The 72089-nt window shown below is 34.5% G+C and overlaps 1 protein-coding gene and 1 long non-coding RNA gene across 4 annotated transcripts; both read right to left on the bottom strand.

Moving 5' to 3' along the window:
- Positions 1-20090: 20090 nt before the first annotated feature.
- On the bottom strand, positions 20091-22214 carry LOC136203746 (uncharacterized). Its single transcript, XR_010674966.1, has 3 exons — positions 21897-22214; positions 20975-21036; positions 20091-20374 (listed from the first exon to the last, which is right to left on the bottom strand). It is a non-coding gene; the product is annotated as an uncharacterized lncRNA (long non-coding RNA).
- Positions 22215-39854: 17640 nt separating this feature from the next.
- On the bottom strand, positions 39855-50123 carry LOC136202874 (K(+) efflux antiporter 4). 3 transcript variants are annotated; one of them, XM_065993827.1, is made up of 20 exons: positions 49777-50123; positions 49336-49379; positions 48124-48182; positions 47900-47981; positions 47699-47760; positions 47526-47601; positions 47372-47446; positions 46886-46957; positions 46709-46792; positions 45213-45281; positions 44816-44893; positions 44651-44739; positions 44124-44220; positions 44000-44053; positions 43080-43244; positions 41965-42153; positions 41800-41877; positions 41344-41388; positions 40446-40535; positions 39855-40153 (listed from the first exon to the last, which is right to left on the bottom strand). In XM_065993827.1, the coding sequence occupies exons 1-20, from the start codon at positions 49961-49963 to the stop codon at positions 40124-40126; spliced, it is 1725 nt and encodes a 574-aa protein (XP_065849899.1). In that variant the 5' UTR covers positions 49964-50123; the 3' UTR covers positions 39855-40123. The 3 variants fall into 3 exon arrangements, with proteins under 3 accessions (XP_065849899.1, XP_065849898.1, XP_065849900.1); XM_065993826.1 differs by having other exon boundaries at positions 39855-40303; positions 49777-50122; XM_065993828.1 differs by having other exon boundaries at positions 39855-40303; positions 43080-43175; positions 49777-50120.
- Between the last annotated feature and the right edge of the window lie 21966 nt (positions 50124-72089).

A 72089-nucleotide genomic window follows, 5' to 3' on the forward strand; every position in this document is an offset into this window, starting at 1 on the left:
GTTATTAACATGTTGTTTAATTGTAGTCATATTCAAGCCTAACAATGCCGCTGTCAAAAAGTTTGGGGTTATGAAGGCCCATCCAAGCCCATATAATGTGGGGTGGATCAAGAGTGTGGGCGAGTTGAGGGTGAACCAACGATGCAAGATGCCGATTGTCATTGTGGATTACCAAGATGAAGTCTATTCCGATGTATTGGATATGGATGAATTTCATTTATTATTAGGAAGATCTTGGCAATATGATCGAGATGTTATGTACTCATGTCGAGAGGAGGAACACTTATAGGTTCGTGAAGGAAAGGGGTAAAGTATTTCTCACCCCTATATTGAGAAAGTCGAACACGAAGAAGAAGGCGACTTTGATTGTGTGCCTAACTCATAAGTCATTTATCAATGTGTAAGAGGAAAGCCAACTCGTTTATTTAGTGATGATGAAAGCGAGTGGAGGAACGAAGGGTGAAGATCAAAGAGACGTTCTGGGTGAAGTTAGTGTTATGCTTGATGAGTATAAAGATTTGTTTCCAGAAGAACTTCTGTACGGACTACCACCATTAAGGGACATCCAATAGATTTGGTGCCCGAGGCTAGCTTGCCAAGCCTTCCATATTACCGTATGAGTATGAAGGAAAGTGAAATCATGAAAGAGAAAGTGGCGGAGCTAGTGGAAAGGGGTATGTTAGAGAAAGTATGAGTTTGTGCGTAGTTTCATCCCTACTCACACTAAAAAATTGGTTCATGGCGAATGTTGATAGTCGGGCTATCAAAAAGCTCACTATCTGAAACAAGTTTTTGATACGTCGTCTTGGTGACGTGTTGGACGAACTTAGTGGACCGATGATGCACCTCGTGTTAACGCTTAAAGACTCACTAAGGGATAAGTGTACCTCGTTGTTATCAAGGTATAAATATGAAAAAGTTCAGGTATTGAATCCTCGTGATTTATATCGCAAGTATCGAATTCTTAGGATTAAATCGTTGTTGATTTAACCTAAACTAACAAAGATTTTCAAGCTAAACATGATGGAATTGAAAAAAAATCCTCAAAGATACAAAATAATCATAATTCCTCACGCAGAGATTAAACCTTCAAAGTTAGTTTTTTGATTAATAATAGATAATAAATTCTTCCAAGGATCAAACTTACATGTTTAGAGAGGTTTGTCCAAAACCCTAAAGTGTAAGATACGAAAGAAAACCAAAAACCCTAACAAAGGAAACACTATTTACAAAAGAACATGAATACTTCATGGTGAATTAAATGGTAAAACAACCAAAATACCTAACATATAGGTTTCGAATCCTCTCCTTGGACGAGATGTTCGACTCTTTAGTGATTATTCGGATCCTCATCCTTTATAGGTTTGGGTTGAACCTACATTAGTCCTTGTTTGTTGATCATACGGTCTTGTAATATCTACCTCTTCTCCCTTATAGCTTTTAGATCTGGTTCTTTGCATGTCTTTTTTTCTCGACCGGATATCATCACAAAGGATATCCCATCAATAGATATTGGGGCACCTTCTATCAATATATTATATATTGTAATATAATTGGGGTTCTGGTTAAGATCTATTATACCTTTTTAGGGATGACAACGATTAGGGTACCCGCAGGTAGTACTAATTTCAAACTCTTACTCGTTTATTTTTTAATTACTTGTACATGTTTCATTACCTTAACGGATATACTTTTTGCATCTCATACTCGTTCTATTTAATTTGCGGTATCCGCGGATACCTTTACCTAAGAATCAATACATAAAATAAAAAATATTACAAATGAAACAAAGTATAAATTTAATAAATCATCCATCTAAAAATTGAACAATTTAATCAATGGTTAAAAAATATTTATATTTTTTAATATATAAAAAATTTTTGACGGATAACGGGTACCGGTACCCTGAGGGTATTTTCATACCAGTCATGGGTAATGGTTTTGATCTCATATCCATTCTATACCATGTCATACAAAATACAAGTAGTTCTATTAGAGTCCAGTAGTGTCAGGTACTCACGAGTACAACACTCATTGCCATCCCTGTACGTTTTCAATAATAATGTGAGGCCCTTTGTTTTTTACACTTTTTTTTTTCAAATAATGTTATTTATCAAGTTTGAATTTAGGTTGTAAATGTTTTTTTTTGGGTAACTGTAAATGTATATAGATAAGTGCATGGTTCCTAAATTTGACCAATAATATATATGATTCATATTTTCAAGTTTTGAATGAATATAATTAACAATGTCGTTGTTAAAAAGTTCAGGGTTTGTTGGGGAGGCCCATCCAACCCCAAAAAGTGTGGGGGTGGATCAAGAGTATGAGCGAGTTGAGGGTGAACCAGTGATGCAAGATGTCGATTGTCACTGTGGATTACCAAGATGAAGTCTATTGCGATGTATTGGATATGGATGAATTTCATTTATTATTGGGAAGATCTTGGCAATATGATCGGGATGCTATGTACTTATGTCGGGAGGAGAAACACTTATAGGTTCGTGAAGGAAAGGGTAAAGTATTTTCTGACCCCTGTGTTGAGAAATTCGAACCCAAAGAAGAAGGGGACTTTAATTGTGTACCCAAATCACAAGTCATTTATCAACGTGTGTGAGGAAAGCCAACTCGTTTATGTAGTGATGATGAAAGCGAGTGGGAGATCGAAGGGTGAAGATCAAAGAGACATTCCGGGTGAAGTTAGTGTTATGCTTGATGAGTATAAAGATTTGTTTCCCAAAGAACTTTTGTATGGACTGCCACCATTGAGGGACATCCAATAGATTTGGTGCCCGAGGCTAGCTTGCCAAGCCTTCCATATTATCGTATGAGTATGAAGGAAAGTGAAATCATGAAAGAGAAAGTGGTGAGCTAGTGGAGAGGGGGTATGTTAGAGAAAGTATGAGTTTGTGAGTAGTTTCGGCCCTACTCACACTAAAAAAATGGTTCATGGTGAGTGTTGATAGTCGGGCTATCAATAAGAACACTATCTGATACAAGTTTCTAACACCTCGTCTTGATGACGTGTTGGACGAACTTAGTGGGTCTATGATGCGCCTCGTGCTAACGCTCAAAGACTCAATAAGGGATAAGTGTATCTCGTTGTTATTAAGTTATAAATATGGAAAAGTTCAAGTATCAAATCCTCAAGATTTATATCGCAAATATAATCCTCATGATCAGTGGCGGAACCAGAACCCTGGATGATCCAGGGCTCAAACATATCAGTAAAAAAATTCAAAACGTCAAAAAAAATCGAAATTAACTGTGCGATTGACGGTAAATTTTCAAAGTCCAGTCCGTTAGTGCTAGGCAAAATTTTTTAGCCTCCAACACATTAAAACTGTAAAAATGTTATCATTTTTTTAGAAACTAGTATTGAACTAATAGAAAATTAAACATGTTTACTTTTTTTTTAATAGTAAAGACATAATAAAAATGAATATTAAATATGTCAACTTTTTTTAATGGTAAAAACATATTAAAAATGAATTCAAAAGTGTTATCAAAATAAAAATAAAGAGTCCATTTAAATTAATTAATAATAGTAACATGTTTTTATAATTATTGAAAAATAAAATAAAAATAAATAAAAACTTTTTAAAAGAAAATGAGGTTGAAGGGAATCGAACACGAGACCTCTCAAATAAAAGTAAACATCCTTAATCAACTCATCTATCTTTAAACATTAAAATAATACTACATAGAATCAATATAATTCTCTCCAAAATATTACCAGACACTATTACTAAAAAAAAAAATTCTTAATTTTCCAGCCGCCTGCCGGGGCTCGAGCCCCCTAACCCCCCTTGGTTCTGCCCCTGCTCATGATTTAAATCTTTGTTGATTTAACCTAGACCAACAAAGATTTTCAATCTAAACATGCCGGAATTGACAAAAATCCCCAAAGATACAAAATTCTTCACACAAAGATCAATTCCTCACATACAGATTGAACCTTCAAAGTTAAGTTTTTGATTAATAATAGATAATAAATTCTTACAAACATCAAACTTACATGTTTAGAGAGGTTTATCCAAAACCCTAAGGTGTATGATACGAAAGAAAACCAAAAACTCTAACAAATGACAAACTATTTACAAAAGAATATGAACACTTCATGGTGAAGTAAATGGTAAAATGACCAAAATACCTAACATCTAGGTTTCAAATCCTTTCCTTGGATGAGATGTTCAACTCTTTAGTGATCATATTGTCTTGTAATATCTATCTCTTCTCCCTTATAGCTCTTAGATCCAGTTCTTTGTAGTTCTTTTTTGCTTGACCGAATCTCATCAAAGAGGATATCCGGTCAATGGACATTGGAGCACCTCCTATCAGTATATATATATATAATTGTGGTTCTGATCTACTATACCTTTTCACTAATAATGTGATGCCCTTTGTTTTTACATTTTTTTTTTTCAAATGAGGTTCTTAATCAAGTTTGAATTTAAGTTGTAATTTTTTTTTTTTTGGTAACTGTAAATGCATATAGATAAGTGCATGGTTCCTAAATTTGACCAATAATATATATGATTCATATTTTCAAGTTTTGAATGAATATACAACTTTCTTGTAGGACCAAAAACCTTGGACTGATGTATGATTTCTGTCATCTAACAGTTAAATCTAGCTACAAGCCAAAGCCTAGGTTATTATTCAACCCAAAAGCTGATTGTCTACCTTTTTTCAATAATATTTATTTATTTGGATTTAGCTAATTAGCTAACCAATAATACTCAATTATTATATAATTATCCTTTGACTAATAAGTTTATAAAATTTTATATATTACTACTAAATAAATTTTATGGTTTTTAATACCATAAAATTTGTCCAATTCATTTCACATCTATAAAAATTTATAGACCTAATAATGAGAGACTAAATTATTTGATAAAGGAGGGTACAAGATAAAAGTGAAAACAAATCAAATCAAATTAAAATATAGAAATTTATTAAAAACTTTAGAAAAGTACATGTACCAAAATAAAGATTTTTCCCATTTGTGTATGTACAATGAAAATTCCAAATATGCATGCTGGATGTATTTATTATTTGCAAATTAAAATGAATGACTAGAAATTTGAGACATATCCATGTATGCATTATAGTTTTTATTTATTCATTCAGTTTTTAAAGATAAGGCAACCTTGTCCACAAGCTTATAAAAAATCAGATAGCTCATATATGGTTTTTGCTGATAATATCAAGCTCATACATTTATCTATTCATTTTTTAAATCATTTGGCATTCGTCACATTTAATTCACATATATTTTTATCTATAAATTATAAATTGAACAAAATATAACTTTAATAAATCATTAGATTTAACAAGTTCTAAATTCGAACATTCTAAATTATTCAAATTATCAAGAAATTAAACATACTTGAAAATAAATAGTTTATTTTCGTAAAAAATAATCTTCACTTTGATATATGGCAGGTAACGGATATTGAGTACCAGGAGAGTTATCTCAAATCCATCTAATACATGTCACGGATAATTTTTGGAATCCCAAACCTTTTTATATAAAGTTCAAATAATGCTATTAAAGTCGAATAACACCGAATTTTACAGTACCCTAACATATTCATCACCTTCTTAAACCTTAATTGGTCTAATCTAATCATAATATATCTGGTGTAATTTAACTCAACAAATTTTTGTGCTTATATATTTTAGGAGATTTAACATTAAAATTCGGTTAGAAAACAACAAATTAGTGCTACAAATAAATTTGCATAATCTATATTTTTCTTTATTTATTTACATTAGAGAGGTAATTTTAACAGTAGGGATGTCAATTATCACCTTAGTATTGTATTTATGTTGTGTTAGTTATTAGGTTAGAGTTTTTTTTAATGAAAATGCATATATCATTTCATTTTATAGATAAAAAAAAGCAACAAAATACAAGAAAAGTAAGGAATAGAATCTTACATAAGTTCAAGCTATGCCTAGGACAAAATTCATAAAGATAGAAAATGAACTACAAAGAGCAAAATAAACCACAAATAAAATAAACAACATATGAAACATATACTTGTTGAAACTCCAAATTTGCAGAGAAGCATTGTAATATAATCTTCAACATTTAAACCCTTCTGAATCTTCGGATCTGGATCCTTTCTTCTGCAATCACATAGATGTAGTTATCTACGAATAAGATCTACCATTTCTGCTCTTTCTAAATCAGAAAATGTTACAAATAAAAAATAATAAACAACAGAAGCAATTCAAGCTGATTAAAAGATCCGATAAAATATATGTAATCCAACTAAAAGAAACTCAATGAACAAAAAAAAAATTAAAAAACGTGCTAGGAGAAAAAAGGAAGACAATCTTCCTTCTTGCTCCTAAAATAGAAAACTGTAACTCAAAAGAGATGAAAATACAATTAACAGGAATATCAATTGATGAATTTGATGAAGAAAGGGACCTAGAAAATTGAAGAGAAGAAAAAGCGGTTGAGAAAGAGTGCCAGAGAGAACGAACGATCTCCCATTATTAGATTAGAGTTAAATTAGTCGATTCTTACCCAATTTAAAAAGAAAGTTGTCATAATCGTGTTGAACCAAAATGTAAATTTAGAAAAATATAATAATATTTTTCAATATTTATTTTATTTTGGATTAACAGTTTAATTTTGACCTTACAAAAGTTTGATCTTGACTTTTATCCACTAATATTATATATATTGAGGGTGTAGAGTCTTTTTGTTTTACTTACTGTTTGTTGTTATGGTTTATTGTTTGCTATTAGAAAAAGATGTTTTTCTAAAAAACAGAGATCCATGCTTTTGTAAAATGTTGTTTTTCATGTGTAAAAAACAAACAAAATGTGACTAATCAAACACCTAAAACTCTTCATTTTAAAGTGAAAAAGCAAACAATAGTATGAAAAGTAGCAACCAAACACTCCTATAATATGTTTGGGTAAATTACACCCATGGCCATTGAACTTTACCCATTTTCACATTATGGCCACTGAACTTCATTTCTTTCCGGTGTGGCCACTGAACTTTACACTCTTTAACACCGGTGGCGACTCAATTTTAACTAATTTCTTAAAATGATCGTTAACGACCTCAAAATGAAAATATTCAAGAATTAAAGTTGTTTAGAACGACATTTACCATGAAACCACATTTTTTATTTTTGAAAATCACATTTTTTGGAACTTTCTCTCTCTAAAAATTCACTTTCTCTCTCCTAACCAAACAACACCAAAATGACCTCAAAACGAAAATTTTCAAGAATTAAAGTTCCTTAGAATATCATTAACGCTTTGGATTTTTTTATTTTTAACCGTCATGGGTCGTTTTGAGACGTTAAGTGGCCACCGGTGTTAAAAAGTGTAAAAGCCATACTGGAAAGAAATGAAATTCAGTGACCATAATGTGAAAATGGGTAAAGTTCAGTGGCCATGAGTGTAATTTACCCTAATATGTTTATACTTTCACTGTCTTTAATGATAATTATAATTTTATTATATTTATTAATAAACTGATATGTAAAAAATTTGAAGATATAAAAACAAAAAATTAAATATTTGTTAGTGAATCAATTCTATATAACCCAAAGATTTATATATTAATTTCATGCTTTTTTTTAATCAATATATTAAATTCATGTTAATAAAGAAAATAGCGAAATAGTTATTCAATAAAATAAGAGGTTTTGTTTGAAATAGATATAGAGATAATAAATGAGGTAATAATTGCAATGTCTGAATTTGTTGGAAGAAATAGAAAATGTCGGATCACTTTTAAGCTACAACGACGTATCACCAAACAACCATGTCTTATTATATGTATAGATTTAAAAGCTGTAGCAATCAATATGAGTATGAGGTGTCTTTTTTTTTCTTTTTTCTTTTTTGCATTTCTGGTCACACGTTTACTTTTACTTTGTGGAGGATATCAATTCTCCATTTCTATATCCTCTTGCTATTATATACACACACCTAATTTTTGCATTCTTCCTAATATTTTCAAATTAAATCATTATTTAACTTTTTTAACTAATTAATAGAGATGATGTTTAAATTTGTTGTTTTATTTTTTTTAATGTAAATTTTATATTTAACATATAAAATACTTCTTCCATCTTATTATAGTAAATCATTTGAGAGTGTTTCATATAAATTAAAAAATATAATTAATATATAGTCAAATTAATGAATTTATCTCGGATATAGACACACACCCAAATGGTTCAATCAGCATGTGGATATAGACACACACCGAGTGAATTAACTCAAAGGCTCCCCTTAATTTAGCTCGAGCTCCACACAACATGTGCCCTAGTGACACGTTGTATGGGGCAGTTTCATCACACTTCCTCCTTCGCTTCGTATCTCACACGATGTGTGGCTGAGGGCACACACCGTATGAGGTATTCCTTCGCCTTAAATTGATTTCTTAAAGAAGATGTCTGCATCACTAACTTCTCTTCAGTCTGACATGGTAAGACGGCTTAGCATTAGACACCATAGATGCGTGAAGCATAAATTTGAGCTCACTAATTTCATCTTTTACCCCATGTAGTTGTTTAAAAACTGATTGATACTTGCCAAAATAGAACAAGGACGGAGGGATTTGTGATTATGATTGGCGTAGATGTAAAGTGACAATAAGATCTGTAATTGGGTATTGTGTGTTCACTGGCTCTTCCTGAATGTATGGAAATCAAAAAAATAAGGAAAATTTGTAATAGTTTTTTTAAGTTGATTATGGAGCAATCACAATAACCTCTTATGAATTGAAATTGTTAGATATGTAATTATCTTGTTTAGGAAATATATTATTTTTTAATAGAGATTAAACCCTTAAGAATTTCTATTGATCAATGAGAATATAAATACCAAAGAGTATACAAAATCAAGCTCTATAATTATGCTAATATGATAATTACAAATCAATCAAATAATATATTTACTAAACAAGATAATTACATATCTAACATATTGAAGATGTATCATTTATCTCATCTTCATCTTCTCAATACCCATCTTCTCCTTCCATGTTCGTCTCTGGTATTCAAGGCCAGCTTCTCGAAGTTACCGTTGTTGTGTGTAACAAATCGAAAGATACAGAATGGATTCCTAAACAAGATAATTACATATCTAACAGAAATGGTTGGTACATATTTTTTTTTTGAAATCAAATGAACTTTATTATTCAATATCAGCACTTAAACCATTACAAATGAACTGGGGGGATTATGTTTCCATATCCCATGATCAGACACTGAACTAGACGCTCTTGCAAGCATATGAGCGACCTTATTCACTGACCTCCTAATGAAAGAAACAAATAAAACATTTAGCTCATTAATCAGAGCTTTACAATCATCAACAATAATGCCAAAAGGGGAAACTAGTTCTGTAGTTCCAGTAATTGCAAGAACCAAGAGCTGAGAATCCGTTTCCAGATGAACATTCGGAACTCCTTCCTTCTTCAACCAACTAAGGGCTTCACGATAACTCATTCCTTCTGCCAATAGCGGGTCCTGACAGTTATTGATCACTCCATTGCCAGCAGCTATGAAACACCCTCATGATTCCTCAACGCAAAACCAAAACCATCATTACCTGTATCCTGGTATAATGCAGCGTAAATGTTCAACTTCAAGCTATCCTGTGTCGGACATGACCACCTTGAACTAGCTGCTTCTCTCCCGGGCATTGCTGTCGCTGTCTGGGCCTGCTGCCATTTTCTCAAAAAAACTGTTTGCTATAAGAGATAGCAGGTGGCTGTCGATTTGCCTCCCAAACCATCATATTTCTATCGTTCCAAATTGCCTAACATAATGTAGCAGCAATCCCAATAGATGGATTATCATGGTTAATCATAATGAATACCCAGAAATCACAGAAACTGCTAACCCGAGCACTTAGATCACCTACCTTTGACAACATCCAAACTTGTTTTGCTTCTGGACAAGTAACTAGCGCATGTAGGATAGTTTCGTCTTGGATATGGCATCGCGGGCAGAGCGTTGGGGTATTGATTCGTTTCTTTACTAGCTTAGATCTAGTTGGCAGACACATAGTACTTGCTCTCCACAACAGATGTCGAACTTTAGAAGGAACATTAATCCTCCAAATGCCGTCCATAATCCCACCTATCCCCTCCTCTAGTCTGTTAATATTATAGTTTCATCTCAAACCACAACTTCATATACGACTATTTTGTATAGAAATGAACATGGTTTTGCATAAACACCCTCTTAATTCTCAGTTTTACGTAAGATTATAAAAAACGCTAGACTAGTCAAATGGACAGGTCCCTAAAAAATTAATCAATAATTAATCGAATTTGTATTTTTATATATTTATAATTTTAATAAGTAAATTATCATATAAGTATAATTAAAATATGAATTCTAATATGTAAAAATAATAATAGAAAAGATTTAAAATAGAAAATATATATATATATATATTTATTTGTTATATTAATGTTCTTAAAAAATAAAAATAGAAAATAAAATAATATTAACAAAAAAATACGTTAAGAAAATAATATTAATATCCTTAAAATAATATTTGATTGTTAGATATTTATTAGTTAGATATTTAAAATTGAAAAATGACATTAAATTTAAGGATCGATTTTTTTTTTTTGTGGAAAAGGTCATCTATTGATGTCTGGGTCTGCTTGAATCTACTTGTCTAGGCGCTAAAAGATCATTAAACCGAATTACACTGTTGATTTGTAGAAATTGAGGCGTTATAAACATCCCTATCTAAACAACAGACTGAACCGATTTTTAGAACACTGATTTTACGAGATTAATTACGAATTTAAGTCTTTTCATCCTTTAAATTTTGCATAATCATGTTAGAAGTCAAAAACTTCACTTCAGCAGTGACACACATTTGGAGTTTTTAGTTAAAAATTCATGATATAAAACATCATCTAAAAAAATAAAATGTCGATATTAATTTGAGAAAAAATCAAAATCGCATTCAAACAAAAAGATTTGTGATTATGATTTAAGTGATATGCATGTGTTAACATTCCCACTTGTTACAACTTACCACGACATATATTTTTGTCTTCACCCTTCACACCCAATTCAATACGACATCATATTCAAAACTATTTTTGTTTTTTTGTTTTTTTTTCTTTCAGTTTTCTCATCCACAACCACAACCACAACAAATCACAAAACTTTAGATATTTGACTTTCTAAGGTAAGTTGGGTTGCAATGGGACCAAATTGTCCATCTCCAATTGTTTAGATGCAATTGTCAACTAGACTTGGTTGGATAATTTCATATGGGAAGTCATGCAGGAATAACAAGTTTGTTCCGAATCGTTAAATCACGCACAATTATTAATTAATTGAAATTTCAAAATTCAACAAGACTTTGGGAATGTGAAAACTCAGCATTTCATTATCCAAAATCAGATTTCTATTACAAACGAACATGTTTCTTAAATTGGCAAAGAAAAAAACCTCCATTAAAAACCTAAAACTATCACTGCATTAGAATTTAGAACATAAAACTATTATTACATTAAAACCCAAAAAATAAACTGTAAATTGCAATTAGTACTAAATTACCTTGGCTATTAATACTAAATTAATTGTAATTAATTGTAAATTTCAATTGCCATTAATACTAAATTAAATGCAATTACGTAAACTTCCAAATTTGACTGAAAGATCTGAAACTTCACAACTTGGTATAAATTAAAAAATCGGCACTATAACAGAAAGATGGTGAAATTGGTGAATGGTATATAATTAGGAAGGACCATTAACTCACTATATTAAAGTTCTGAGTTGGAGGTGCTGTTAAGCCATGAGTATACCCATCCATAAGGCTCTTAGTTTCTTTCTGATGACAAAGGCTCCTTGGACCCCACACCGATGAGGATCCGTCTCTGATAGGAACGTGGATCAATGTTGATAGTGGAAATTGTTTGAAAGTTTTATCCTTAAAGCCATAAAAAGATTCCCAAACTAAACTTTAATGAGTTGAAAACCCTCAGCTTACAACTTGTAGGAATTTTAAAAATCTCTAACAGATGGGGTGAACCCTAACTCTCAAAAAAGAAATTATAATTTTAATTGATAAAAAGAATCGTATTACAATATAAAATTAGGGTTTATATACTCTCAAAGCCCTAACAAAGAAAATACAAGAAAGCCCCTAAAAACAAGCTAGATTAATATAAATTTAATAGGGCAAAAAGGAAAAATAATATCTCAAGGGCAACTTAATAATTATTGGGTGGGAGTGGTGGTGTGCAGCGGGCCGACGGGATGTCTTCTCCTGCGGCAGTGGTATTAGGAGAAGGCGATGGGGGAGTGAAAATGGTAGGGGATGGGGCGATAGTCCAGGGGGGCGGACTGGCAGGACAAGGATCTTGGGGCGCCATGGTGGTGGACGATGGGGTTTCTGTGGTTGCCGAGGAGGCCCGTTTCGTTGAGAATTTGGAATCTAGGGTTATCAGTGATGAGAATCACAAAAATATTAACAAAAATATTAACGAACAAGGCTTTGGTAAAAATTCGTGGAGAGATACGGTTATGGGAGTGGTTGAGGAGGAGCCTTTGTTAAATGAAGATTTTATAGAAAATGAATCAGAGGAGGATTGTTCTGATTCAGATATTGAGGATGGAGAACAGGATGACCCTTTATGTCCGGTAATTCGGCTTTCCTCGACAGAGAAGCGTGGCCTCAGGGCTAAATGGAAGCTTTCATTAATTGTAACGGTGCTTGGAAAAAGAATTAGTTTTAACTATTTTGCTCAGAGAATCCAGGCACAGTGGGCCAAGAAATGGAAAGTCACTATTACTGATTTAGAAAACGACTATTATGTAATTAAATTTACTAGGGCAGAGGACTATAATGCTGTGATTAATGGTGATCCATATATTATTTTTAATCATGTTCTGGCTTTAAGGCCATGGGTCCCTAACTTTAACCCACATGATTGCTCTGTGAATAGGATTCTTACTTGGATGAGGTTCTCGGGCCTACCAGTTGAATATTATAATGAAAGCTTTCTTAATAAGATTGGTGGGCTCGTTGGGAAAGTGCACCATGTGGACAAGACTACCATTGGGGCAGTTAGAGGTAAGTTTGCAAGAGTATGCATTGATATTGATCTAGCTAAGCCCCTTTTATCAAAATTCTGTGTTCAGAATACTGTCTACTTTATTGAGTATGAAGGTATTCATAATATTTGCTTCGAATGTGGTATGTTTGGTCATACTTATGAAGGTTGCCCTAAGAGAGTGAAAGTGGTAGAGGTGGTTGTTGAAGCCGTTAAGGTGAGAGAAGAGGGGATTCAAGTGGATGGAAGGAACTTGGCCCCTGGATGGTTGCTAAGAGGTCGGGAAGGCGCAGGACTCATACGACTATTGCTCAGAATCATCCTCCTGACATTGGCAAGGACTCGGGTCCTCTCCAGATCAATCCTGGAATTAAGGAGAGGTCTTGCCCAAAGGAGAAAGAAGGTTCAGGTGATGCATCGGTTGTAGTTGCAGGGTCTAGATTTGGAGCTCTCTCTATTGAGGAGGTTCTAGACTCTGATCCTGCGAATGAGCAAATGGATCTTAGCATGCCAGGATTAGAATCTGCTGAGCCAGCGGCTATTAATGTGGAGACTGTCAATCCTCTGTTTGAATCCAAAGTTGAGGCTCTGGGTGGATCCCAAGCTCATGCCCCAACAATGATAAAGAAAGACAAAGAGGTTAGTATCCCGAAAAACTGTGCTGAGCCTAGAAATGGTAAGGCTATGGGTGTCAATAAAATGAATTTGAAGAACCTAAGTGTAACCAGAAAAATAACCAAAGTTCCTTAGAACTGTTGGATAAAAGGGGGCCTGCGGGTACCGCTTCTAGGCTCTTAGGAGCCCCTAATAAGTACCTGGTTTAGGGTGTTGGGCCTGTGGTCAGTAGTCTTCCGTTTGATGGATTTGTTTGTGTGGAATGTTAGAGGAACGGCTAGCAAGGCTACCCGTATCCATGTTAAAGATTTAATTAAACAGTTTAACCCTTCTTGCTTTGCTTTAATGGAAACAAAGATCAGTGGAAGTAAAGCTGATGAGGTGGTTAGAAAGTTTAGAAATTGGAATTGTGTTAGATCGTAGGCTACTGGCCGGGCTGGTGGGATTTGGCTCTTTTGGAAGTCAGATCATGTTCATATTGATATTGTTAGTATGGATAAACAATTTATTCACAGCAAAGTTAGTTATCCTGGGAATAAACCTTTCTTTATCACTTTTGTTTATGTTGACCCTATTTTGGCCAATCGTAGAAGGTTGTGGGAGGTTCTGTATTTTATGAGTACGAGTATGGAGGATGCTTGGTTTGTGGCTGGGGATTTTAATGATATTGCTCTTATGAGCGATCAAAGAGGGGGTGGGAACCACTATGTGAACCGGTGTCTTAATCATAAACAGAGTATGGATTTGTGTGGGCTTTCGGATTTAGGTGCTGCTGGCCATAGGTTTACTTGGAAACGTAATAGTACGTTTGTTCGTTTAGATAAAGTTTATGCGAACATGGCAGCTCATTGTAGATTCCTGATGTGACTGTGTTAAACCTCCCTTTCCATCACTCTAATCACTGTCCTATTCTAATCAAGCTGGTTAGAGGCCATCGTCCTAGAGGGGATAGACCTTTTAGGTACCAGGTGGCCTGGGAATCTCGCCCTGAGTTTAAAAACTTTGTTCAGGAGAATTGGCAGCCTCATTCTAATATGTTACTTGCTGCAGAGGGTTTTAGAAGGAATGTGGTGGGTTGGAATAAGAACATCTTTGGCCATATTATCAGAAGGAAAAACAAGCTTTTGAGCAGAATCGATGGCATTCAACGCAATTTGGAGATTAGATTTGATCATAGTTTGGATGGTCTTCTTAGAACTCTCCAGAAGGAATTGGAAGCTGTGCTTATATAAGAAGAGTTACTTTGGTTTCAGAAATCTAGGAAAGCTTGGATTAAAGATGGAGATCGCAACACCAGGTATTTCCATCTTTCTACTGTTATTAGAAGGCAGGGGAATCAGATTGATGCCATCAAAGATCTGAATGGTAATTGGGCTTATGAGGACGAGGATATTCGTCACTTGGCCCTTATCTTTTATAAAGATTTATTTAGAGAGGAAAGGGTGGAGTTGGATAAAGCTCTTTCTAGGATTACGTTTCCAAGATTAGGTGATGATTTGATTCTAGAAGCTTTCCACCCTATTGACCAGAAAGAGATTGATCAGGCGGTCTTTAGTATTGGGGCTACTAAAGCTCTTGGGATTGATGGGATTCCTGCCGGTTTTTATCATAAACATTGGGAGACGGTAAAGGAAGGTATGTATAGTTTTATTAAAGGAGTGTTCAGTGGTTCTGAGGATATTAAGCTTGTGAATAAAACTCTTCTGGTCCTGATTCCGAAAGTGGAGAAGTCGACCTCGTTCTTACAAATGAGGCCCATTAGTCTTTGTAATGTGATTTACAAAACTATTACCAAAATTGTGGCTAATAGACTCCGGTGTATTCTTCCGGATATTATTAGTCAGAATCAATGTAGTTTTGTTCCTGGGAGACAGATGATGGATAATGTTGTTATTGCCCAGGAGATGGTCCATTCTATGAAAATTAAAAAGGGTAAGAGGGGTACTGTGGCTCTTAAATTAGATTTGGAAAAAGCTTATGACCGTCTTAACTGGAGTTTTCTTCTTGATAGTCTGGATAGAGCTGGTATTCTAGATAATTGGAAGAGATTAATCGAGGTCTGCATTTCTTCTCCTGTGTTTCAGGTTATGATTAATAGAGATATGTCAGAGGAGTTTACTCCTTCTCGGGGTATTCGTCAAGGGGATCCTATGAGCCCTTTCTTATTTATTATTGCTATGGAAAGGTTAACTCACCTTATCCAAGAAGAGGTTGACAATGGGAGTTTTCATCCAGTCTCCATCAATAAATATTGTCCCCCGGTTACTCATTTGTTCTTCGCTGATGACGTTATGTTATTCGTGGAAGGAAATAAGGAGCAAATTGGTGTTATCATGGATATCCTTAGCTGCTTCTGGCCAAAAGCTCAACATCCAAAAATCTTGGATGTTGTGTTCTAAGAACATGAGTCAAAGAGTTTGTAAAAGGCTAAGTGATATATCTAGTATTCCTCTGACCAATTTTTTAGGTAAATATCTGGGGGTTCCCCTCCATAGTGATAGAGTTTCTAAAGCTTCCTTTAAAGAGACTTTCGATAAAACTAATAGTAAATGTGCTAGTTGGAAAGCTAAAACCCTGTCTATGGCGGGCCGTCTTACTCTGATTCAGTCTGTCAATTTTGCGGTTCCTAATCATATTATGCAAGTTTGCAAATTGCCTGAGCCGGTTCTTAAGGATCTTGATAAAATCAATCGTCGATTCCTGTGGGGGGATTCTGCGGAGGGGAAAAAAATTCACCTCGTTCCTTGGAAAGAGGTTTGCCAGCCTAAAGATATGGGGGGGTCTGGGGATTAGACAAGCCAGGGACAATAATAAAGTTTTACTTATGAAACTTCTGTGGAGAATGTGGCAGCTTCCTTCTTCTCTTTGGGTTCGCTTATTATGCGGGAAATATAGAAAATATAAGATTTTTAGTGGTCCCAATGAGAGAGTTATTAATTGTTCTTTTCTCTGGAAAGGCCTAAGTAATGTGTTCTCGGAGTTTTGCTCTGGGATAGGTTGGGCAGTGGGCAATGGGAATTCTATCAGTTTCTGGAATGACATCTGGATTGGTAAAAAGTCTTTATTAGAGGTTTGTACTTCCCCGCCGCCTATGGATATCCGGGATTGGAGGATTGCTGATGTGATTGATTCTGAGGGTGATTGGATTTGGTCAAAGATTGACTCTTTCCTTAATTTAGAAACTCTCTTGAGGATTAGAGGAGTTAAGATTAGTAATAATGAGGAAGATAGGGACAGTCACTGTTGGGCTTTGACTAATAATGAGGATTATACTTGTAAATCTGCCTTTGAGGCCTTCAATCAAAATTTGGAGTTTCCTCACCCTGATGTTTGGAAGAAGATTTGGGCTTTAAAAGACTCGTACCGCATTAGGAGTTTCCTGTGGCTTGGTGTCAAGAATAGGTTACTTACTAATACAGATAGGAAAAGGCGGCATTTGGTGGAATTTGGGGCGTGTAGTAGATGTAGAGGGCATAAGGAAACCATTTGCCATGCTCTAAGAGACTGTGCTAAGAGTAGAGAGGTGTGGAGGAAAGTTCTCCCTAACCAGTTGTTGTCTGCTTTCTTGTCCCATTCTGAACTTGACTGGTTTACAGATGGTGTTAATGGTAGATTGTTAGCCAATCTGGAGCATGGTGATATCATCTTTGCAGTTGTTTGTCACCAGATTTGGAAATGGAGGAATATGGAGATTTTTGAAGGAGAAATGGTTATTATTCCTAATTTGGTTGATTTCTTCTCCAAGAAATTCTGCACTATTATTGATAGCTTCAAGGAGGACCCTCTTGCTAGATCTATCCAGAAGAAGGTGGTTCATCTCTTGGGCTGGTGTAGGCCTAGCAGAGGGATGGTGAAGTTAAACACAGATGGCTCTTGTTTGAAGGACGGGAAAATCGCTGCTGGAGGAGTCCTAAGAGATGATGGTGGTGTTTAGGTGTCCGGGTTCGCTCAGAATCTTGGGATGGGTTCTTCCTTTTCTGCTAAGCTTTGGGGGATCTTTTCTGGCCTTAGACTTGCTAAGAGTCTGGGCTTGAAGAAGTTGCTTGTGGAATCTGATAACCTCGAAGCTATCAAAATGATATCAGATGATAAGGCTATTTGTTTGAATAGCCAGAATTTAATCAAAGGTATCAAAAGGATTTGATCTTCCTTTGAGTCCATCAATTTCAGCCATATTTTCAGAGAGCAGAACCGGGTGGCGGATCGTTTAGCAGCCGAGGGCCATGAGAAGATGTTGGGAGTCACTACTTTCTCTTCTCCTCCTACTTTCCTTTCCTCTCTCCTTTTGGATGATGTGGTGGGGGTTAGCTTCCCTAGGCTAATCCTGGGTTATGCCTCTTTTTTGTTTTTGTTTGTTTTTTCCTTTCTTTTTCCAAAAAAAAATAATTATTGGGTGACAGAACTGTAATTAAGCTGATGGTAGAAGTGTAAATAATTAGTGGTCTAGTTGTAATTATGAGGTAGCTGGAAATGAGTCACCATGCTTAATTCGTAAGTTCACACGGCGTGTCAGAAACTCCATAATTGAGCCACACGACGTGTGGATTCTTGATACGCCGTGTGGGATCACACGATGTGTTAAGAACTCCACATGCTATGTGAATCATGTCTTTCACACGGTTTGTCATCTTTTCCATTCAGAGTGTCGCCATTTTTACCCGACTTCTCAGAAATAACTTGACCTCAAGTTGTTTGTTGTATAGAGAAGAAGTTCATTGATTGTGAACAGACTTCAAGCTTTCATATCGTAAAAAAGTGTTATTCATAATGAATTTGTGAAGATCACCCCACAAGGAACTAAAGTGCTTCTCAAGATTTAGTTCACACGACGTGTGGCTATTATGATATGTCATATGAGCTTTGGAATTCAACAGGGTCATTTTCTGTTTCTGGAAAATTAAACTCACATAGCGTGTGGCTATTCTGATACATTGTGTGGACTCTCAAAGTCAGCAGGACCACTTCCTAACCAACTATCTCCTAATTACAATTATACCACTGATTATTCACACTTCTATCATCAGTTTAATTACAGTTCCATCACTCAATATTTACTAAACGGGGGCGAGAATGGGAGGAAACAGTCTCTATCTCCTCCATATCTCATTTACAATGCTAAATGTAGGAATATGAAACAGTCTCTCACTCAATATAATGTAGATTTATATTATTTTCTAAAGATAACTAATTTATATTGGAATAAATTACACTCATGGTTCCTCAATTTTGTCCTTACTTTCATTCTGACCTTTAAACCTTAAAATCAAATATTTTACTTGCTAAACTTTGCAATTAGTAACATGATACTCATTTTACCATTAAACAAGATTATCACTTTAATAACAAGATATCTCTATTATAAAGTTGATAAAAATGACATTCTAAGTGAATTTTAATCATGAATTTTTTGGTTTGATGTCATTTTCATAGAGTGTGAAAATTATTTTCAAAAGAAAAATCTTTTAAAATTATGATTTTGAAAAATAAAAAAATATTGTTCCATTCAAAATGGGAAATGTAGTTCTTCATTTTGAGACTGTGGTTAAACATTTTAATTTGATTAATGGTAGCACATCATATTAGTAAGTGCAAAAGTCTAGGCTAACCATGTTTAAACTCATTACCTCTTATTGATCTAAAGTCTAATTTTTAATCAATGTAACTAATGAACTCTAATTAAGATAACAATTATTAAAAAAGAAAGTGGATAAATTATAAATGAATGAATAAGTATAAAGAATAGAGAAATGGAAAAGGAAGAAACATTCTTTTATTTAAGGATTTGGAAGGGAATTTGGAGCCTAATCCTTCAATTATTGAATAATGGGTAGGCTAGCAATATTTCCAAAAAAGAAATATCTCCTAAGCAACAAAATTAAATGGACCACTTTAGCAATTATTGCCAACCCATCAATATATGTCTTTGTCTTCTTAACAATAATGCATCTAAATCTCTATTTCTCTTTCTCAAATGCTATAGCCAAACACCTACTCACTCATCATAAAATGTATCAAAACCTATGGGAATTAGAATTTATGTGAAATTTTTCATTCCTCATTTCTTAAATTTTAAATAATATTTTTTTTGTTACAAAAATAATAATAATAATAATAATATTTTTTTTACAAATTTTAAATTTGACCATATAATAGAATTAAATAATGACTATAAAACATTAGTAAAATATTAATATACTTAGATAGATCTATCTTTATAAAAAAAATACATCATCTATCAAATCTAAAATAAACAAATAAAAATAAAAAGTACAAAAAAGAAGGGATAAGATATCAAAATAGGCCTAAGGTTTTTGGGGAAGTATCAATTTAGGTTGAACGTTCAAAATAGCACTGATATAGGCTTAACGTTTACAACTGTAACCCCCTCACTTGGATCACATGATATGTAACCCCCTCACTTGGATCACATGATATCTCACACAATATCAGTTATAGACATGCTTTCAATACTCAATCATATAAACTTCAATCTCATATAAACTTTACAGATTATACATAAGAGAAAGCATTTACAATACACGTTTAAGTCATTATCCTGCATAGAGGATTTACAAAACAAAAGTACATCACAAGACTCCAAAATGCCTAGATGAGAATGGACTGACACTGCTGGTGCGACCTTAAGCAAGAAGAACTCCACCTAACCTGTAAAATCTGTTGGCAAGGGGTGAGCTGCCTACTCATTAAACATATTACGCATATATGTATATACAAAAGTAATGTAAAGAGCACAAATCAAAATATATCATCAGTACCAAGTTAGAATTTATTCACCTGTTTCATTTATTATAGTAATACTTATTTTAGAAAGGCCTTGCCGTACTTAGACAATATATATAAAATGGTCCTTGGGCCCAATCTGTATTCCGGCTCACTAAATTCGGAATACAATCATCTGTGCTACGGAGGAGTTACACTCAACTCACGTACTCATATATCTCAACACATGTGCTTCCGGCTCACAATATTCGGATAGCACTCTCAACTTGGACCATTTCACATATCCATCTAAGCAAGCTCATATTCATTTATAATCCAACCATTATCCAGTTCCAGTATGTGCACAAGGCTCAACATGCCGTATTTACTCATAACACTGCAACATACTCAATCATATCACTTTCTTATCAATCATAGCGGATCACAAACACTCAAACATGATTCACATCATTCACATAAGATTCAACCGCATCTCACACTCAACAAGTCACAAGGCACAATACATTCATACACATATATAAGCAATATGCTTACCGTCGCACTTGGTTCGATCTATTCAACACGATCGGGTGTGCGTTCAATTACACCTTGCCCTCCTAATGTCACATAACATTGATCCAATTAGCCTTAACATAAACTTAATGAAAATATAAACTAAGGATGCTATATGATTTACAAGACACTAATGCCACAAAGTTCATGCAATCTAATCCTTTTGTCTTAGATCATCACATGACCTACTTGCACACATTCTGTCATAACTTTCTCTATATGAATCCAAATTCCCTGATTCTTGAACCTACTGAAACTAGACATATATGGGTAGAACATATCCAAAATTCACATTAATATCACCTCTGCACAATATATTGCATACAAAATGATTCTGTCCTGTTTCCAGCCAAGAAACAGACTACCCAGCTTTGCCTCTACCATAATGCACTCAACCTAGCTCACACTAAGTACAATGGATTGCCAAATCCTTTTACAGACATATACTTCAAGTAGTTAGGAACACTTTTGTATAAAGAAACTTTCTCCAATTCGGACTCTAAGATCCTCAAAATGCTACATCAACATGGCTGCCTCACATGATATTCAATTTCGAGGCAGTCATGAGCCATCTAGGTTTTCTTCCTCTATATATGGAATTAAAGTCCCATATTTTACAGAGGGTTTCATAACACATATAGGAATATAGTTTATTCTTTATGTATCTTCAAATTCGAACAATATAAATATGAAAAACATGCTCCAAAATGACGGAAAGCAGTACCCTAGATTTCTGTTTAGGGCACTTGATACATATCTTTCATTTGGACAGCCTATAACCACTTCAAACAACACCAAAACTTAACAAACTCAATAATAACTCATCCACAACAACTCCTATCATCATACCTAGGTATTTCATAATCTCAAACTCATAGAAAACAAGCTAAAACAACATACTAACCTTCAAGTTGTGTCTATCACCTAGTATGCTTCCTAACTTAACTTGTTTGGCTTGACAATGGAAGAAATTGGAAGAGTTTTCTTTGGAGGATGTTAGGGTATGAAAAGGGAAAGTTTGCTGAAGCTTTGGTCGAAATTGTGGCTGGAAAGCATAAAGAATGAGTTGTGTACATCCATTTGAAATGAAGAGGTGCATTTTGTCTCAATCTTGGGTGACATCATGCTTAAGTGAGGTGCTTGTTCACAAAACTCATTTCCAGCCCTCCACAAGTCTAATTTAATCAATTAAGGACATGTTCATTCATTCATTTAAGTCCTAACTCAATTAACCAATCGTTACATCTTAATGACACACTAATCGTCTACTAATCGCATGATAATCGCATTATGCATACGAAACTTCCGATGCCAATGAGATGAATCTAAAATGTATGTATTCAATCATGAAAACATATATGAATGTGGGAAGATGTATATGTTAGGGTTTAGGGATGTTACAACAACATAATATCAATTTAGGCTCAACGTTTACAATATAGCATCAATTTAGGTCTCACGTACAAAATAGCACCAATATAGGCTTAACGTTTACAAAATAATACAAATTTAGCTTAACGTTTACAAAATATATACAATTTAAGTTAAACGTCGCAATTAAATTAACCATGTTATAGTCTTTCCCTATTAACTTTATATGTTATCTTTTTATTTAGTTCTATTTTCTTATTTATTATAGTACAATTAATTAGTATTCTTGTCTATTAAAGCCTTATATTTGTTTTTCATCAATCATTCCATGACTCCTAAATTCCATGGCTCATGTAATATATGCAAACTAAAAGTAATTCAATATCTACAATATTTCGAATACGTATTTGAAATATTGTGGATATTATTCGAAATATTGTGGATATTCAATTACTTTTAGAATTTAGTAGTCATGGAATCATTGATGAAAAACAAATATAAGATCTTAATGGGCAAGAATACTAATTAATTGTATTATAATAAATAAGAATATAGAACTAAATAAAAAGATAACATATAAAGTTAATAGGGAAAGAATATAATATAATTAATTTAATTATGACGTTTAGCTTAAATTGTATATATTTTGTAAACGTTAACCTTAAATTCGTATTATTTTATAAACGTTAAGCCTATATTGGTGTTGTTTTGTACGTGATGTCTAAATTGATGTTATATTATAAACGTTAAGCCTAAATTGATATTATGTTGTAAACGTTAAGCCTATATTGGTGCTATTTTGAACGTTGAGCCTAAATTGATACTTTTCCAAAAACCTTAGACCTATTTTGGTACCTTATCCCAAAAAATAATACCCGTGGTTTGTCCAATTTGCAAACTGAGGCATATGGTTTAAAAATTTGTAAATAGAGATCTATGGTATGCTTTATTTACAAAATAAAGTATTTCAAATTATAATGTTAAGTTCTGATTACGATCAATGACATTTTTATCTTAAAAAAAATTATTCTTACATTTCGATAAAACACATACACTAAAAAAACGCAACTCTCTAAATCGAAACCATAAATCATATGGTGGAAATTTTACGTTTCTTACTAATTTGACAGTTTATGAACTAAATTGATATTTAAGTTCAATTTACACCGCTGCAATTCGATTTTGGGATGTGTATTTTATCAATATGTAAATGTAATTTAATAAAATAAAAATAAAAATGTTCTTCATTATCATTAGAACTTAATTATGTAATTTCAAATACTTTTTTTATAAAAAAAACATAGTATATACCTCTATTTGCAAACTTTTAAACCACATATCTTTCTTTGCAAATAGGATAAACCACAAGCATTATTTTTGTACTTTGTTTCTAAATAAAATAATCTAAATATAAGACTAAACATCTAAAAATTTATACAAATGGGAATCCTTGTAGGGAAAAGAGAGATCTCGTCTTGTCTCACTCCCACCTCCACATAGAAATTAAATGGGAATTTCTTATCCCCATTAAGATGAATCTTCATAGGGAACGGATACCCTCTGCTCTGTTTGCAATCCTACTAGTAACTAAAAGCTTTTTAGTTTTCTTCACAAACTTAAGAAAACTTCGGTTATATATATAAAGAATGCTTAATACATCAGTTGTCCTTAGACATTAGTGGTAACTTCCTGTTTCTTCTACTAACTCACGTTCTTCACCTTCAAATCACGTTTTGAGTAATTGCTCCACTTTGACTTTCACAATGGATTGGTTTTGACACCTTCTAATTTTTCAGCTTTTTAATTGGCTCACAAAATACACGTTAAAATATTAAATAGATTATTGGTTCCCCTAAGTTTGCCTCAACTCTCCCATGATGTTCACTTTAGGAACTAGGTTTCCCCTGATGTTCACTTTAGGAACTAGGTTTCCCTTGAGGTTCAATCTAGGAAGTTGATTTCCTCTGATATTCACTTTAGGAAGTTGCTTTCCCCTGGGGTTCACTTTAGGATGTAGTTTTACCCTGAGGTTCACTCTAGGAAGTTGATTTCCCCTGAGGTTCACTCCAGGAAGTAGGTTTCTCCTGAGGTTCACTCTAGGAGTTGATTTCCCCAAAGATTCACTCTAGGAAGTTGGTTTCCCCTGAGATTCACTCTAGTAATTTTATCTTGGTTTCCCCTGAGGTTCAATCTAGGAAGTTTTCCCTGGTTTCCCTTAAGGTTCACTCTAGGAAGTTGGTTTCCCCTGAGGTTCGCTCTAGGAAGTTTCCCCTGGTTTCCCTTGAGGTTCATTCTAGGAAGTTTGTTTCCCCTGAGATTCACTCTAGGAAGTTGGTTTCTCCTGAGGTTCACGTTAGGAAGTTTCCCCGGGTTTCCCTCAAGATGTTTCCCCTGGTTTCCTTTAAGATGTTTCCCTTTGGGGAAACTGAGGTTCACTATAGGAAATTCTAAGTGAACGGTGCACTAGGAAAACCTAAAAAAAGTTTTCTAAAATGAAAAGTTTCTTGAACATTTATTTTAAGAAAAAAATTCCTAAAAAGAAAAGTTTCTCTCATGAAAAGTGTACACCAGGATATGCATCAAGAAAACTTCATTGTTGGTGCAAACATGTATGGAATTAAACGCTTATAGAAATCATCAATTGACTTCTCCCGTGGTTAAAAAAAATTACAATCATTTTTGAATTGTGAGCACGGATTTCCATCGCAAAGGTGATATGTATACTTCACAATTTTATTTTGAGGTGATATTACTTCATATCTTCATGCTATATTTTTGTAGATTTTCTCTAACTTTTATGATTTTCTAAGAAGTCTTGAAACACCGTCTTTCCCTTCCTAGGAGGTTGGAACAAGTTTAGAAATTTTTGAATCGTGATTATGAAAAATGTCAAGTCACATACACGAAGACAGTTGTTTGATTATACATGTCGAATTGCTCAAACTAGATAGATTATGTGAAATCACTATTTCAACCTTTAACATATCACCTTGCAAGGATTTAGAACAATTCTCCCACAAGTGGCATGTGATATATCTCTCATCTATCAAGAGTGATGACTATTTAATCTATCATTCAACTACCCTGCAATTACTTTATGTGACACTCAATCACTGCTCGAGGTACACCTTGAGTAATTTGATCGTGTTTGATAACAACATCAAAGCATCACACTCATGATTCAAAATTACCATGATGATTATTTAAGTCTAAGGATTATTTATACTTGTTGTCACCTATGAGATAAACCAGTTGACATCAAAAAGATTTATTCATCCTGGTATCTCATGTCAGATCGCCAATGTATGGAAACTCTTTCATATATATCCATGTAACTATCTAGATATCCTTATAACTATAGCTTATGAGATCAGCTGCCTATTCAAGAATAGGAAACATTGTTACATACAAGTCTCAATAGCATTATGTGAATCCTTTAACATAATGCTTAACTTGGATACTTCAATTTTATGATTGGCTAGTTTTGTTCATAAAGTTTAGTCTCACTTCATCTTGTATGAACACTTTATGTTTGGAACATAAACTAAGGTTTTCTTCTGTCTTGTTTATTATATGATAAAAGATGAATTGCCTTTTAATAGTAAAGGACAACTATAGTAAATCAAATAAAAGTAAATGATCATTTCATTAATCATAAAAGTATCCTAAAACGCTTGTCTTTATTAGTAAACAACACTAACAATTTGATAAGGATAGAGGTTGAATTCAGTTAACACAGTCAACATCATGTTAGAGAGAGGAATTGTAGCCCCCATTTCAAAAGTTGGGTACCCCCCAATTTCCCTTAGGAGGATCAAACGCTCTTTGCTACTCAATCAGAAGACGGGCATCCATTTTGCTTAGTTCAAGATATGCAGCCACAACTTTCATAAGTTCTTCTGCTATTATAATCAAAGGCTGGTCATAAACCAAATGGTTCACTTGTTTGGAGGAAGAAGCTTTTTCGATGGCCTGAGTCTTTTCGGCAACCTTCGAAGTCTTTGATTTTTCAGGGCCATAATAGTGTTGCATATATTCACAAAAGGATTTGGGTCTTCAAAATTCTCAATAATAGGAGACTTCTTTGAGTTCTTCCATCTCAAACCTTCCATACAAAAAATAAAAAATAAAAAGAAAAGCGCAAAGACTTACTATTTCAAGAGCTCTGAGAAATTAACAGGAAGAAGTAAAGATTTTCAGGAACTTTTTTCTTCCTTTTACAGGCGATGGAAGAGAGTAATGAGGCGATGTAATTAATGAAAGGGCTCCTAATCATCACACCATATCCCAAAGCAGCCCAAATGTCTAAAATGACGGTAATAATGATATTGATTGGCAAGATATGGCATTCAGAAGTGACACCAGGGCCGGCCCTAGGCCTAGGCCCGGGGTGCGCCGGCCTAGGGCCCAGGGGGCCCAAAAAAAATTTAGCTTTGTAAATTAATTGCTTATGTTTTAAATATTATAAATAAATTCAAACTAGCATAATGGTATTGTGTTGTCATCCAACTGAAGAGGGCATGGGTTCGATTACTACCTTTGTAATTTTTTTTATATATTTGTAATATATAAATGTTATGGGTAGTCAAGAGTAAGACAAGTTCCATTTTACTACCTTATTTTAGAATAACTATTTTTAATTTGATTAAATTTAAAAATTAAAAAAAAAATCATTTTATTACCTTAAATTGATTAAATTTGAAAATTAAAAATTAATTTATGTAATGATATGAATAAAGATCAATTAGTAAATTTTATATTAAAGAGGCCCTTACTGTTTGTTTTGCCTAAGGCTCCTAAATTGTCAGGACCGGCCCTGAGTGACACGTGTCAAGAATTCAAAGAAATACTGAAAAAAAGTAGCATAATGACCTCATGTTTCTACCCTCGTGTGGTCTAGTCGAACCTGATAACATCACACCGTGTTTCCACCTACAACCCTTACCTAAAATTAATGACAAGTGATTATGTGTCATAAATCTAGAAACGAAAGATAGAAAGCTCTACACGACACTCCCGATAGTCAAAACCCAAGGGAATTCACCATTCGGTTTTCCTAGGAAGCAAATCCATAAAGCATTTTGGATCGGAGGCTCCAAGGGAGCATCTGATATTCACATAATTTATCATGAATACATGTGGAGCAATAAAAGTCCCTCTCTGTAACCGTCAAACCCACGTGAATCAGCAAAAGAGGCCTTAATATCATGCACATCCTTACCCGAATTCAGCGTTGCAATTAGCAAAATCACAGTATAGATGTTGTCACTGTTATAACCTCACCATTAAATGACTGTCATGTGGTACTCTAATCATAGTTAGGGTAGAAAACCTAGACCTTCGATAAATACAACGTACATAGTACCCCAAAAGTTATTCAATTCATTTTATTTGCCCACCTAAGTTCATATACTACTGAGTATCTATTCCTAGTATTGACTTAGGCATTGGAGTTAGGTCGACAGTTCTCATTCCCCCTTTGACTCCTTTTCTGACTTATTTCAAGCACCTTGATGACACATCAAGCTCCACTCAGATCCCCTCACATTGGATTTCCTAAAGACGTATCAAACTTAGTTCAGATTTCCTCACATCAAAGAGTAAGAAATTGATGAAGAATTGTGAACTTGTGTTCAAGATCCCTAAGAGAAGGTTTGTATGAAGCTTCTTCCAAGCTTGATTGGTCGTTGAAGAGACAATAATATGAGGAAGCATGTTCTTGGATATAGATTAGAATGTCTATGACAACACCTGATGATCTTTTTGCCCCTACTATGTAAATTCGTGCATATGAGAATAATTGCTTGTATATTTTTTCAATACATTAATATATGGGTAAAAAAAAAAACTCACCGAATACCTAAATTACTAAAATAATTCACACTGATACCGAATCGAATAACATATAAAACTGAAGTATAACCAAACCGAAATATAACTGAGCCAGATTTAATTAAAAAATAATAAAAATCACTGTATTTCATCATTAAATTAATTTCAACAATAAAAAAAATTAAACTTGTGAATTCAAATATATATATATATATATATATATATAAAATAATATAGAATGTATAATTCGATACGGTTCGGGTTTTTTACATTTTTTGTCAAACCGAACCAAATCGAACTGAATACCGAAATACGGCAAAAAAAATAAAACCGATGTCAAACCGAATTGTTAAAAAACCGAATCAAAAAATCGAATTCAATCGGTTTGGTTCGATATGCGGTTTAAATTGTAACGATGCATACCCCTACTCATATTTTAGGTATAATTTATGATGTTTGAAGTAAAAGTGTTAATACACTAGTAACAGTAGAGGTATTTTTTTAACATGTATGTCAAATTAGTGAACAAGTCATGTACTGATTATATTAAAATCATTCTTTGGTTTAAGTATCCGTTTCTCTTAATTTATTAAATGAAAGTGGGAGGTCATATATATGTGATATTTAAGAAAGAAAAGTCTACTTAATTAATAAGACAAAATAAATAAAAATATATATCTTATTATATACATCATGCTCATGCAGGAATATTATAATATATGCTTTTCTTCTCTTAACATATTCTAATGAAGAGCATGAAATACAATTTTAATTTACTAATGTTAATAATAAAAAACTGCTTTCAACTCCCTCTCAAGCTCAAAGTATTGATTTCCAATACAGGTTTAACTCTCTAATACTAAATTTCCATGCTTCAATATATCATAAATTTCCAAAACTGATGATGTATCGGAGTTTGGTTCGTTGGTGTCCTGTTGTCGTTCTCTTCTTCTTCACAACAATTATTCTGTTTGTTTACAAGGCGATAAGCGAACGGGGTGGCTCACTCTTTAGCAAAGTCCTCTCGTTCTTATTCTTGTCCCATGTTTTTTTTATGTTGTTTCGTTTTTTTTGCAATCTGTACTTAACATTGATTGCCCGTAGAGGCTTATTAAATACATTCTTTTCGGAAAAAAAAAAAAGACTGTTTAGCAAAAACCTTCTTCAAGAAAAATTGCAAAAATAATATAAGAAAATAAATTATAGGCCTAATACACAATTGTACCGTTGAATTTTTTCATTTTTGCCAACCCCAAAATTTCACCTAGACTTATTACACACCTCAATTTGGAAAAACGATTGGGGCTCCCGAAATTCCATAATGTTATATAGTGTTTCTTCTTTAGATGGAGATCGAAAGAAGCTATGTTCCTATACGTCGATGTAGAGAAGTTGAAATCCTAAGACCTTTTTAGAGAAGAGTTCGGAAGAAGATGTTTTGGCTGCAAATATTATTGCAAACGAATTATGATAAAAACAGATAAATTTAAGGGTGTATAATTATGTATTAAATTTTTCAGGTGCTTTTTAGGTGGTCGTCTCCCAATTAAGATTTTTCTGCATATATTAGAAATCGAACATTTAATCTAGTTTAAGATTAGAAGCCCTTACCAATCAAATCAACTTTAATTAATTATCAGGTATTATATATAATTAATTTGATTAAATATATAATACTATACTTTAGCAGACTTGTGATGAATTTTAAATCTTCCTATGTATACTTGTTTATTAGTCCATAATATATGACGCCTAAATATTCTTCTTAATTATCTTTGGAAAAACGACAACCCATTTCTATGGGCTGACCGGTATTTGTAAATAACTTTTTTTTTTGTTGAACCAATTTGTAAATAACTTTTAAAAGTTGAATTTCATTCACTTGCTATTTTCATTAAGTTTTATCTATTTCTGAGAAAAGGTTTTATGTTTAGATTTTTTTTAATTAAACACTGATTAATTTTTATTATTATGTACTAAATTCTTGCTTATTATTATTACTGAAATGAAATTAGAAAAACAAATATTAATGCCATCCATTCATTATTGTCCATAAAACAACGAAATATATTTCCCATTGTCTTTTTTTTTTTTTATTGTAATATTTCCCATTGTCTTTCATGTCTCCCCCAATAGATAGTTAAACGATATTATTTACTCTAGATGATAAATTTGCAGATACTTGGAAGGTAAAATACATACATAGTCTCTAAATTATAGCTTAACTAATGTAAAATCTTTGAATTTTACATTATTTAATATTAAATCTAAATAATAAAAAATAACAAAATAATAACCTTAAAAATGGGTTTTTTTTTTATTTGAACTTTAATATTAAATAATGTGAAGTTAAAATATTAAACAAGGTAAAAACATCATAACGTTAGTAATGTTATAGTCCAGAGATCATTAGTTTGTTTTACCTGATAATTGGATGTTTGGCCAATTGAACATTTCTCACCTACATTATACGTATTGTAAGCAATAGACGACCATGGGAAACTCACTGGAAAAGGCCCGTAGGTGGTGGCTTGAAGTGTAATCTGGATGGAGCGGTATTCCAAGAACTAGGCTGTTGTGGATGGGGAGCGGTAATTAGATCAGACACTGGAGAGTTTGTGGCAGGGGCAAATGGACCGATTAAGGGAGTCCACGCGGCAAAAATTGTAGAAGCTTTGGCATTACGGGCAAGTCTGATATGGGCGATGGAATTGGAACTCGATTTGGTTCAGTTTGAAGTTGACGCGAAGGTAGTTGTTGATGGGTTCCAGTCGTAGGAGACTGACTTATCGGTATTTGGAGACATTATCGAGGACTGCAAGGAACTAATGATGAACAAGACGTTTACTGTGTCTTTTATTCCAAGACTAGCGAATAGAGCGGCGCATCAAGTAGCGAGACACGCTTTTTCCAATGCTAGTTGTTATTCTTTTCTTGATAAGCCGGATTGGCTAATAAATATAATTCACGAGGATATTTATGCTTCATTAATATAAGTTTCGTTTTTTCCCAAAAAAAAAAACGCGACCACGTTTTTATAGAGCTAGTTTATAGAAATACCTTACATTATTTCAATTATTTTTCAAGAAGCATGCGGATTTATAAATACAATATAAGAAACATAAAAGTGTTCATAATCAACTTTACATATGAAATCATGATGAGTTTAGGGTTTAGAGATGGTATCTGTGGTGTGGAAAATTATCTACGTATATAAAATTAAGGGTTAAGGTGCAAAATTATCTCTAATGTTTTGGGTCAGGAGCAATTTTACTCTTAACGCCTAAAATGGTGCAATTTTACCCCTAACGTTGGAAGCCAAGAGCAATTTTACCTCTAACGTTAATAAATTGGGTCAATTTCAGACACTATTATAAAACGCAGATATTTTTGTTTCTTATTCTGCACTAATTGCATAACAATTCGTTCTAAAAAAAGGATTTCATGTTTTTTATAATTTAATAATAGAATTTGAGATTAATATTTATAAATTCGTTGAATTTTTTGAAATTTTTTTTATCTAATTCGTATAAAAAGTTTAAAAGACAGTATATTTTTTTATTTTTTTCATAACCCAACGTATGTTTGTGATTTGTTACTGATAAAATGACACACGTATGAAGTATAGATGACAATATTCATGACCGAGAAGACAGTTTGATGAATTATTTCTCAAATTGACTCAATTTATTAACGTGAAGGGTAAAATTGCTCTTGGCTTCCAACATTAGGGGTAAAATTGCACACGTTAGGGGTAAAACATTAGGGGTATTTTTACACCTTAACCCTAAAATTAATGCACTCAAAGCTTAACAAGAACTACAATGGTACTCATTTCTGTGGTGTGGATTAAATTCATGAATAGTTCTCTGATCAGATCTCCTCCGTTTAGCTCTATTGTCTCTCAACGATCCAAATCTTCATGAAGTCTATAAATTGAAGTGTTTGATGATCCTCAAAGAGTAAAATAGTTGACAATAAAAGGAATTGGCCAGAATTTCCGTAAGAGACCAGGGAAGTTGAACCTTTTGCACAATAATAGGACCAGATCCTCATACATTAACTCGCTTTCCTCAGAATCATAATTGAACAAAAAGACGTTCTTCCTAACAAGATGAACATTGTTCAGCCCATAATATTTCCATCAATTCACTGCTAAACTTTCAATATGGTGAACGACCGGAGAAAAACCCAAAACACTCCCAAGAATCACAAATTTCCAGCCAACGTTTAGAAATGAAACTCGGTAATGGCTGTACCGTTGCTGATGACGGGAGGGATGCAACGAAGAACATATCAGGGCTCCTAACGTTATTAGCCAAAAGAACAGCTCACTTAGGAGCAACTTTATATTTCATTGAATTTTTGTACCTTTAACATTCTGAAGATTAATTTTGACCCGCGAATTCATCGATTTAGCAGGTGAGCCAAGAAAAAGAAAAAAAAGAGAAGACCAGCTTTCAACGGTTCTTTTTATTTCTATTTAGCATACAAAGAAACTTTCATAAATTAATACTCGATAAATTAATAACCTCTTTAAAATAATAATTTCTTCTGATCCCGACTTGAACCAATTCACTAAATTAATACTTGATAAATTAATATCTCTATAAATCAATAAAATTTCATGGTCTCAACATTATTAATTTATAAAAGTTTTACTGTATATTGAAAAGATTTTTATTAAAACCGCATGCCATGCTAAATACTAATCCCAACAAAACGCTACCATAAGTCTTCAGACAATGATGAAGTATGAAAATTCAGAATCAAATGGTAAACTTGTTAAAAATCCAAGAATTACCTGGTTTAATGAAGGAATTATCGTCCTGTACAGACAATGTCATTATTCTTCAATGCCATCCAAGTATGTTCTGTCTGTTGAATGTATAGTTTGATATACGGGAATTATGGAGATAGAGAGAGATAAGTAATAACACAATGAATGGTTTGAATCACCTTAGTGATTATAGTTCAGAGGCCTTGTATTTATAGTGAGCCAATAGTAGTTTGTATAGGAATACAATACACAAGTATAATCGTATTAGAACTCTACCTAGCTAGGGTTATAGACAAATTGAAACTCTAACTAGATAAGAATCTATTTACAGAGATAATAGGAACATTATCTCTAACACCCCCCCTCAAGCCGATGGCGGGCACGAACAAAGAGGCGAGAGCGTAGCATCGTGAAGCGAGCCGGAGCTAGCGGCTTGGTGAGTATGTCTGCAACCTGATCATCGGTGGGAATAAATCTGACACTGAGAAAACCTCTGTGAACTTGTTCACGAACAAAATGATAATCTAGCTCAATGTGCTTCGTACGGGCATGGAAAACTGGATTTAAGGTGAGATAAATTGCTCCAACATTATCACACCATAGCTGAACCGGGGTGGGTAAGGGAAATCCGAGATCCGAGAGAAGAGATTTGAACCATAGGAGTTCTGCTGTGGCATTTGCCACTGCCTTGTATTCACTTTCTGTTGAGGATCTGGCTATTGTGGGTTGCTTGCGGGTCTGCCACGATACAATGCTGGATCCAAGGTAAACACAGAAGGCACCCGTGGATCGTCAATCATCAGGACACCCTCCCCAATCACTATCTGAGTAACAATGGATGTGCTGTATTGGTTTGATGGACATGACTATGCCAAAGTCTGATGTGCCCTGAATATAGCGTAAGACCCTCTTAACTCCTTTCCAGTGCTCATCAGTCGGACAGTGCAGAAACTGACATAATTTGTTAACTGCAAATGCAATGTCAGGACGAGTGAATGTTAAGTATTGAAGTGCTCCCACAATGCTTCGATATTCATCTCCAGAGGTTAAGCTGGTGCCTAGCTCCTTTGAAAGTGTTGGCGTGGTGGCCATGGGCGTTAGTGTGGGCTTGGAGTCAATCATCTTCACTCTGTCTAGGATGTCAGCCACATACTTGGCCTGACACATGTGAATGCCATCCTTCTCATATCTGATCTCAATTCCGAGAAAGTATTCTGCCTTGCCAAGATTGCGAATGGGAAACTCATGTTCGATGGCTGCAATAGTGTTGGTGATGTGTGCAGGGTGGTTACCTGTTATGAGTATATCATCAACATAGCACAGAATCTAAGTCTTTTCAGTGTCAGTGCGTCTGATGAACAGAGAGTTGTCAGCCTGTGACATTTTGTACCCAAGGGAGAGGAGGAATGTTCGAAGGCGTGTGAACCATTCTCGCGGTGCTTGCTTTAATCCATAAAGACTCTTTTTGAGAAGACAGACATGATCTGGTCGGTCACTATCCCGAAACCCCTGCGGTTGTTCCATATATATTGTCTCTGATAAGTTTCCATGAAGAAATGCATTAGAGACATCCAGCTGATTGATGAACCAGTTGTTTGTTGCTGCAATGGCAAGACAGACCTAATGGTTGTAGCTTTGATTACTGGACTGAATGTTTCTTTATAGTCAATCCCAGCTTTTTGAGTGAATCCCCGTGCTACCAAACGGGCTTTGTGACGATCAATGGTTCCATCAGACTTCTTCTTTGTACGAAAGAGCCACCTGGAGGTGATGACATGCTGATCATGTGGTCTCGGTACAAGTTGCCATGTGCCATTGTCCAGAAGAGCTTGAATCTCTTCAGACATTGTTGTACGCCATTCGGGTTGTTTGTTGGCTTTACTGAAGCATGTGGGATCCATTGTGCCATTTGGATGTGTAGCTAAAAGTCCCTCAAACCGTGACGACTGTCGAAGTTGCATATAATGTTGTCGTGGACCAATCAGCGGTGCATTGCGAGGTTTGGGCCTTTCAGTTGGAATAGGAGCAGGTGGTGCAGTTTCAGGAGGAGGAGACTGTTTGTGGCATGATGTTCTCTTCATGAGGTACTACATTCTGTATTTCTGGTGTGGTGATGTTCACAGCATCAACTGGTGTGCTAGGATCATTCTGAGGAACAGGTGTTGATGCAGCAGTGATGACTGATGACAAACATTGACGTGGAGCTAATGGAGCAGTGTTTGTGGCTTCAGAGTCAGGGGGAGTAATTGGGGTACCAGGATGAGGTCTAGAGTGGACAGGTGTGATGGGTTGGGAGCATGGAACTAAGTTAGAAGTAGATAATATAGGATTGGGATTAGAGAAATTACCTGGATACGGGCCGAGTAAAGATGGTAGTTGACACGATGTGCTTACCCCCGAGTTGCTAGATGAAGGTGATGATGCAGTGACTGCTGATGCAGGAAATACTTCTTCATTGTGCTGCACAAATTTGCAGATGTATATGCGTCCGGTGGCATACTCAAGACAAATATCCCCAGAATGATTTTCTGATGGACCAAGGTAGACACATAGCTTGGAGCGAAAATCAAATTTGTGCTGGTTGTATGGACGAAGAAGAGGATAGATACCACTGCCAAAGATGCGTAATGCTTTATAGACAGGCTATTTCTTGTAGAACAAGAAATAGGGTGAATTGTTGTTCGGTATTTTGGTGGGTAAGTAGTTGATTAGCCTAATGTTGTGTATCATGGCATAGTTCCAGAATTTTAGAGGTAAAGATGCATTTGCTAACAAAGTAAGGCAGGTGTCAACGACATGTCTAATTTTTCTCTCAGCTATACCATTTTGTGCATGAGTGTGAGGGCATGCAATTTTGTGTATAATGCCATGTCGTTTGAAAAAAGGTTGTAGTTTTTGGAACTCTCCCCCAAGATCTGAGTAAATATTCTTAACCCTTGCACTATACTGATTAGAGATCATGGCATAAAAATCACAAAAGGTTGAGAAAACATCACTCTTATTCTTTAAACAGAAAACCCATCCAAATCTAGTGAATTCATCAATGATTATTAAAAAATAACGGTGACCAAGACAAGAAACAACTGGAGCTGGTCCCCAAACATCCAGATGTAAGTTCTCAAAAATAAATGTGCTAGAGCGGCTAATAGAGGGTAAAGGGCTTCTAGCAAGTTTGCCTAATGGACAAAAAGAACAATTGCTAACTGATTTTGAAGAGGATAGATTGTTTCCTTTGAGAACTGTGCTGACTGTCTGATTCTGACAATGTCCAAGCCGTGCATGCCACCTTTCAAAAGACACCTTCTCTCCGACTAGCGCCTCCTTCAGGGTGGGTGTAAGCACATAAAGCCCATCTTTACTCGGGCCCCGTAACAGGATTTCCCCAGTTGTTTGGTCCTTCACAAGAAAATGGTTAGGCCAAAATTCAAAGAAACATGAGTTTTCACGGGTAAATTTTTGAACAGATAGTAAAGATTTGGTAAGCTTAGGAACAAGTAGGGCATCATTAATTTTCAAATTATTGATATTTGAGTTTCCAAAGTGAGAAATTTGCAAACCTTGACCATTGCCAAACTGAACCGTATCATATCCTGGATATGGCTGCATTTGATGAAGTTGAGTCGGATTTGCCGTCATGTGATTAGTTGCTCCTGTGTCAGGATACCATGGCTGATTAGGATCCATGAATGGATTTGGTGGTTGTTGCCATGCCATGTGTGCTTGTGGTCCAGGATTATAGTTTGATCTTGAATTGTTCTTTGGTCTTTTGCACTTATCAGCCCAGTGACTTGGATCACCACAGTTGTAGCACTTGCCACTTCTTCTCTTCTTTGGATTCTGCTTCTTTGATTGATTTGTTTTCATGGTGGATACATTAGCCTCCCGGTGCGCTGATATACCGTCTGATTGAAGCAGAGTAGTCTTTCTGGTTGATTGGATCATGCCTTCAACTGTTTTCAGGCTGTGCAAGATCTCCTGATAATTGATGTTAGTACCGCGCTGAGTGACAAGATTCTGAACAGTGGAGCGATACTCTTCTCCCAAACCCTTGTAAAGAACTGACGGTAGTAAGTGCCGAGGGTAAGGGTTCCCCGAGGCAGCCAGATCATCAAGAATAGACTTCACTTTTTGCATATACGCAGTAAGTGACATCCCCCCTTGCTCAAGTTCATGCAGTTCGACTCCCATCTGAAACTGCTTGCTTCCTGTAATAAGTCTGTAGGCTTCTTCCAATGCTAGCCAAATGTCATGTGAGTATTCGAGATAAGCAATATCAAGAAACACCTCTTCGGTGATTGAATTGAGGAGCAAAGTCCTAACCATATTTTCTACATCATCCCATTGGGAAAAAGATGGATTTATGATTAAATCCACAGCAGATGTCACAAAACCTGTTCTAGAAATAAATTTGGGTGGAGGAGGTGTTGAACTAAGAATGTGAGAAAGAAGATGATAGGTTTAAAGGGTAGATTCCATGGACATTCTCCATGCTTTGTAGTTGTGAGGGGTTAATTTGATGTTAATGGTGATATTTGTGGGTGGTTGTCTTGGTTGATCGATATGAGTAGAAACAGGTTCTGGATGGACAGAATTTGGTAAAATAGTGGTATTTGAGGGAGGAATAAAATTAGGTCGAAAAGTATTTGAAGGTGCATCGACTGTATTGTGATACGAATTGGAGAAAAATGATGGAGACGGATCATGAGTTAATTGAGTATTATACCCAAATGGTGAAGAATTGGATTCAGAAATTACCTGACGGTTGTTACTGGCTTCGGCTGCCTGATAGGCGGCTAGGGCAGCGAGAACTGATGGAGAAAATAAAGTTTGAGTGGCCGAGGTAACCGACGGTTGTTGTGATTGAATCCGTTGTTGCGGAACCGGAACATTGTGATTTTGCGGCAGCGGAACAGCGGCCTGATATGCCGCAAGGGCAGCTAGTACCGCGGCATCGGCGGTGGAAGAAGTTGGGGTCAGGAGAGGCGCGACTTGCGCGTTGAGGGCAGACGCTGTGGGGATCGCATTTGCCGCGGCCGTTTGGTGCGATGCGATCGGCTGCGACGTGCCGCGAAGGCTGGCCGCCTGGAATGCGGCAAGCGCGTCGCGCACCGCCTGCGGCAGCATGTCGCCTACGGTTTGCGGGAGCTGCTGTTGCGTGGGTGGCTGGGGCGGCTGCTGCATCTGTTGCGGTTGCGATGGAATCTGCTGGTTCGTCGTTGCCGCGAGGAAGGACGACTCGCCTGTGACGAACGGCGAGGTAAATCGCCAGCCCGAGCTCGGTTGAACTGACTCGCCTGATATGTTATTCATGTTATTATCAGCGGCGGCGGTTGGTGCATATACGGTGGGAGCCGCGGCGGCGGCGGCAGCGGCTTTGTATTGGGAATAGGTTGGTGATTGAGGATGATCCGAGAATTCGGAGGATGCGGAAGTTGATACTACTGATACCATGTTGAATGTATAGTTTGATATACGGGAATTATGGAGATAGAGAGAGATAAGTAATAACACAATGAATGGTTTGAATCACCTTAGTGATTATGGCTCAGAGGCCTTGTATTTATAGTGAGCCAATAGTAGTTTGTATAGGAATACAATACACAAGTATAATCGTATTAGAACTCTACCTAGTTAGGGTTATAGACAAATTGAAACTCTAACTAGATAAGAATCTATTTACAGAGATAATAGGAACATTATCTCTAACACTGTCCTGTATTTCCATCTTACATCAGTCAATCAACACAGAGTTGTTACATTGTACAGAACTTTGTAAATAAACAAGAAACCAAACCGAATCAAAATCCAAATCTGCAGCTCGTGTCATGAGATGAACACATTATATTTACCAATGTTCTAAAAACCGGACCAGAAAGTGAACCGGATTAATGACTGGGTCAAGGGTCAATTAGTTCAACCGGTTGACTCGGACTGGTTGAACCGGATATATATATATATATATATATATATATATATATATATATTAAAAGTGAAAACTTAAGAACAGAAAATTCAATTTCTAATATATATATATAAAGTATACTTAAAAAAAATTTCTAGTCACAACACTGGTGTTGAGAACAGAAAAATCAATTTCTAAGTTTTATATATAAACTATCATTAAACAAGTTATAGTCACAACACAAGTAACAACCAATACAAGAATAACATAAAAAATATCTCAAAAAACCTGAAAAGAAAAATGAAAAGTAATTCAATTTAAAAAAAACAAAAAAGTAATTTAAATTGTGTGGCTGTAGCTACTCTAAAATCTTGAAAATTGTACAATGCCTAATCACCGTCTGATTAAATATTATTATATCTTTTTAAGTTCTTAAGGCCCATCTCAAACAGCATTAAACCCTAAAATACTTAGACATGCGCAGGAACCCTCAACGCCGACCATAGCAAGCTTCAAATATCTTTTATTTTTCGAGATCTATAATTGAGATCAAAAACTGCATCGTGTATTTAGCTCTCATTATTTGCTGCGACTTTCTTAAAATCCTCTAATTTCTTTGCTTATTTTCTGCGATTTCTTTTCAATCTTTTGAGCTTGTTTCTTCAACATGAGTTGATTTTTTTTTCTTTGAATCTAAAAAAAACCGGAGTCAATCCGGTTCACCCGTTTGATACCGGTTCATTGGTTGACCCCGGTTCTGACTGGATCAATGTCTTTGACCCTTAATACATATAACCAGACTGGATGCATGGCCAGTTGATGGTCGAACCATGGCCAACAATTAATCAGAAGTTGAACAAAATCAGGTGTTGTATCATTATATGTAAGAGGATGTCAAGTTCGGCATCTCAACCTTTAATAACTCCTAGGATTTATGAATAAGTTTTAAGAAAAGAAAAAAGAGCAAAGCAAGTAACTGATTATGAAAAAAAGAAAAATTGAACTGAATTGAATTGGATTGGATTGCGTTACAACATGGACAATATATTACAGAATAGGCCATCTGGTAGATTAAGAGATGGCCTGTATAGGAAATTAGAAGTATGTAGGTATCTTGAGTAATATTTACCGAGCTCTTGATTTCTTGGTACCAATTTGGCATGATTGTCCTCCTGTGATCTCTGGCATGTAAAAGTAGGTAACATGAACTTGAAGAGCTTCGTTGCAATGGAAATGAATTGTTCACTTAGTCAACCTCCTTTGCACTCTTAATCACCTGTCCTCCAGAGTATAAGAAGCCATCAGGTATATGCTGAAATTTGCATGATTCATGTTTTAGTTAATATCATGAATCATGAGAGCCTTGGACCATCAAAGTAATACGCTTAGCACTCTCTGCTCGAAAGCTCTCTCCTTTATATCCAATCTGGCAGGAGAATCATATTAAAAAAAAACAAAAAAACAAAACTCAAACAGATGAACCATTTCGCTTGTGTGAGGCAGAGAAAGAAGGTACACAATTGTACATTTGTATGTATATAAACATGTGTATGAAGGAAGAAAATTACCTCACTCAGACTATCAGGAGGAAACCAACGCAATAATACTCCAAGTCGTACTATGGCAGGAATCAACTTGAAAAGAAATGGTGTTGTCACCTATAATATTTCAAAATCTTACATTCAGATGATTCAATAAATCCACACATATTACAAACAACAGAATAAGAAACTACATAGATCCACCAATTATTACAAAACCCCTCCCCAAGTATCACTGATGTTATTTGTTCTGAGATAGTTTAATAGCTTGTGAATTTTTTTAAAACTGTTCTTTTTTTACAAAATCCGTGAGATCAATGAATCTGTCAAAGAATTCCGCATTGCATTGCAGTACAATTCAGAAAAAGATTTGCACTTTCAAGGATATGGATACTGCTTCCTCAAGTAATAATTCAACCATAAAAAGGAGGGTAATCTATTAAAGGTCAATTTAGGCTCTTCAACTTGATAAAATGGTCAAGTAGCAGAATATGAACTTTTTAGTCTCAACAGTTTCAACATGGATTAACATGCATTCAACTTCAATGCAATGTCGATTTGACCGAAAAAGCGTTGTTGAACAATTTGACTCGAAGCTTGTCATTTTTTTCAAGTCTCATGTCAACTCTTCTAGACATGTTGGTTTGTGATTCATGAAAAGTGGAGACACACCAGTATGTAATATCATTTTGAGCTGAGAATTACAAGTTTCCAGCCAAATTGAGATGAAAAAGTTCATGCTGGGCCAAATTTGACAGCAAACTAAATATTCAAGGGCCAAATTGGCTTTTAACCTGTTTCTATGCGATCCCCTTGCAATTTCTAATTGAAAACTAGGATGTAGGTCGAGAACAAGCACAAAGAACATCAAAACAAGGTTTTTGTATTATTACATCATTAAACAAATAAAATAGTGCATAGTTACCAAACTCAGTGCTGTTGTGCCAAGAAGCAATAGATACAATTTTCCCTGCAAGAGCCAATATTAACTTTAGATGTGTTGTTTGGGAAAAGAAAAAAGAAAAAAAAAAACCCACAAATAATAACTCTCTCTCAGGTACCATAACATAAATATTTTAATGAAGCATGTTCCACTGTGCTCCAAGCATATGAATTTATAAAATGATGAGATAAGAACTTAGATATCCAGGAAACATACACAACCAAGATAAAGCTCAGCCTGCCTTAAATTCACTTTCTCAAACCCAACTTGAGAAGTTAATAGCTCTAAATAGAAGCATTTGTCGCACAAAGATCAAAAACTTGTAGCACATAGGTCCTTTCCCAAAGGAAGAACAATTCTTCCATGAGAAGACTCAACATTAGTTTAGAATGGATCCACTTGGGTTATATTGAAGATACTGACGACTGAAGTGCTAACCTCAATGAGATGAAGATTAGAGGCACGACTTAGGAGAACAAATGCAAATTCCCCAATCTGTGCCAGAGACATTCCAACCTACGCATATGAACAACCCTAAGAGCATGGAACTTATAAAATTATTAAAATGAATAATAGAACATGCTAATAGTTCTCAACTCTTACAAGAAGCGAGGTTTTATTGCTGTATCCAAATCCCTTGACAACAGTTGCAACCACAATAGTTTTTATGACAATCACCAACAGTACAGCTGCCAGTAAAATATCAACATGATTCCATAGGAAATGAACATGTATTAGCATCCCGATGCTGGCAAGAAAGAGAGCTGCAAAGAAGTTGCGGATGGGTTCAACCTAAAAGAACGTAATTCCAAATGAGAGCAAACACATGGAACTTCTGTGTCTGAGGACTAAAATTCACGATCAGATCTAGGAAGTAAAAATTAAATTTCACAAAATTGTTTAATGGAGAAATGTAGAAAAAATTAAATGTTGTAGAATATAATACTGGAACATTTGATGTTCACCTCTACCTATGAACCGTTTTTGGTTCCCCTTTTCCAAAATGCAACCATCAAGTCCTTTTTTGAAATATCAATGTTTCCGAGTTGATACAAACATATTAGAACTTAATATTCTGTATGACAGTGAATACTAACTAAAACTTAAAATATGAACACATCAACATACTAATAGAACTACAAGTACACAACCAATCTGTTCATGCCAAAATTCAAGCTGAACTAGTGCAACCCTTTCTTTCCCTTTTTCCGTTTTACAAAACTAATATTTTCTAAATCATGTTATTGAAGTGCTCCCACCAAGTACAGGACCTTAAGCTTTTGTACAAGTTAAACTTGAACACGAGCAGTCCATAAATTTACTGGTGTGTGTGTGTACACACACACACACACACATATATATATATAAGCACCAAGAAAGATGCTAAGGTACTTCTGAAATTTTCTATTGTCGTAATTTCATAATACAAAGAATTTGAATGGGGAAGAATATCCACTTTTTTGCAATTAAATTGTTGCCTTTTGATCTGCTGTGTGAGATATGGTGATTTTTTGGAGTCTCTCTCAATTATTCACCATGAGTGAAGGATAGTAGTTTTATCTGTCTTTCTGGGTAGCCTTCTTCATGTATGAGTTAGGATAAGAAGATATTTATCCTTGACATTGTAAAGCTCTTTCAGTCCTTTTCTAACAAGGTTCTAAAGAGAACAGAAAATACAAGGATGAAGCAACTTCTGGAACAGTACAAGAAAGACTAACTTGTTCAAGTGTATGTTGAGCAAGATCAGTTGTTGCTATCATAACTCCCGCAGCGAAAGATCCCAGTTCAAGGCTTAGACCCAGCTTGTCGCTACACTGAAATGCAAAGGCAATCATCAAATGCATCATACATGCGTTCGTCCCCAGCCAAAGCAAGCAGGAGCACTGAAAGACAAATAGAACTATGATTGATGACCCAAATTTCTTTACTCCTTTTCTCTCATACATAGTTGTTAACGGCGTGAGGCGCTAAGAGGTCCTGGAGCCTAGGCTCAAGGCGCAATGCAAGGCGCATGCCTGAGGAACACGAGGCGCAGAAGAAAAAAAATGCTCTTTTACTAGTTAAAGCATAAACCAGAAACACACTTATGACCACACAAACAAAACAAAACCACATAAAAACATAATATTAAATCATAACTGTCAAAAACACCAACTTAAGTCCATACTTCATAGAGACATTAACATATACTTAATGCCTTAACCTAAGTACCTAACTAATGCTACTAAACTAATAACCATTCATTGTCACTTGATATTCTTCTTTGTGTTCTTACATGTCTCTGTCGCAGTTTCCGTCTGAGTGAAATGGAGGAGAGTCTTCTTAAACATTTGTTTTATACAAAACAATAAAAAAGAAAAGAAAAAAACCCTAGTGAAAACACAGAGGCGCGCCTTGATTCAGGCTCCGAGGCCCAGGCAAGAGCCTTTTAAACAGGGCCTCACTTTCTGCAATCAAGGCTCACTACCTTGAGCCTTGAGTGAGGCGCGCCTTTAACAACTACGCTCTCATATCTCAGAAATCATGTATCCATATAACCTAAATAGAAAAAATGAAGAGATACCCAAAAGTTCCAAACATAAAATGAAAGGCTTTTCTGAAGAAAAAAAAATAAGGAAAATAAGGAAATGAAGCTAACCCAAGCAACAAGCAAACAGAATGCCACTGAAGCCAATTGATAAAGTTCATTAGTCTGCACAAGTAAAAGTTAACTCAGTAATTCTCCACCATAATATATAATAAAGAAAAGAGTGTAGGTTTACCTGTGATGATAACCTTATCATTAGCTTCAAAAGCCATGGCACACAAGTGCGACATAAAATTGTCAACACAGCCAAAAATGTAGCTAGCAGAACCAACCTGAATATAGAATTAAGATGCAGCATGTAAATAGAAACTTCTGGTAATTAATGGGTGAATTATTATCCAAGAACATCAACATGCTACAATACAGACCAGATAACAATATTGTTCAGATATTAGTTGTACAAAGTCGTCAATTACACCACAATCACAAATGTTAAATGAGCATTTGACACTTGTGTAACCTTCACATCTTGCACCTATTGCTAAAATCACAAGCTTGACTATATGTTCATTTTCAATCATACTATCCACATAGATTGAAACTTCATACCATATACCATTTTACTAACAGCTAACTTTGCCAATCAAAGACAAATATATATATATATATAAGTTATAATACAGAAATAAAAAACAGGCTTGATCATTTGAGTGGCGAAATTTACAAAACAAATACATAAACCAAGTTATTTTAGATTCTTACGATTTCGTCATGGATATGACACCTTGAAGAAGACCAGAAGTACCACCAAGAACAGGAAGGAAAGCAAACAGCAGACCAACTGCACAATCCTGGCAGCACATATAAAACTCAAAACTTAATAAAGGCACCTCCAGACATAAATTTGATGACTGGAAGAATAAATACCTGCAAGATAAGTGTACCAATAGTGACTTGACCATGCAGAGCACTAATACTATTCTTCTCCATCAAAAATTTCAAAACCTGTGACAGAGGAAACAAGAACTAATAAACATGAAAAAGAGTGTTTCAACTCCATATAAAAGAATAAAGAACAATTGAATTTCAAATAAATGTATTTTTGTCTTTTAGTTATTTTCTTTATTTCAGTCTCATTCAAGCATGTTGAATGAAAAAAAAAAAAGAAAAGAAATCAGAGCTGACAGCAATAACATCTACAAACACAGGGATACAGCAAAGAGAACATTTTTCTTTGATAATGTATACAGCTTGCAAGGCATGCAATGAGCAAACAAACAAGAGCATAACAAGGAGCACCTATGATTAAGAATTAAGAATTTACCACAGCAGTAGATGACATAGAGAGGAACGCACCAACAAATACTCCCTCTGTAGGTTTACCACCACAAAACTGTAAAAACATGCAGAAAAAAGAAATTAAATCCAGTAGCTAATATAGTCCAAACATGAAAACATTTAATGAAGTTGAGGAAAACTAAACTTAGGAATTATTGTGATTCATCTTTGATAATGAAAATAATGTTTTCTCAGATTTTGATGTTAGGTCTTTAATTATTATTTGTTTCATGAGTTTATACAATTTGGGAACTTTTTTTGTGGCTAGCACTAATTTAACTTTTATCCTGATTAGTATTCTTTTAGAAAATTCCTAGTCTATAAGTCCTAATACTAGTAACAGTAGGATTAGTCATTGGCCTGTAAAACCCTGAGTAGTTTTGTTAATCTGTTGAGTCAAGTCATACATCAATCAACGATTGAGAGCTTAGTGCTTCCCTTCAGCTTATTGCTCTTGTGTTTGTTATTATGTTCTATGTCAACATTATATAACAGTTAAACAGTAAGGCAAACTCCCTTCAATTAAACTCCAGCACCCAAAGTCCAAAAATATGAATGTGAACTTTAGGTTCCATATGCCAATGCAGCTAGACTCGTTTAGGAGTGGTAAAAAAAGTGGCATTTGCAATAGCAAGAACTGTCATTTCAAGACAAGCTATTGAAGTTCCAATTGCATTCTCTTATACCACACACATGCATGTGCATATTCATGTCACCTAGATTTGCACATGCATGTGCACATGTGGTGGAAATGTATACTCTTCATCTATGTCATGTATATTAGCCACAAATACTATTCGGTGATGTCAAATGCCAGCTGGCATTAACCTAATGTAATACACCGTCAGTCATTACAACAGTAAATCTTTGGTTTCCTGCCACTAATATTAGAGTTTATCTGCCATCAAATTCAAGAGCAAATATCAAAGAGTTTGATCTTCTCAACTTATGAGATTCCCACTATGTTTATATAATTATACAAATGATTAAATCAATGCCAGCAAGTATAAAAGTCAAACGCAATTCACTAGTGTCGCAACTATTCTTCCCAAACCCAATTCTTCTTCTAAGACCAGAAAAGAAGAATGCAATTCTCAAGTTCTCTGAGGATGATAACCTACCCATCTCAAGGTTTATAATCTCTTTTACGCAAGAAAAGAATTATACAACCTTCCAAAAAAACAAATAAGCGCTGATAATAATGAATATCGAACACCAGCCAAAGAAGGTAATGCAAGATTTTCTCTAATTTTCCGTGATACAGTGAACTGCTTCGCCAAAATCTTGGCAGGGGAAGGCTTGCCCCCAGTACATCCTTGTGGTGGGACCCCTCCCCGGACCCTCGCTTAAGCGGGGAAGCGTAATGCACCGGGCCGCCCTTTTTTTTACAGTGAACTGCTTCGCATAGGCAAGATACTAGCAATGTAAAGGTTACATAAGATAATTATTTATCTCAATATTCAGAGAATAGAGCTAGCATACCAAAACTGTTATTCCACACAAGCACATAAACAGGAAAATCTGGAGAAGACCACCTAGAATGGCAACTGCCCGAACAACGTGAAGCTGCATTTTAAAAGTCAATGTTTGTGTTCACATCTGTTAACTTTAAAAAGACACTAATTAAAATTGAAAGAAGGGCAGAAAACACAAGCAAACCTTTTTTGCAGAGAACTCCAGGCCCAGTGCAAAAAGAAGAAAAATTACACCAAACTGAGCCACTGTTTCGACCTGAAAGCATATCCAAATGAGAAAAAAAAAGACTATGCATTGTGGAATCAAATTTTACTACGAAATATCCCATGAAACAAACTAACAAAGACACTGAAAAAGATAAGTAGATAACCTACCACTAAGATGCATACATGCACCTATTTTCTCAGATACTTGTGTATAAACTTACTATGACCAATAATGTTTTGAGTCCGTAACATGAGAATAAGAAATTTCAGAGATTCATATTGTGACTTCAGTTGACTAAAGCCGTAAAAAATAAACAATATATATATATATATATATTTAAAAAAAAAAAGGCAAAAAGGACATCATACTTCTAATAAAATTCATTCCCAAATCAATTAATCATTACAGAAAAGTAATACAAAAAATATAATGTAAAACAGAATTGATATACAAATAACATACTTGCACCATTTCACTGACAAAGCTCAGGCCACCAGGCCCAATAAGAGAACCTGCTAGCAGATATCCAGAAATAACCTGTAAAATTCAAAATGGATAAAGTTCACATCTCGAAAAGAGTAATTCATCGTAAAGAAAACATAGGAGCAAGTCTAACCGGCTGTCCAGCACAAGCAAATGCAATGCCACCACAAGTTGCAGAGACAATGACTACTACCAGATCAGATATCAATCTGTAATTATTACAATTTTAGCAGGTAAGATCGGTCAAAAGACTTATGTTGCTAGGCACTTAATTTGTTTAACAGCATATGAAGAAATTAAGCTAACCTTAGATCTAGTTGCAACACAGGGTACTTGGATTTTGGATTTGACATGATAAAGACATTATCCTGGAGAAAAATTTAGGATAAAGGTCATAATTTTGCAAGCTTATAACATTCTTTCAAATATTGGTATTAAAATGTAATAGTGAACACCACTCAGAACCTGATGTGAAATAAGTTCCCAACAGTTGGTAGTGCCACATACCTTTCTGTCGATTAAAATTGGTGTGTCCTCTTGCCGATTCTCATTGTCCAAATTGAAGAAAACATCATGAAACTGAAAAGACCTATGGTTCACATATTGATCAGCAGCTCTCAAAGTTGAGGTGGAGAAGTTGATCTTGCACAAGTGTATTCATCAAAACATAACTGTCTAAAAGGCTTAAAAAATAAAAACAATCTCTACTACTTTTGGAAAGAAACACATACTTCTCCTCCTTGGTGTCATTTTTCTTCGACTTAACTCTAGCAACAGTCTCCAAAACTGCCTGGTAAAAATAAGCAAGTACATTCAGGCATTATATAAGACCTTGGGCTTCTCAAAGAAATATACAAGGCAAAAAGGAAAACAAATCCAAAAGTTCATGCAGAAAGATCCACTATTATATATTTACATATATAGACACAAATACACAAAGTATTATCCATAACTTTGATAAATTCCATATTTCCATTTTGGCAAAATGACTCAAGTTTTATTATACACAGATGTCAAAACCAGATTCCACATTATCACAACTCATGGTAGAACAATGCAGGATAAAATCTAAAGTCCGCTGTCCTCTATTTTAACTCCATTAACTAATCAGCATAGCTTTGTTCAGACCAGTCTGTTAGATAACAAATGTTATAGGATTTCTGTCCATCATCATTTGGCATTTTCACATCCTTGGGATGTGTGTTAAAAGAGTGACATTTGGGAGCCACTGCTTTTGTGATTCAAATAGAAGAGCTCCAGCAATTAATATTGGCAACAAAAGGCAACTTTGACAAATCACTAGAAAGAACATACAATCTCAAAAGTCTAATATATAGAAAGTCCAATTTTACTTACTTAAAATGAAGTGTTTTAGCTATAAGTTTTTATTTGAAATGAATTGTTTGATAAAAAGCGTAAAGCCAATGTGTAAGGCTCTCATGATTGGGCTCCGAGGAGGGTAGAGCCCATTTGAGCCTATTGTAACTTGTACACAGCCTTCCCCTGCATTTTTGCAAGAGGCTCACTCACAAAATGAATTGCTTCATATATTAAAAAAATAAAAAATATAAATAACATGCATTTGAATGTTTATATTAAATTTATGAATACACTTGCATTTACATGTTGCAACTTATTCTTTAACATAAGAAAGCAAAATGCGAAGTCTAACTTGAAGATATTGACCTATTAATGGTTCACAGACATTATTCATTGGCCACAAAAGGAGCGGTTTAGATAAATAACTAGGCTAGCTGCCACAACTCAAAAAAAAATCTAGTTGCATAATATTTTATGGCATATCCTCATCTTAGGATTCACATTCAATAGTGACTCGATAAGATGCAACCAAAAAAAAAAAAAAAAGATATTAGTGCAAGCAAGTATATAGGGGTAAATAATTCATGTTGATTATATGGATAATTCAGAAAATGATAACCAACCTGCTGTCCAGCAACACTATTATTAAAGCTACCAGGATCAGTGGCTGCAAGGAAAACACGATAAAATGGTAATTTCAATTTTTCTTTCCACTCAACCATCCATAAGATGCTGGTTCAACGTGAAAATATGAGAAAATAATTTATAGCTTACAGTTGGTTAATAAGAGTTCAAAAGGCCAAAATAACTTCTCAACTCAAATTGCACTTAACAAAAAGAGGAGAAACAAAGCAATGCAGAGATCATTTTGTTAGTTATTCACAAACAAAAATTTAGAAACAGCTCACTTACCAAAAATTTCCTAAAAATTAACAATACATATCGCTCAACCGTTGTCAAAAGAACAGGAAACTAAGCAATCTAGACCTGATATAGAACCATTAAAAAAATGAAATGCAGACGCACAAGAACAGGTAGATATATAGCTCAGATCTAGTACGTACATTCATTCGGGTCGGTCTCATTGAACTCTTTCTCCAAAGCCCGGTCAATAATATCCGCGAAACTGTCCTCTCTAGATCCAGAAAGCGTCGAGTTCCCGTCGGTTGTGGCATTTATCTCCACCGCAGAGTCCGACTCAACGAGCGAGATGAGAGCGCAGACAAATAAAAGAGCTAAAACTAATCTCATTGCAAGCAAAACTCAGAGCAAGAAAAAAATGCTGCCGGAGAACTTTGCGAACCGGTGTTTGTTAATGGATTTGCTCTCTCCAGTGGTTTGTTTCTCAATGGGTTTTGGAGAACGAGAGGGAAAGTTTTTAGTTAGCTTACAAATGCAGGATCGTATTTCGCATTTCGATTCAGTGAAAGTCAAAAGTACGATAACACCCCTTGCATTTCATGAGAAATTATCTGGTGTAGTTGCGGCTCATTAGATGGTGACTCAACGATAACACCACATAATTTTAGGGTGTTGCTATTTATTGCGGCCATTTTATTTAGTGGATTACTATATTCGGCTTAAATTTCCCACCCTCAGTCCCGAAAAAAAACTATACTGTCTCTTAGCAAAAATTCGAAAATTCTAAACTCTCCCAAACTCATTTCTTTCCGAAATCAGAGAGTACACGTATAATGGCGAGCAATATGTTATCTCCGGGAAGAGACGAGAACGATCAAGTCGTTGAAGTCGAGGTATTTTTTCGTTTGAGCATATCTGTTTTCGGTTATTTTTTACAAAAATTGGGACTGGCGGACTATCGGGCGTGTGGCTATCACGCCCCATCACGCCCCACCACATGGTGGGGCGTGTGTATATCACGCTCCACCTTGTGGTGGGGCGTGATATACACACGCCTAGTAGTCTAAAAATTGAATTTAGGGGTTTAGGCCCTCGAAAAATTATCGAAATTGATCGTAATGTAGTCTAATGTTCGTTAGTTATCATTTACAGGTTCCGTTAGAAGACTTCGAAGGTAACAGTGTCGATTACAGTGGGGAATTTTATTTTGTACAGACGTTTGAAACATACCATGAAGCTGTTAACTGGGCAAAACAGACGGCGTTTCGACTTGGCTTTGAGTTAACTATAGCTTCTCACAAGACAATGGGTAAGTTAAAATGGATATTGGTTAAATGTGCCTGTGGTATAAAGAATACTCAATACTCAAAGGATTAGGGATAGGGATAGGGATATGGAGGAAGTAGTACGAAGGAATACGAAAACAAAATACTGTGGTTGCAAATTTCAGGTGAAGATTCTGGAAATCGCTGAATTAGGGGGTTGGGTGGTGAATGGTGTTGCTGGAGAGAGAGGACAACACAATCATGGATTGGTTGTATATCATCAGGGCTATCGACAGATGAGCGGACTAAGTCCTGCTTCAAAAAAAAAATTGTTCGTCAAATGAGTGCAGCTCAAGCAAAGCCTTGTGCTATTTTTGCAGCAATTAAAGAAAAACACCCTGAGGATTGTTCGACCTAAAGACATGTGTATAATTACAAGGAAAAAATAAGGACTGGGAGTTTTGAGGGTCGGGATGTAATCAGTCAGTTTTATCTATTTGTTATAGATATGGATTACATACATTGGACGCAAGCGAAGCCGGGCAGCAATGTTGTGACTCACCTCTTTATGGCACATCCTACTTCGATCACCCTGTTCCGATCCTACTACTTGTTTTTGGTATGGATTCAACATATAAAACAAACAAGTATAAAATGCCATTTTTTGAGATCATTGGAATGACGCCTTCAAACAAGAACTTTTTGATTGCTTATGCAATTATGAAGGATGAGACTGAGGGTAGTTATATGTGGGTTTTAAGAAAATTAAGGCTTTTGCTTGGAGCTGATGTGCATCCGACAGCCATTGCTACTGACCGGGAGTTAGGATTGATGAGACCGGTTAGTGAGATTTTTCCTGAAACTCATCATTTGTTGTGTACATGGCATATTAATAAAGATGTGGAGGATAGAGTAAGCAAGTTGATTGGAATGAAGGATTTTGGAGAAATTTTTAAGAATACAAAATGGAAAAAAATAATTGAAGCGCCGACAGTAGCCTAATATGAGGAGGCAGTGATAAGCATGAAGAATACTTCTGCCAAATGGCCTCGTGTGATACAGTATGTGGAGACCACATGGCTAGTGCATAAGGAGAAGTTCTGTCGAGCGTGGACGAACAATGTGTTGCACTTAGGAAACACAACAACATGTCGAGTAGAGAGTTCACATGCACAGTTGAAGCAGTGGTTGAATTCATCTACTAGTGCACTCGATACAATGTGGGCGAAGGTGCACAAGGACATTGAGGCTCAGATTGATGCGATCAAGTAATACATTTTTTCTGTTATTAAATTGAATCTTTTTAATTGTAACAAATTAGTTTTGTAATGTTTTACTGTATATAACCAGATACTCACTTGAGGACTCGAGACGAAGATCTACGGTGTCTCACTATGTAGCTCCTTTCACTTACCTCAACTTACATGTTTCACATTACTGTTTGCGCGTACTATATGATGAGATGGTGCGTATGTGTGAATTGAGTGTGGATGTGTTTCAGCAATGCGGATGTGTGTTGCCCATGACTCATGGTATTCCTTGTGCATGTGAAATTAAAAAATATATTGATTCGAATACGTCGGTTAGTGTGGAGCGCATCCATCCTTTTTGGATAACTCTTGCATATGATGGTTTGAGTGACATACCAGTTATTGCTCCCGTATATGGTGATGGGTCCAAAGATCACCGATTTTTTCACTCTCTTGTGGAAAAGGTTGACAAATTAGATCATGCAATGGTGTGTAGCATATCTGTCTACATCCATGATCAAATTAACCTGGATCAAGGTAGTTACAAAGAACCCAAGGTCAAAGACACATTCAGGGGTAGACCAAAGGGGAATTCATCTATGAAGCGGAATCCGAGTGCATGGGAGTACAGTCAGGGTGCACGTGGTCGTGCTTAGTCTTCTACTTTGAGGAGTAGTCGTAGTCGAGGCTGAAGCCCATCGTCCTTTGTACATAACAATGAGATGTCGGGTATATTTTATTTTCGTAATAAATAAGTTCATGTTAAAGTAAATATATTATCACTGACGAACTTCATATATTCATATTCGCAGCCGGATTTGATGTGGATTTAAGCGGATACCAATATTTACATAGGGTTCAGGGACTAATCGTACCATATATTACTGGATACCTAGATGTTGTATCAGATGGTAACTGTGGATTTCGTGTTTTAGCCGATGCCATCACAAATAATCAGGAAGAGTGGAAGCTGTTGAGAGTGCTTATAAAAAATAAGGTGCAGGCCCACCATGATCTGTATGAGCCAGTGTTCTGGAACCGAGTAGATGATGCCCTCGTGCGTATTAGATGGATAGAAGCGGGTGTGGTCAATCTCACTAGATGGTGAGTCTGGATGACTTATATGCTGCTGCATCTATGTTGAATGCAGTGATATTCCTTTTTACTGCGCCACGGTTAGGATGTTGTGCTATACTGCCGATGCGTTCGGACGATGGAAGACCACCAGAGTAAGAGATTGTCATTTGTCATTTGGGGAGTTATGAACAATACATATGTCTTTATTTAAGACCTGGATTTCCAGTACCTCCCATTTCCAGCCAATGGCATAGATTTCATGATCCGAGTGTTCGTCACTTGGACAATATTTATGCTGACAAGAGAGCGGCTTGGACTAGATTACATTGATGTATACGAATTTATATGTTTTAATTGATAATATTTATTCATTAACTTATATTATTGTTACAGGTTTTAATTAAAATTGTATGGTATTTATAGGTTTTAATTAAAATTGTGTAGTGTTTACAGGTATTTACAGGTTTAATTGAATAACGTGCTAATTTTTTTTTGCCTTCCCGACACGCGGGCGTGTGGCAATCACGCCCCACCGTGTGGTGGGGTGTACACCCCACCACGCGGTGGGGCGTGATTGCCACACGCCCGCGTGTCGGGGAGGTAACAAAAATAACCTTTCGCATCCCCAACCCTTGAAAGGGTATTTTCGTCCTTTCACGGGGCTATGGGTGGGAATTAGTGGTTGGGTATAAAAACACCCTTTATTTATCAGCGCTCCTTATTTGACAACTTTATCCTTTTCATTTTATTTTGATCAAAAACTGAAAATTCTTTTTCTCTCCCGAGTAAAACCGAAATTCTAAAAATAATGGACCTGAGAACTCCGGAAATAGTCGACTTCGAAGATGAGGTAAAAAATGGACCTCAAAACTCCGGAAATTGACGATTTAGAAATTATTTTTTTATACTCGTATTTGGACTCAGCGGGAGAAAATCTCGCATGCCCATAGGTCAGGCAGGAGATTCGTCCGCCTAGTAGGCGAATGACGAGTTCCGTCTCCAAATTCGGAGACGGAACTCATGTTTTCGATAAAAAATTAACAAAAAAAACATAACTTTCCAATAAATTTTCCGTAATTTTCCGTCATGATTCTCATGTAGGGATTTGTGATTTTTAGAGAGATTAGAGAAAGAATGAAAAGTTTTGGTAGAAAAAAAATGACAAGGGCAAAAGGTCAAAATGGGGGTGGTGAAAAGTAATTAGAAGGCGATATTTAGCAATCCACTAATTTTATTATCCCGAACGTGAGATATCGGGTGCCTCGATAGTATTGACCGGTACATTACTGTAGTAGAAAAGTGGGCCATTTTGCCCGAGCCTTAAATATTAGGGTTTTATACATGAATATCATAATATGGATATGTCTCTGGGAGATATTTATTTGCCTATTATCATATGTCTCGTCTTAATAAGGATAAAAACGTCTTTTAAGGTTGCACTTCGTCTTCCGTGCTTCCTTTTGGATGCTCATTTAATAAAGTGTGATCTTGTTTCGTACAAACTGTTGTGACAGGTGTAAGGTTGTGATGAGAGATACTCAATAGTCTACCTTTAATAATTGTCGTTTCATTTTTCAAATTTATCTCTCTTTAAAAGGGGAGTGTACCTTTACTCTTGTTTCTTTTCTTCCTACCAGTAGCAAAACAATGGAAAAACTTGGTATTAGAATCCCCATGTTTAAGCCAATGGGCCTTTGCCCTCTGCTTCCAATACGTTTCCATAGTAGTAAGAAGATCAAAATACATACTCTGTTTAGCGTAGAATTCTTCCATGCCACTAGCATCTCTACGGGATATCAGATTCGCCAGATTCTGCTTTACTTCCTTCAAATCATGGGAAATATGCCCAATATAATTATTGCCCCAATTTTGTAAAAATAAATAAATCATTCACCTTTAATTAAAATTTTATAAAAAAAATTAATTAATTATTTTAAATATTAATTTAATTTATTTTGAATTATCAATAAAAATATATATTAATTTCAAATATACATAATATAAATTTTTTTCATAATATAAAATTACTTACAACTAAATATATCAATTTATTTATTTATATACATTATATAAAAGTTTCATATCCCGTGCATCGCACGGGTTTTCGACTAGTTTATAATTATACTAGATGACACATAACACACAAAAGCAGTCAACCCAAAAATCTGGGAAGACAAAAGCAGTATGGAACTTACAGACAATACATACTTTTTGTGATATATGTATAAGTGCTATTAGCAAGGGATTGCGACCTTCTACACATTTTAGTACAAAAGGATGGAAATTTGTTGTTTCAAATTTTCAAAAAGTTACTGGATTGATGTACGACAAAGCAAAATTGAAAAACAAGTGGGATTTAATGAGGGCAGAATGGAAGCTTTGGAAAGATTTAATTGGCAAAGAAACTGGATTAGGTTGGGATCCGAGATTAAAGACAGTTGATGCACCTCCTGATTGGTGGGATGCTAAAATTCAGGTAATGTTACCATTTGCACCTTTTTTATTTGTATACGGCAATTGTATAAGATTTCGATAGTAAAATATTGTGGTTAATTTGTAGATTAACAAAGACTATGCCAAATTTCGTAAGAAAGGATTAGATCCTGGCACTATTTCGAAGAATGACTCTACGTTTGGGAGTACTATCGTTGTCACGTTCATGTCCAAAAAAGTTAAAGTATTTTATATTAAATTAAGATTATGTCATATATAATTATGTTATTGTGTTTAATTTGATATTTTTAGGTGTAAATTAAAAGTTTTGAGTAAATAAAAAAACAAATGATTTATTAAGTGTCAAATGTGATATTAACCAATATTGTTTCTATGATGTTGGAGTTTGGTGTCCTAAAGACAATTGTTTTGGGATATTAATATTAATGAATAAATTGTTTATTTGATCATTTGTTTATTCAGATATATAACATTAAAATGTAACTATATATAACGACAATAATCTTTCATAAAGAAAGTAACCCTAAGTTTATTTAAGTAGTTATAAAGTGTTCATACAAGCATGAAGTGAGACTGTACTTTATAATAGACCAATAAACTTAAAGTAAACCCAAGTCAAGTAATATGTTATAAGGGTTGGCATATTACTGTTGAGACTTGCATGTAACAGTGTTTTCTGTCGAGACAGAAAGCTGATCTCACAAGCTTTAGATATTCGGATATCTAGACAGTTACATGGATCCGGTGAAGGAGTTCATTAGGATTGGGACCCGACTTGAGAGAACAGAATGGATTGATTTATCTAATGTGTCAACTGTTCATCTCATTGGTGTTAGTAGGTATAACTAATCCTCAGACTCAAACATTCGTTAATTAGTAATTCTGGATCATGGAGTCTGGTACTTTGATTCTGTGCGAGCACGATCCAATAGGTGAGAGCCTAGGGTGTGTGAGAGCAGGGTTGGGTATCACGCAAAGTGATTACAGAATGGTTAATGTCAGATTGAGCATTCGTCACTCCCGATAAGTGGGAGATATATCCAAATGGCCGCTTGTGGTGAATTGACTGAAATCCTTGCAAGGTGATACAGTTAAGAGTAGAAATGAACATTTCACTTAACTTATCTTTTCAGAGTAAATTCAACCTGTACAAGTAAAACCGGACTCTTCGTTATATGTAACCTTGACACATTCCATGGTTATAAGGAATTGACCGACAGGATATAGTTGATGAAGGATCGTATTATACTGTACCTAATACAGAAAGGTTAACGTCAGTTATCAACCTGACTTCTTAATTGCTCTGGGGGAATATCATAGGTTCTGCTAGTAACAGCTCGCGACGGTATTCCGTTATATACATGTTGGAATTAATCGTGATGAATAATTTCAAAGGATATATACGGCTAGTGGCAATAAAGAACATAATGGGTCGCATATGGGACTTGGAATCAGAGGACAAAAATGTAATTAGTAAAGACACACTATATGGGCCGAAATTTATATATATATATTAGGGGATAAATTAATTTGATTAATAATTTGATTATAATTATGGATTAAATTAAAAGATTATCTGATAATATTAAATTAGAAGTTTTTATGTGATTGGAACTCTAATTAATTATCACTAACATTAATTGATTATTAATTTGATTAATAATAATTATCTAAATATAATTAGTTATTGTTTAGATATGATAACAACCCAAATTATTCTTGAATAAGGAATAAGGAAAAATTAATAGAAATAATGGCAAACCATTATTCCTTCTAAAAGAGATATTTATGCATGATTAATGTGGAATTAATGATAATTAATGCAGGGGCGAATATGCAAATAATGAGGAAAAGGAAGGAGTCTCTAGCATTATGCCACGCCACGTGGACCATGGCGAGATACGCCATAACGAGATACGCCCGATGAGAGCGAGTAGCGGAGACCCGCCATAGCTCTCAAGGAGAGCGTACATACGCCTTGACGGATCAAAGAATACGAAAAGGCGCCTTTATTACCATCCATGAATGGGAATAAATACAATTAAATGGAAATTAATAGCCATTAAAGGGGAATAAAGACTTGACTGTTCGAATACCTCAACTCTGAGGGCTTCAATGCTAAATACTGGGATTAATGGAGAATTGATAGCAATTAAAGACGAGTAATGACACGACTCTTCACCTGCTTCCCCATTAATGCTGAAGGTTACAAAAACCTATATAAATACCTCAGCTTCCTAGGATCAAAGGTACACTTACTGATTCTCTACTTTTGTGCTTACAGTTTATTCTCAGAAATATTACTGACTTTGGCATCGGAGTGTCCCCGGCCGATCCCAACGGCGCCTCACAGGGAAGTGCTCCGATCAAGGATTTTTCCACAAGTTATCAATTGGTGCGGTGAGCGTGGATCTCTAGCAAACAGAAGATCACAAAATCTTGATTGTATAGAGTTTCACAAAGAACAAAATAATGGAGTCAATGGAATAGAAATCTCGATCTCAAACTTTGGCTCAATCAGTACAAACAAATCTATCCAAAGATAGACTTCTCTATAGATTGGTGGGAAAGGGCTTTCTACATTAAATCTGGAGTTTTATGATAAATAAGATAAGTTTCCTACCCTTTCTTGCTCCATTTTTAATTAAAGAAATTTGAGATTTCTCACCCTTATAAAGTGTTATGAATATCGATACATGTTATTATGATAAATCTAATAAATTGTGAAAGATAAAGTCATAAAGATAGATCTTTCATTAAATCTTGCATGCTTAATATGCCTTATATTTTTATGGATGACAAGTGTAATATGCCATTATCATTGAATTAGTACAAGATGCATGTATAAGATCCGTAATCTTGGAATTTTATAAAAAATCCATCCATTCAAGGTGATTTTATCACTTAATATTAAGATATCATAAAAGGCTCGTGTAATTACAGATCACTTAGGTCTGATCAATCTTTTGGATGAACATGCATATAACTATTAGAAGAAATTACAAAAAAATCATATTTGGTTTTTCCTTGTACAATTCACCATCTATATATGGCTTTTCTCCTATATAGTACTTTTAATATCAAAAATTCATATTTTTGAATATTGTTTTGTCAAACAGTTATTTCATTCCCTTTTTTACAAGGATGTGTCTATTCATATAAAAACTGTTTATTTGACATTGTTAGAATTTCTTTTACCAACGTAAGAGAATTGAACATATTGAATCTATTTGTGATTATCATGTAATTGTCCCTAACTATTAAGGCCATTATGGGCTGATGAATTACCAAATTTGATAAACAAAACTTTCATGTCCTGAGCTAACTACAAAATAGTGCAAGTGTCGGTTTCGGATCAGAACATTAATTTATGCAAAATTCTTAGGATATACATGAGAATTCCTTAAAGATTGGAGGATTGTATGTGAAGGTAGGTGAGAGTGAATTTTGAGTAATTTTCCTTACACTCCAAATTGGAGGAGAATCATGGTACATGTATTTTTCTTCCAAAATTACCCTTTCTCTTTTATTTTATTCGTACAAATGAAATGATATAAGAGTAATTTTATATATAACTATATTATTAAATCACCACTTATCTTTCTTTAATTACACCTCATTCAAATGAGGCTTTAATGATCTCTAAATGCCATTAATGTATGGATGCACAATATTAATTGCAAGTAAATAGGAACTATGTAAGATATCTTACCCAATATAGAATGTCATAACTTTTATGACGTTTAAAATAAATATGCTATCTTGGATATTAATGCGCATTGAAATACAAAAGGACATTATTCTTAAACCATTCTCATTATGGTTATTTATTAAGAATTCATTATGATATTCATGTGTAGTAGCAATCTTTATGGTTATGACCGTTATACGTGATATTATTATTAAAATAAGCACGATTAAAATTCTATTATGAATTTGTTTGACATATAATATTTACTCGGTTTTATCCTTTGACTAAGTTCATTCTAGAGTCAGGGACCAACGTGAAGGAATTATTAAGTTGATTCCAAGATGGACTAAAAATTCCATAAAGAGACATTGCATCGTACATGATATTTGCCAACAAAGGTCAATGCAAATAGTCTTTCACTATGAAGTCAGTTCCATGGATCAAGCCATTGATCCCCAAGGTAAGTGAATATAGCTTTTATGCCTTACCACAATCTTTTAATAATGGACAGGGTATGCCCCACTTCTGGAGTTCTTTCAGTGCTAACCCACAGGTACAAGGGAATTGCTAATAATGCAACTAGTGCCAAACACTAGCATGAAAAATAAAGCTCAATCCAGAGAAGTGTATATTCAGAGTCACTTCAGAAAAATTCCTTGACTATGTCATTAGCAAAAAAGGAGTTAGAGAAAATCCAGATAAAGTAAAAAGCCCTGCGAGGAAAAAGGTGAAAAGAGCGCCTAAATAAAAGCCATGCGAGGAAAAAGGTGAAAAGAGCGCCTAAATGAAAGCCCCACTATGGGTGAGAAAGATCCAGAGGTTGAACGGGCGGATCATCGTACTAGAAAGATTTTCAACAAGCATATCAAGGTATAAAACAATTCCTAGCAGAACCACCCTTGATGAGCAGACCAATCTGAAGGGGAGACCTGCATTTGTATCAATCTGTCATGGATAAAGCTATGTGCACCATGGTTATTCAAGAAGAAGAAGTTCTCCATCTATTATGTTAGCAAAATGTTGAAGGATGCGGAGACAAGATATTCGAAGCTAGATAAAATGGCTCCCACGGTTGTGACAACATCCATCCGCGTTAAACCATAAGCTCCAAGCATAACCTCAACATGATCGAGATCAAGATCAAGAGCTGGCTTCACCATCATGATTCAACATTGAACACACGAATGATGAGATTGAAAGGCGAGTGCATGCCACTCTAGATAGATGAGAGAATAATGCAGAAAGGTACGCCCATCCAGTTAACAGGAATTCGCCATTCACAGCACGGATCATGTGGTACGAGGCGGACAGAAGGTTTAAGGCTTCCAACTTGCCACAATATAAAAGAGAAGACTCAATATAAACGGGACATTACATATCCCGAACCCAAAGGAGGGGAGCATGTAACCGTTGGAAGAAACGCCAAAGCGTACTACAGGTTCCATAGAAGAAATGGCCACCACATTTTGAAGCTTGCTGGGAGCTGGAAAACTAGATAGATTTGTCCAGAATAACAAATAACAAGACGACAAGCTGAAGATAGATCCCAGAAAGAAATTCAAAAGTGTCATTAATGTCATAGCAGATGGACCAGTGTATCAGCCACCCGTGAAAAAAGCAAAAATATCCGCTCTGGATAAAACATCCCTCAATTGCCCTTTTTGCAGAAACAGGTCTAGTAATCCCTCCACATGCAGATGCTCTAGTTATTACTATGGTGGTGGAAGGTTGGAAAATGAAGCGAGTAATGGTGGATACGTGCAGTTATTGCAATGTCATCACTAGAGGTGCATTCGCCAAACTAAAGGTTGATCCAATCCAAATAGAAACAACCATTGTTGACATCATGGGAGTGACAGGTCACACTATCCGGACCAAAGGTCAGGTAACTTTGGAATGCAAGCTGGCGGATGATGATCAAGTGTGGATTGGTGATCTAGAGTTCTCTATTATGGATGGACAATTAGCTTATAACATCATTCATGGGCGGCCGTTCATCTTAGAGGTTGCAGCCCTAATTTCCATCCGCCATCTGGCAATGTACATTCCCACCAGCAAAGGAGGAGTAATGATTAGCGGGAACCAAAAGGTGGCTCAAGAGACCTACTCGGCGTCGCTATCGATCTGCCCACAATTCAAAGATGACGAAGGTGAGGAAGATGAACTTGTCACTACAGCTTTGGGTGACACGGAAATGTTCCTTATTGCTGATGGAAAGCGGGTGCGGATCGCCAAAGGATTAAAACCTGAGATCAATGAGGATGTTACGAAAGTTCTCATCGAGTCTGAAAGCGTGCTTGCATGGGAGAATGAGATCCTCACAGGAGTAAGCGCAGATGTGATTACTCATAAGTTAAACATCATTGAGGATGAGGTTCCAGTTGCTCAGAAAAGACGGAACCATGGGCCTAAAAATTAGTATTTTTACGTATTCTTATATGTGCATTAAACTGTTATAGTATCCTATATTTTATAATTTATTCTTTCTTGCCATGCTTCTTATATTCATTTGCCTAGTTTTGTTCTATATCTTTCCAAATTCTATAGAAGAAGAAATAGCAAAGCTGAAGAAGGTGGATGTAATCAAAGAGGTGATATACGCCCAGTGGCTGGCAAATGAAAAGTTCCACAGGCGGATTAATTACCTCAAAGATAGGACAATTGATCCCCATCACGGGCGGATCCCCTTTCCACAAAGATAAGAAACACAGACCCTCAAGAGCTTTCAAATGAGCTCAACTCTCTCCTTAAAGACAGGAAAAATATTGGTCACCATCAAAAGCGGGTTAAAATTATCTCAAACATGAGAAAATTACACCCTAAACTTTCTCCTCAAAGATAAGAGAACAATAATCTCAGCGGCGGATCGATCTACCTCAAAGATAGGAAACGATTGATCGTCGTCAGAGACAGAGTTAAAACATTTCTCAGACGTGAGAACTTTACACTCTCAAATACTCTTCCGAAAGAAGAGTCTCAAGACCTGGCGGCGGATCGATTCACCTCAAAGATATGAAGCAAATCGATCACCTAAGGCAACTTAACTTCCTCACCAGGAATAAAAGCTTCTAACCTTCACAAAGGTTCACACATTGGGGTACGGCTGGCCACCTACCCTAAACAATCGGAGAAATCCTAAACCAGATTCTAAAAAGTTACTTGCTAAAAGATATAATGCATTAGTAAAAATAGTTCTGGAAAGAAAAGGGTTCATCCAATAATGAAGCCTCGTCTTCATCAAGATAATGAAGCCTCGTCTTCATCCAAGATAATGAAGCCTCGTCTTCATCCAAGTAATGAAGCCTCATCTTCATCCAAGTAATGAAGCCTCGTCTTCATCCAAATAATGAAGCCTCGTCTTCATCCAAATAATGAAGCCTCGTCTTCATCCAAGTAATGAAGCCTCGTCTTCATCCAAGTAATGAAGCCTCGTCTTCATCTCCAAATAATGAAGCCTCGTCTTCATCCAAGTAATGAAGCCTCGTCTTCATCTCCAAATAATGAAGCCTCGTCTTCATCTCCAAATAATGAAGCCTCGTCTTCATCCAAGTAATGAAGCCTCGTCTTCATCCAAGTAATGAAGCCTCGTCTTCATCCAAGTAATGAAGCCTTGTCTTCATCTCCAAATAATGAAGCCTCGTCTTCATCCAAGTAATGAAGCCTCGTCTTCATCTCCAAACAATGAAGCCTCGTCTTCATCAAAGTAATGAATTCACGTCTTCATCATAGAAATAACGAAGTCTCGCCTTCACAAATGCAAAGTAAAAACACTTTGGAAAATGAGTAAAGGCTAAAAAGGCAAGTGCCTGGAGTGCCAAAACCCTCCACAAAATGCACAAAAGTCCCTAAATGGCTGATCATTCTTACTGATCCCTAAGGTCGGGTCATTCTCCTCAATATGGCAGAACTGAAGAAAAAAAGTCCCTAAGGCGAATCATAATCCTATGTGGTAGGAACAAATGGTCCCATAAAGGGCGGGTTATTCCATTTCTAAAAGAAATATAACTCTCAAAAAGCCCCTAGAGGCTAACAATGGATACAGCTGACCACCTATTCACGAAGAAGAAAAAAACCCCTAAAAGTGCATCATATCCATATATGATCCCATCTAGGGCGGGTCCACTTTCCTCCAAGATGGAAAAATAAAACACCATTTAGACATCCCTAAAGAGCTTTTTATACCTTTAGAGGGGGCTTCTGATAACAACCCAAATTATTCTTTAATAAGGAATAAGGGAAAATTAATAGAAATAATGGCAAACCATTATTCCTTCTAAAAGAGATATTTATGCATGATTAATGTGGAATTAATGATAATTAATGCAGGGGCGAATATGCAAATAATGAGGAAAAGGAAGGAGTCTCTAGCATTATGCCACGCCACGTGGACCATGGCGAGATACGCCATAACGAGATACGCCCGATGAGAGCGAGTAGCGGAGACCCGCCATAGCTCTCAAGGAGAGCGTACATACGCCTTGACGGATCAAAGAATACGAAAAGGCGCCTTTATTACCATCCATGAATGGGAATAAATACAATTAAATGGCAATTAATAGCCATTAAAGGGGAATAAAGACTTGACTGTTCGAATACCTCAACTCTGAGGGTTTCAATGCTAAATACTGGGATTAATGGAGAATTGATAGCAATTAAAGACGAGTAATGACACGACTCTTCACCTGCTTCCCCATTAATGCTGAAGGTTACAAAAACCTATATAAATACCCCAGCTTCCTAGGATCAAAAGTACACTTACTGATTCTCTACTTTTGTGCTTACAGTTTATTCTCAGAAATATTACTGACTTTGGCATAGGAGTGTCCCCGGCCGATCCCAATGGCGCCTCACAGGGAAGTGCTCCGATCAAGGATTTTTCCACATGTTATCAAGATAATATTAAAGTGTTTATTTAATTATCTAATTAGGAATCCTATTTAGAATTTTCCAATTAATTAAATTCCTAACACAACTAGGATTAGGGTTTTGAGGAGTCTATAAATAGACCCCCTAACCTCAGATTTCGGCCAACCCTATTCAGGAGAGCAAGGAATCATTCCGTCGTCGTCTCGGCTAATTACTTTAATTTCTTACTCTCTCTTTGATCTCGTATCGATTTCTGTTAGAGGCAATCATTGCGATTGCTATTCATTGAAGGTTGATTACTGATTATCTTTTGTTTTGTGTTGAATCAAACGTTCGTGGTTAACGAGTTGATAATAACAAGTTGTGGGCACTTCGTTTGCAACGGTAGATAGTTCGTCAGTAAAGGTATTACTTTCTATCCCTCTTTATATGAAATAACAATTAACAGATCTTGGAAAAGGGAAATAGATAAAATAGATAAAATTTTATTATTCCGCTATGCCTAGGCTTGTCTATTTTTCTACATATGATACATACGGAAATATGTTTTAAAATTATATAAACATAATTGTTCTAATATATAAATACATAATTAAAAGAAATAATGGATAAATTGATAAATGACACCTATATATTACATGTCAATGGATCTATATACATATCAATAATTTAATACATTTGTCAATCTTTTAAGTATTCAAATTTATATATTGCCACATATATGGCAAGTGGCTTAAAATTATAAAATCATATTTTGATATATCTTTAATATATATACTTATGTTATTAACATGGTGAGGGAGTATTTGGGGGAAGATGAAATTCTTGAATAAAAAGAGTTAGTAATTTTTGTTTTAGTCTCTTTAAAAATAATTTGAGTAAAAGTAATGTAGAGTAGAGTCCTAATTAGAGCAAATGATTTCGTGTGGCCGGAATATAGGTGCAACGCGTGGTACATTAGTCCGTCTTTAATAGTTATCCATAAGAGGTTCAGAACAACCAATAATTATTCTAGACGAAGAACTGCGAGGTATGTCCGACTTTACAGTATTAGACTTTGATAATTATTCTGGACACAAGTTCAGAATTTAGTATACGTTTTACGGTTAATTTGATTTATGGTCTAATATTTGGGGAGAGGAGAGAAAAATACGAGAAATTTTATAGTTACAAAACAAATTTGGATAAATTTGAAGATAAAAATGATATTAATAGACTTCTGTAGTGTTATGAGTCTAACTGAACATTCAGTCGGAATTAACGATACTAGTTTAGTGTTATACTCAGTGTCATGAGTCTAATTGAACCTTCGGGCGGAATTAACGATAGAAATTAACGATATTAGTTTAGTGTTACACGTTACAATTACGGTGACACAAAAATAGTCCGATGAAAGCGTTTGGTTTAAAATTTAGTTTTATATAGTAATTAAGTGACTTTAATTTATCGAATTAAAATAAGTTATAAAGGACTAATATCGATATTTGCCAATTAGAGTCGGTATAGAATTGAATATAAAATTAGTACAAGAATTTGAGTCTAAGATTAGTTCAAATAGACTTATGATAATATAACGAGTCTAACGCTATATTCGGTCTAAAGTAGATGTTCCGGTGACAGATCAAAATATGTTTCAGTTTTGAATTATTTAAGTGGCTTTAAATACGTTTTATGAAATTGTTTAAAGTATATTGTTTAAAATATTTATATATTTTGATTTGGATTATTTGAGGAATGATTATTTATTATCATGGTGTTTTGAAATTTGGATTGGAAAATGAATTTGACTATTTTATGCGAATTGTTGTTATTATTATTTATGTGATTTGGATTAAAGTCCAAATGTGATTTTTATGAGTTTGTGATATTTTGGAAGATAGATAAAATGGTTTTGTCCATCTAGGATTGCCCGGGGTAGGAGTTGTAAGTTGTAAGACTATACCTAAGGGCGGTATGGCCAGAGTGCACTGCTAGTAGTCCTAACATTAGGCAAGGAACGAGATATGAATGAGATATCTCGATTATTGATATTATTGATGTTATGAGAAACTACACGGGTGGAATTCGAGGATGGACACATACGAGTTTTGTATTACGTTTTTGCAATGTGTGATGATTTGATTTGTTACAGATTTTGATAAAAAGGTTTATTTGATTACGAGTTGGTTTGATAAAACGATTACGAATTGGTTTGATAAAAACATTCATTTGGTTACAATTCGGTTTGATAAAACGTTTATTTGTTTTTATTCGGTTTGATAAAACATTATTTGATTTGATTCGTTTGTCAAAAATATTGATATTTTTGTTTCAAAAAAAATATTGATATTTATTTCATGATTTTAATTGATAACATGATTTTTAAGTTTAAAGTATCATAGTATTGAAGCCATAAAATATTCGTATATGAAATATATTTTAAGTAGATTATTGGTTTAGGCCCAATAACCGTATTATGATCAATAAAATTATATAGTAATAAAGTGAAGTATACAGTTAAATCATTAACGTGTCAATCAACATCTCAATAAATTAAGAGAACTACAGTTAAATCATTAACGTGTCAATCATTAGCCCTCATTGGTAGGTGACCTGTAAATTCCACTGTAAACTCTCATCGAGGTCTGTGGTTTGTCCTGACCTTGGGAGTGGGTAGACCTACCCTTACCTAAACTTTTTGTAACCAAAAAAATAAGTTAAGAGAACTACCTATTAAAACTACCTAAAATAGGTAGAACTACGTGGCTTTGATTCTCGATTTAAAGATTAAAAGACGTTCGAGATACGTAGGAAGCTTGATAGAATTATCAAGTCCAAACCAAATAAACAAATAAATATTTTTTTAGTCCGAATAAATTTTTATCTATTAGAAAATCGGTTTGCCTTTTAGCCTTAATAACACTCGTTATCTTGTCTTCCGTTCATACCCGATGCCGTTTAGGATCGGATGTGACATTTTGGTATCAGAGCTCTAGGTTATTTTCTTCGGACCTAGTGTGGATTATGATTTAAGAATGCGAATTTTTAGGATAGAAAGTCTAAGAGTTATATAGTTCAATAGTGAGTTAAAAAAATCGTAGTTAAGAAATTGTAACAATTAATTGTACTAAGAAAGAAAAAAAAAGTTGATATGAATTTCGAGGACAAAATTCTTTTAAGGTGGGTAGAATTGTCACGTCTGTGTCCAAAAAATTTAAAGTATTTTATATTAAATTAAGATTATATCATATATAATTATGTTATTGTGTTTAATTTGATATTTTTAGGTGTAAATTAAAAGTTTTTAGTAAATAAAAAAAACAAATGATTTATTAAGTGTCAAATGTGCTATTAACCAATATTGTTTCTATGATACATACAGAAATATATTTTAAAATTATATAAACATAATTGTTCTAATATATAAATACATAATTAAAATAAATAATAGATAAATTGATAAATGACACCTATATATTAGGTGTCAATGAATCTATATACATATCAATAATTTAATACATTTGTCAATCTTTTAAGTATTCAAATTTATATATTGTCACATATGTGGCAATAGGGGTGAGCAAAAAGTCCAGTAACCAATGACCAAACCGATAACCGAACCGAAATTCTTATTTGGTTCGGTTATTTTAATAATTTGGTTCGGTTCGGTTGTCAAATTTTCATTATTCGGTATTCGGTTATCGGTTCGGTTATTCCGGAAAAAATACTGGTTTAACCGAAAACCGAACTAAATATATATTTAAATAAACATAATTTAATTTTACTTATTTATTTATTTTTCATACTTTAATTTGTATAAGAAATCAACAAAATTTTAGTTTTAAACATTATTGAATTAATTTGTAATATATAAGGTATTTGGTTAATTATATTTGAAATTGCAAATTCTAAATTAATGAAGTTCAAATTTCATAATTTATAACATTTTAAATATTTAAATTAAAAATATAAAAATTTCGGTTATTTGGTTGGTAATCGAACCGAACCAAAAAATTTCGGTTTGGTCAAATTCGGTTATCTAGTTATTTGGTACGGTTTCGGTTTTTAAAATTATACAAAATTCGGTTCGGTTATAACCGAACCGAACCGATGCTCACCCCTATGTGGCAAGTGGCTTAAAATTATAAAATCATATTTTGATATATATATATATATATATATATATAGGAGGGCTCTTGTGAGAACCATTTCTTAGGTGAGGACACTTGCTTAGGTGAGAACCACTCAAAACTACGTAGTTTTGAGTCTAAAAATAAAAAAAAACACTACTGCCATGGGGGTTTGAACATTGGACCATTTGTTTACACTTCATATTACTTACCACTAAGCTAATTACTTTTCTTGTGTGTTATGTCGCGCGCTGATTAATATACCACTGCACTTCTAGCTTCTATTGTTTAATATTTGACGCATGCACTTATTAATAACGATTAAATGTGCATTATAATAAATTATTAATAGAAAAAAAGAAATGTGCATAATAATGAATTATTAATAGAAAAAAAATCCAAGAACATGCTCTAATTTCTTATTTATTTAATTCCTCCATATTTTTGTAATTTATGTTTTAAAATGTTAAGGACGATGTTCTAAATATTGTTTAATATTTGACGCATGCACTTATTAATATCGATTAAATATGCATAATAATGAATTATTAATAGAAAAAAAAGAAATATGCATAATAATGAATTATTAATAGAAAAAAATACAATAACATGCTCTAATTTTTTATTTAATTCCTCTATATTTTTGTAATTTATGTTATATAAGAAAATATACGTTATGTTTTTTTAGAACATGTGTTATGTTTTTTCGAACATGAGTTATAAATTATATTATAGAACAAACACGAACTATAAAGTTTAGAACGTACGATATATTTTTTAGAACATACGTTATGTTTTTTTAGAACATGTGTTATGTTTTTTCGAACATGAGTTATAAATTATATTATAGAACAAATGAAAAAACGATCCAGATATCTACTGATTTTTTTATAACATTATACTTAATTTTTGGAATATAAATTATAAACTTTAGAACATGTGTTATGTTTTTTAGAACATGCGTTACGTTTTTTCGAACATGAGTTATAAATTTTATTATAGAACAAATGCAAAAATGATCGAGATATTTACTAATTTTTTTAAACATTATACTTAATTTGGAGAACATAAATTATAAAGTTTAGAATTATGTAACATTATTTAGAACATCGTCCTTAACATTTAAAAACATAAATTACAAAAAATATAGAGGAATTAAATAAATAAAAAATTGGAGCATGTTTTTGGATTTTTTTTGTTCTATTAATAATTCGTTATTATGCATATTTCTTTTTTTTTCTATTAATAATTTATTATTATGCACATTTAATCGATATTTAATAAGTGCATATGTCTAATATTAAACAATAGAAGCTATATGGATAATGGTATATTAATCAACGCGCTCCATAATGGATAAGGAAAACAATTGTTTAAAAAAACAGTAAATATATGGACCATTTTTGCATTTGTTCTATAATATAATTTATAACTCATATTCTAAATAACATAACGTATGTTCTAAAAAACATAACGTATGTTCTAAAGTTTATAGTTTGTGCTCCAAAAATTAAGTATAATGTTCTAAAAAAATCAGTAGATATCTGGATTGTTTTTTCATTTGTTCCAAAAATATAATTTATAACTCATGTTCGAAAAAACATAACACATGTTCTAAAAAACATAACGTATGTTCTAAAAAACATAACGTATGTTCTAAAGTTTGTAGTTTGTGTTCCAAAAATTAAGTATAATGTTCTAAAAAAATCAGTAGATATTTGGATCGTTTTTTCATTTGTTCCAAAAATATAATTTATAACTCATGTTCGAAAAAACATAACACATGTTCTAAAAAACATAACGTATGTTCTAAAAAATATGTCGTACGTTCTAAACTTCATAGTTCGCGTTTTAAAAGTTAAAATATATGTTGTTTCAAAAAAAAAGTTAAATTATATGTTATAACGTATGTTTAAAAAAATATATTTTCTTATATAACATAAATTACAAAATATAAAGGAATTAAATAAATAAGAAATTGGAGCATGTTCTTGAATTTTTTCTATTAATAATTCATTGTTATGCACATTTCTTTTTTTTTTTTCTATTAATAATTCATTATTATGCACATTTCTTTTTTTTTTCTATTAATAATTCATTATTATGCATATTTAATCAATATTAATAAGTGCATGCGTCAAATATTAAACAATGAAAGATACAGTGCGATGGTATATTAATCAGCGCGGCACATATCATAGAAGGAAAGTAATTGACCAGTGGTAAGTAATTTGAAGTGTAATCAAAGGGTCCAAGGTTTGAACCCCCATGGCAACAATGTTTTTTTTTTAATTTTTAGACTCAAAACTACGTAGTTTTAGTGGTTCTCACCTAAGAAAGTGTCCTCACCTAAGAGGAGGTTCTCACTTGATCCCTCCCCTATGTTATTAAGATGGAATTTGAGTAAAAGTAACGTAGAGTAGAGTCCTGATTGGAGCAAACGATTTCGTGTAGCCGAAATATAGGTGCAACTCGTGGTACATTAGTCCGTCTTTAATAGTTATCCATAGGTTCAGAATAGCCAATAATTATTCTAGACGAAGAACTGTGAGGTACGTCCGACTTTACAGTATTAGACTTTGATAATTATACTGGATACAAGTTCAGAATTTAGTATACGTTTTACGGTTAATTTGATTTATGGTCTAATATTTAGGGAGGGGAGAGAAAAATACGAGAAATTTTATAGTTACAAAACAAATTTGGATAAATTTGAAGATAAAAGTGATATTAATAGACTTCTAGCAGTGTTATGAGTCTAACTGAACATTCAGTCAGAATTAACAATACTAGTTTAGTGTTATACTCAGTGTCATGAGTCTAATTGAACCTTCGGACGGAATTAACGATACGAATTAACGATATTAGTTTAGTGTTACACGTTACAATTACGGTGACACAAAAATAGTCTGATGAAAGCGTTTGGTTTAAAATTTAGTTTTATATAGTAATTAAGTGACTTTAATTTGTCGAATTAAAATAAGTTATAAAGGACTAATATCGATATTTGCCAATTAGAGTCGGTATAGAATTGAATATAAAATTAGTGTAAGAATTTGAGTCTAAAATTAGTTCAAATAAACTTATGATAATATAACAAGTCTAACACTATATTCGGTCTAAAATAGATGTTCCGGTGACAGATCAAAATATGTTTCAATTTTGAATTATTTAAGTGGCTTTAAATACGTTTTATGAAATTGTTTAAAGTATATTGTTTAAAATATTTATATATTTGGATTTGGATTATTTGAGGAATAATTATTTATTATCGTAGTATTTTGAAATTTGGATTGGAAAATGAATTTGACTATTTTATGCGAATTGTTGTTATTATTATTTATGTGATTTGGATTAAAGTCCAAATGTGATTTTTATTAGTTTGTGATATTTTGTCCATCTAGGATTGCCCGGGGTAGGAGTTGTAAGTTGTAAGACCATACCTCAGGGCGGTATGGCCAGAGTGCACGACTGGTAGTCCTAACGTTAGGCAAGGAACGAGATATGAATGAGATATCTCGATTATTGATATTGTTGATGTTATGAGAAACTACACGGGTGGAATTCGAGGATGGACACATACGAGTTTTGTATTACGTTTTTGCAATGTGTGATGATTTGATTTGTTACAGATTTTGATAAAAAGGTTTATTTGATTACGAGTTGGTTTGATAAAACAATTACGAATTGGTTTGATAAAAACATTCATTTGGTTACAATTCGGTTTGATAAAACGTTTATTTGTTTTGATTTGGTTTGATAAAACGTTATTTGATTTGATTCGTTTGTCAAAAACATTGATAT

The sequence above is a fragment of the Euphorbia lathyris genome, chromosome 8, assembly GCF_963576675.1.
Source record: "Euphorbia lathyris chromosome 8, ddEupLath1.1, whole genome shotgun sequence".
Classification (NCBI taxonomy): Eukaryota; Viridiplantae; Streptophyta; class Magnoliopsida; order Malpighiales; family Euphorbiaceae; genus Euphorbia; species Euphorbia lathyris.

What these genes read in the sequence shown, in the direction of transcription:
- LOC136202874 (XM_065993826.1), bottom strand. Translation starts at nt 49,963, where the DNA reads ATGAGATTAGTTTTAGCTCTTTTATTTGTCTGCGCTCTCATCTCGCTC. An exon ending in CTCAACATACACTTGAACAA is followed by an intron (nt 42,154 to 43,079) that starts GTTAGTCTTTCT and finishes ACGTTCTTTTAG; the next exon opens with GTTGAACCCATCCGCAACTT. An exon ending in CTAATCTTCATCTCATTGAG is followed by an intron (nt 41,389 to 41,799) that starts GTTAGCACTTCA and finishes TGGCTCTTGCAG; the next exon opens with GGAAAATTGTATCTATTGCT.